The sequence below is a fragment of the Solanum stenotomum genome, chromosome 3 (assembly GCF_019186545.1).
Source record: "Solanum stenotomum isolate F172 chromosome 3, ASM1918654v1, whole genome shotgun sequence".
Lineage (NCBI taxonomy): Eukaryota > Viridiplantae > Streptophyta > Magnoliopsida > Solanales > Solanaceae > Solanum > Solanum stenotomum.
In genome coordinates this window covers 21,500,368-21,572,456 of record NC_064284.1, presented here as the reverse complement: position 1 = coordinate 21,572,456, position 72,089 = coordinate 21,500,368, and the positions used below count along the sequence as shown (strand labels likewise).

The following is a 72,089-nucleotide window of genomic DNA, read 5'->3' as shown; positions in this document are numbered from 1 at the left end:
AGAGTAAGGAAGAAATATTGAATTTGGGTCTTTTGCCCAAATTTCAAATCTGATAGGTTGTTGGCCCAAAACCTGTCCTAAGCTAACAAAGGAGCTGCAAATGGATGGGCTTTGGCACCTTTTAACTCAAATTGTCCGTTGGAAATTTTTTGAAGCTTTTGAGCCCATTTTGGGCATTAAGAAACTAAATACACTGAGTGTATACTAGTGTATACAACATGTATCTTGGGCCTGAATCCCTGCATTCATTCTTGTATATCTATCTTTAGATTTGTACGCTTGTGTTTTGCGTATTTCAATATGTATTTATGATAATCTGGCACGTATCGCTATAAATTGTCATTGCATTCAAGGCATCTTCCAATATGTATGTATAGTCTATTAAAGAACGATTTTGCGAAATCACAGCCAGACTTTTTTATACTCAATCCTTTTCCGGAATGATCGGCAATTTATTGGTTCATCATGATTTCAATGATTGTCGTGAGTTCCAGCCTAAGTTGTCCGCTTGGGCTCCCGGTCTTTCAAAAGCCACTCTTACTCAACTAGCGTAGAGCGAAACCAAATCCCAAATTTAGCGCATTTTGAACTAGGTTGACCTAAAACCCAAGGCGTGTTGGGCCAATTAGAGGACCACCTTGTGTCTATTTGGCTCATTGGTCAATAAAAGACAATCATACTTATGTGTTTAAATTTGAAGGATGTATACGTCATTTATCAAAATATTGTCTCTCGGGGTGGGGAGTTTAAGAGTTTATTCGAATCGAAGAAGGAGCAAGTTATCATTGCAAACAAAAGCGTGGACATCCGGAGATGACAAGAAGCTCAAGAACAAAGGACCTTCAACGGAAGCTTAATTTAGGAATCTACCCCTGCGCGGGACTAATTTTTTGTGTCACATTTTCCCTATTATGTATCCTCATTCAGTTTATTCGTAAAACTTGTATAAATTTGAGTTTTGGGGCAATGGAATGTCTCAAATGACGTTATACATTCTTCAAATCGTTATGCCTACCCATGGCATAAAAGGGTCACATATCTGGTTAGAACGCGCAACATTTATTTATGTGTTATAACTGCTTGTCTGAATATGTGCTTTATTTGGAGATATTCTAGCTCACTCTTATTCAAATAGTTTTTAGAACCCCTAAGCACAAATATCAAGTCACTGTCAAAAGTGCGTCCAAATACTTGTCGAGTCTATAGTTTCCCGACAAAATTTGAACTTCATTTTTCAAATGTTACTCTCTTATCAGAAAGGATTCGCTGTCTCAAATCGAATGAGATTCAAGCTAGTCGAACTACGTAGGATCTGAATTCTCCTTACTGAGATATGTAGGCAGCCTTTCAAGGCTCGGTCCCCATTTTTTAGAAATTCTATCTTTTCCAACTCTTGCAAGGAGAATAGAGTTTCATATCAATCAAAAATTGGAAATATGATAATGAAAGATACAATCGACTTTGTCTTGACAATTAAAGCAATAACTTTTTACTCCTTTTTTTCTTTTTAAAATCTAGACTAATTAATCTTACAAAATAATTAATCATAACTTATTAAGTGTTCTTCACAACATGAAAAAGTTTTTGGATTGGTGCCTCTATTGCTTTAGACTATATTTTCTCTTCTTAGTTCATTCAATCAACAATACAAAAAATAATTTAAAACAAACTTTGATTCATATACTATTATATGTACTCCAATTTATTTAAATAATACTCATAGTCGATTTTCTCAAAAATATTTGAACGTTCTTTCAAAAAATAAATCTTAGATCGGTAATCCTACACTTCGTAATCCTTGATTAAATTCGAATCGTGCACTTCAACATGATTTTCACCTTACCCTGCGTGTATTTCTCCTTCATTATAAATTTGTTGCTACAACTTTTAGGCATATCTTCTCATGAACCAACCCTTTGAAAAAGACTAATATCAATCATGATGCCCTTTTGTTTTCATCTCCATCTTCTCTCTCATTTTTCTTACCCTTTGTAATTCTCGATCATCATTTACTTTTCCAGCCATCCATCTATTTGAAACTAGCTAGCTATATATGAATTATTTATTTATTTTATGGTATGAACATTATTTATTTACAAAATTATGCACATGCAGCAGGCTGAATTAGAGGAGCTATATTGTAGCACTGATTTTGTAGAGTGCAAGATGGTCAACAACTCATGAAATACATGTGGCTTCCAAGAGTAAAAATAAGAAGAATTTATTTGGAGACATTATAAAGATGAATTACGACCCACCACACCGTAAACCACCCAAGAAATTATAGTCTCCAAATTTAATCATGTACCCAGGGATGAACCTCCTAGAATCCAGGCTGGATCCCCAATCAACACCATAAAATGCTTATAAAGAACTAAAAGGTTGAGCAGATACTGTTTGATATACTTGACAACTCTAATAGCAACATTCATATGGGATCTCTTTGGTGAATTCATGAACTGACTTAAGTTTGAACAACACAGGACAAGTCAGGTCTAGTAATGGTTAGGTAAATCAATCTCCCGACCAACCTTTGATATTCACCAATATCTGGTAATAAAAGATCAGAGGTAACTCCTACATACTAGTCAGTTGTCAAAGACTACAATAGTTAGTTTTCCATTAATCTCAACAAGTGAGGCAATATGTTTAGATCCTCCTAACCCCAGGTCTGCAATGATTTCCAGTGAATATTTCTTCTGGTGCATGAGAATTCCTTCAGTGTTTCTGGCAAATTATATCCCTAGGAAATATCTTAATGGTCCTAGGTCTTTGATTTTGAAGTTGTCCTTCAAAACTTGCTTGGTGTTATTGATCAGTCTCAAGTTACTACCAGTAACCAGCAAATCATCAACATAAATCAACACAATCACAATACCTTTATCTAACTTCTTGATCAACAAAGAATAATCCAATTGACTTTGCTGAAATCAAGCAACCAACCGTGTCTGAGTCAATTTCACATTCCTTTGCCTTGAAGCTTTCTTAAGTCCATACAATAAATTAAGCAGCTTGCATATAGGTTGAACCCCAGCATATGTATGAGTGAAACCTTGAGGCATCTGCGTATACACTTCCTTTACTAAATCACTTTGCAAAAAGAACATTATAGGTATTCATTTGTTGGATATCCTACCCCTTAGTTGCATTTAGAGTGAGCATTGTCCTTACTGTGACCATTTCAACAACTAGAGAGAAAATATCTCTTGGTAATCTAAGCCTTCCTGCTGACTGTAGCCCTTGGCTAATAGTTTGGCATAAACCTTTTAACTTTACCAGTTGCCTTGTATTTAATTTTGTACACCTACTTGCAACCTACAGCCTTTTTACCAACAGGTAAATATACTATCTCCTAAGTTTTATTGCCTTTCAATGCTTGTATTTCTTCCTCCATGGTTTTCACCCATCTCTTCGTCCTTGGAAACTTGATGATAAAATTTGGGCTCAGTGTCGGCTGAAAGGTTAGCAGTAAAACATTGATAGGAATGAGACAAACAACTGTAATCAATACTATCTGCAACGGTATACGTAATGAGACTTTGGTCTATACTTACATGTATTTACAAAATCCTTTTGCCAAAGTGGAGGTCCGAAAGTTCTAGTGGATTGTCTTCTTTCTGAAATGGAGCTCATAGCAGGTTCTTCAACAATTGGCTGGGGACTTCCATCACGTTGGTCCTGTAGATGGTGATCCTCGTGATCATGATCAAAGTGTCCACTAGTATCAGTAAGGTCATCGATATAGTCATGGCCATTAGGTCTGACTGTTAAAACTGAAACCCGAGACTTATCAAGTGATACAATATCCTGCATATCATCAGTAGTTTGAGTCTGAAGAGAAAAAATGGATTTATCAAAAACAGCATCTCTATTTATAAAGAAGACACTATTTTGCAGATCATAGAGTTTGTGTCCTTTTTGTGTGGTGCCATAACCCATAAGGAATGATCTGATGGTTCTAGGACCAAACTTATCAGTCCTCAACAACTTGGTTGCATGACACAAACATCCAATGATTCTCATATAAGACAAATCTGATTGTTTTCTAAACATCATTACAAAAAGAGACTTGTTATTCAACACAATGGATGAAATTATGTTAATAATTTGGACTGCAGATAAGACACTCTCCTAAAACTTGATTGGAATATGGCCTTGAAATTTGATATCTCTTGTTGTCTCCATTATATGTCTGTGTTTTCTTTCCTTTACACAATTTTGTTGAGGTGTATGTGGACAAGAACTCTAATGTATAATACCTTGTGATTTAAACAACTCACTCACTTGGTCATTAAAAAAATCTCCACCATCTAAAGGTATTAACTTGAACAATGTATCGAGTTTGAACCATAGCAGGAAATGGTTCCAATATAGTAGAAACATTAGACTTAAGATGCATAAGATATATCCAAGTCCATCTAGAGTAGTACTCAACCAAAGTAAGAAAGAACTTCATTTTATTATGAGTTGTAACCTTGTAGGGTCCCATACATCCATGTGAACTAAATCAAAACATTGTGAGCTCCTAGTATTACTAGTAGGAAAGGGTAATCTGACTTGTCTGGGTAATGGAAAAATACTACAACATTGCAATAGAATATTCTTTTTATTAGCAAATATATCTATCTTTTTTTATAACACTTATAGGTATATGACTTAGCCTCCTATGCCAAACTTCACTTACAGCAGTCCTTTAATGCTGCAAAACACTTATGTTGTCCATTGTCTATCACCCACTTTCTCACCAATCTCCTTCACTCTCCCAGTGAAAAGATCCTGGAGAAAAAAATCAAGACAAAAAAAATAGCACAACAATTCTATTGCCTTGTTAGTTTAGCCACTGAAAGAAGACTAAAGTTAAATTTTGGCATGTTGACACCCAATTTTGACCCTCCCCAATAATAATTAATCATTTCGAGCTTCTCCAATTTCAAACGATTTAAAATAATTAGTTTTATAAAAATTTCCAAAAAAAATAATAATATAATTTTCAAGTTATTTTTTAATAGTTNTCCTTCACTCTCCCAGTGAAAAGATCCTGGAGAAAAAAATCAAGACAAAAAAATAGCACAACAATTCTATTGCCTTGTTAGTTTAGCTACTGAAAGAAGGCTAAAGTTAAATTTTGGCATGTTGACACCCAATTTTGACCCTCCCCGATAATAATTAATCATTTCGAGCTTCTCCAATTTCAAACGATTTAAAATAATTAGTTTTATAAAAATTTCCAAAAAAAATAATAATATAATTTTCAAGTTATTTTTTAATAGTTGTCACTTTTTATAATTTTTAGATGATATATATGTTTTACATAACTATGTATATAATTAGTATATTTTATGATTATTCGAAAATCGTCTCAAAAAGATTTTATTTTCATTAAATATTTGTTTAATTAGTTTAGTCATATAATAGTTTATATTTTAAACTAAGTTTATAAACAAATTGATTATTTTATTTCGTTAAGATTAAGATGCTCATTAATAAATTAATACTAATTTGTCTTATTTAGTTATGGCTGAATTCACCAATTTGAATTCAAATTTGGCTAATTTCTCAATTCTAATTGGCTAAAATTACAATCTATTTAGCCATTTTTTCTATTGCGAATCTAACCATTTCAAAACTCTATATTTCACCTCACCTTAAACCCAATATTTCAGACTAGACTTGGGCCCTTTTACTCACATTTCCAATAGCCCAACTCCCTTTCTATTTTCCAGCATACAAATGTCAGCCGACCCAATCCAATCCCTCACCCTCAACTAGGCCCAAATTCACTTTTTCCTTCACAAAGAGAACCCAGAACTCCTTCACGATAGCAGCAGCAACCAAACGCCAACAATTTTCAACGATTACAAACGACAGCAGCTCTAATGTCCACAAATACACGAAAAGCAACTCACGGCGTCAATGGTACAGCTTTCCGGGTCTTTCTCCTCTGTCAGAGCAGCTCGAACAGCTTTGCACCTGCCACAGCCGCCTGAAATTTTATCCCTGCTCCACGATTTTCGTCCTTTACTTGCAAGGATGGACGCCACTTCGCGCTTTAAAAGCAAAGAATCGATCGAAGCCATCGACGTCTATTTCAACTTTTGGATTTTGGCTGGATATTTGGATTTCCTCGCAACAACAACTTCTGCCCGCCCTTGGGAAGAGATTTTGAACTTTGAAATTGGTTGGAAATTTGGATTTTCTAGTATTTCTTTTATGGATCTCTATGTTAGATTTGGGAATGCAAGTTTTTATACAAATTACAATCAAGAGTTGAGGGTCTTTAGAGAATGGGACGGGATCAGACCTTTGGCATTTACTATCGCACTATTAGGCACCATGTTTTCCCATACGGCCCGAGCCTCAGTATCAACACCTGGGTGATAATTCTTGCACACACTCTGTTCCACGGGCATCTAAATCAAGGGCAAGTGAAGTATTATCCTATCGCGCCTGTCATCCTTTCTGACATGTACCGTGCTCTTGGTAGGTGTAAGGAAGGACATCGTTACTTTTAGGGTTGTAATCTCCTCCTCCAATGGTGGATAATGAGTCACTTGGTAAAGAGACACGAAACTCAAGAACTCCATACCCTCGATGAGCATAATGCTCTTAAGAGTTTGAATGACATGTTGTTCTGGGCAGACTTAGAAAAAAGAAGAACCAGAGAAAGATGGGCTCAAAATGTTCTCTGAGTTGAGAGAAGAAAATATCCAGTGGATGTTCGACTGTTTCATCTCAAAAGATGTCATAGTATGGGTCGACAGACAACTTGTGTTTCCTCTACCAGGTATTCGAGGTATCCGCCCGTATGTGCCCATCCGGGTCCTGAGGCAGTTCGGAAGAAGACAAACTACACCTCATAAGCATACAACTTATCTATGTGTTCGACATCAGGGATGATAGAGTGCCTGAGGCTTTAGAGATACTGAGAGAATGGAAAAGAGCAGTGCGAATAAAAGAAGGCACCATCGCTACGGATCGATTTAATATTGGGTACGATGAAACCTACAAAGCTTGGTTGAATAGCAATATACAAGGTATCTCTTTCTTAGTTCCGAACATTTACCGTAGTGTGGAGGATAAAGAGTCCAAAGCTTTGATAGAACTAAGAGAGGTAAGAAGAGAAGCCCAGGAAATGCACGAGGAATTTCTCAGAAAGCAAAAGGAGGATAAGTATGCCCTCGAGAGCGTAACTCAAGAATTAGAAAGCTTGAGAAGCGATTTGGGAGAACTCAACTTATGGATTGGAGATAAGAAAAGAGAAATGTGTCTCGAAGACTGGGAAGAGAAAGGCCGCCGGAGTGAAGGATACTTGCTAATGATTCAATATAGGCTTCAGCATCTCATGACACAAAACAAGAGAAGCAGATCAGAGGCGGGGCCATCGGGAACATCTTAGCGGATTTTGCCCCTGCGTGGGTTTTTCTATGTGTATTTATTGTTGTTCGCCCCTTCGTGGGCTTGCCTTTCTTGTATTTTAGTACTCTTTTCAAATGACCCCTGCGTGGGCCTTTTCTTTTGTGTTTCCCGTTTATTCCCTACTTCCCCCTGCTTATTTTCGCTTTTTTCGAACATCATTTTATATGCGAAATTTGCTTTGGGGTAACAAAATGGTTCAATTCTACATATACATCTTTCAAATACACTAGGCCTACCCTTGACGCAAAAGGGTCCCCTACTTGTTTAGGACGCGCGATATACATTTATGTGCTTTAACTGTTTATGTGATATTCTTGCTTTGAATGAAGACATGTTTAGCCCATTCCTTTTCAAAAAAATTCTGAAAGTCCCTATAATACCAAATACAAGTCACTATCAAATGTCCGACCAAATTCCACGAGTCTTGAGTTTCTCAGCCAGAAAATAAAATCCTACTACCAAACCCTAAAACATTACTCTATCATCACAGGAAAGGTAAAATTGCTGCTAAGATGGAAAAAGGGAAGAACATCGAGATAAAGACGACTAAAGCTTATGCTGAAGCCTCTCGAAGGAACCACTTTTGGGTTTGGGTATGAAAGCTCTCAAAAGACATGTGCCTACCACCCGAACCAAAGAGGACACACTATAGAGGAATGTGTGGAGCTTAAGGCAGCAATCCGCAACCTGATCAACATTGGGGAGATCCCGTGTATGTGGGGTGAGAACACCGTCCTTACCTGTGACCAACCGGAGGCTAGTATGCCGGTCACTGAGCACACTTTGTTTTATTGCCACTACTTCACACCTTTCAAGAAAACATTATTAGGGATCTACAATCAGTTGGTTCGAAAAGGGGTTTTGGCCTCCATCAGAAATGATGGCGAAGCGATTGATCCTGTTGGAAGTGAAATCTGGAAACCCTACCCTTATAATGACGCCATATATCACAACATTGGAAGGTGCCTCAGGTTTCGCTATGACGTGGAATCCCTCATCAACATGGGAAAGATTCAAGTTGAGTTTGCCCCCCCCCCCCCGTGATTAATGCAATAGTCAGAAGAAGAAGCTTGATGAAAGCATCATCTATCTTTAGGAACTTTATTGTATGTCTTTACTTTCCTTGTAATCTTCAAGAAATGAATGAATGGAAATGAGAATTTTCTTTCATATTCGAATTACGTAGGGCCTGAATTCTCCTTTGGAGATACGTAGGCAGCCTTTCAAGGCCCGACCCCTATATTTTTAAAATTTTCTTTTCCCCCTTTCATGCTACAAGGAAACATTGAATTCACATCAACAGATGCCGAGAGATGCAGGAAGAAGACCTTAGCTCAATGCAATTAACCTTTCTGAGTTATTAGCCTCAAAATAAGACGAGCAAATTCCCGCTCGTTCAAAAAATTAGTCCCTCATTATTCGGGGGTTAACATGTTCTCAAATGAAGCAACTCTTATGTGTTTATATGCCCTCTATGTGATATTTTGCATTGTTTCTCCTGAATCAAAACTAACTTATTTGCTTTTGAGTTGTTTTTCTCTGCAGGTAGTTAGAACTGACCTGTGTTGATAAGTTGGCTAAACACCCCTATTTTACCAGATCAAAAGGCCCTACAAATTCCTTCCCCAGTCAAAGCTCTTGGAAGGGAAAAGCAACAATGAGTGATAACAATGAAGAGATTGGCCTTACCAATGTTGTTGTTGCTCAGCCCGTCATTGCTGATCAGAACGAGCTAATCATGCAGTTAATACAACAAATTGCTGAGATGAGGGTCGAGATACAGAGAAAACAAGATTTGTCTCCTCCAATTTTTGCTGTCAACGCTCAACCAGACGAAAGACCTCCAGCACAAATTCCCCATCTTAACGTGGAACAAGCTCAAAACCCGCCTTCAAGTCCTGCTCGTAATCCCTCCATCATTGACCTTACCACCCAAAACCCCCATTACGCCTCAGCCTTTTATCAAACACCACCCCTTCTTAAAATACCAACCTCCAAGCACCACTCCCTCCCCACAATGCAAACCACCAAACTGGCCTACCCCCTCACAGCTAAAACGCTAATAACCCACGCACTTCCCTCCTTCACCAAAACTAGTATACCAGCCCCCAGACTTTCCCCCAAAACTATTACGCCCTTTTAAATGTCCAACGTCTCTCTATTGCTCCACAACTACCGCAAAAAGCCACTTTCCAAATACCGGTCCCCAACGAGCTTGATGCCCATAGTACGGAGCTCAACCACTATGAGGAAGGGGAAGAAAGTGGAGGTCAAAGGAAGAGACCGCCAAGATAGATATGAAGGAGGAATTAGAAAAGCCATGAAGGAATTGAAGTGCATTCTTGAGGTCACCAGGTTGAGTTACGAAGACTTGTGCATTCATTCGAATTTGGACCTCCCGAAAGGGTTCAAGGTGCCAAAATTTGACATCTTCGGAGGAACGGGGAACCCCTTAGCACACCTGAGGGCCAACTATGAACAACTCGTGGAGTTAGGAGAGACAAAGCTTTGTTAATGCGACTTTTTAGCCGAAGTCTGTGCGGAGAGGCTCTAGAATGGTTTACGTCTCATAAAACGAGATAGTGGTCTAGTTGGAACGCTCTGGCTAATGAATTCATCGAACGATTCGCCTACAATGTAGAGATTGTTCTTGATCGTTACTCCTTGGAGAAAATGAAGCAGAAGCCGACCAAAAGTTACAGAGAATTCGCATATAGATGGCGAAAGGAGGCAGCTAGAGTTAGACCTCCTATGTCAGAAAAGGAAATTGTCGAAATGCTTGTGCGGGTGCAAGAGCCCGAATATTATGAAAGAATCATGTTGCTCGTTGGAGAAAAATTTGTTGAGATAGTCAAGGTAGGTGAGACTATCGGAGATGGATTGAGAACCGGGAAGATTGCCCGTGTTCCTGCCTCGCCCGGATCTTCGGGCCTGTTGAAGAAGAAAAAAAAGGATGTGTCTATCTCTTATGAGAGGAAGAAGACCCCAAGGAAATCCTCATCATACCAAGGTCGTTCTCAACCTTCACAGAGTTCGTACCCGTCTTGTTATGCGTAGGCTGATTACCAAAATATCCCTCCCCCCAGTTATCAAAATACTCCCTTTCCTAGCTACCAAACTCCCTCTCCTATTTACCAAACTCCCCTTCCGGTTTACCAGACTCCATCTCATCATTATCGAAATGTCGCCCCTAACTGTGCCAACATTCAGACAAATTACCCAATGTACCAAACTCCAGCTCCACTTTACCAAAATACCCCCTCGAACTACTGGGCTCCACAACCAAATTATCAAACCAACTCATATCCCAGATATCAAACCCCCCGTCTGAACGCTCTAAATTATCACCAAATGCCTCCCCCTCAACAAAGCAATTACGATTCCCCCGTCCTAGATTTGAGAAGAAACCTGCTCAAAATTTCACTCCGCTCATCGAAAGCCGAACAAAGCTATATAAGCGATTAACTGTGGCGGGATATATTCATCCAGTGGGGCCCAAGCCGGTTGACACTAGCTCAAAGTTTTACAAACCAGATCAGAGGTGCGCATATCACTCCAACAATGTTGGACATGATACCGAGGACTGTATCAACCCGAAGCATAAAATCCAAGACCTGATTGACCAGAATGTACTCTCTCTTCAGACAGTCGCGCCCAATGTTAATAGTAATCCTTTGCCAATTAATGGAAGCGTCACTATCAATATGATAGAGACAGATGATGATTTGTGCGTGACAAAGGCAATAGTTTCGATCGCTTATGATGAGCTAGAAAAGGCGGTAGCCTCGTTGAGCATTAGAGAAAATAAAGAGAATGTGATTCTGACACCCGAGAAAGTTGTTGCCTTGGTGCCATAAGAAACTCTTGCCCGACCAAAGTTTGTGATTGAAACGGTTATTACCCAGGGTATGACTAGATTTGGCAGGTGCTACTCGCTGGAAGAGTTGATCCAGGGTGTGCAGAAGAAGGACCAAACAAAAAGGCCGATCAGTGAAGCCGAGGCCGAGGAGTTCTGGAGAAAAATGCAACTGAAAGATTATTCAATTGTGAAGCATTTGGAGAAGACGCCGGCTCAGATCTCTATGTGGGCCTTATTAATGAGTTCGCAGTTGCATAAGCAGGTCTGATGAGGGCTTTGGATGATACTTATGTGCCTGTGGGTACTAACAATGACAGTCTAGCAACTATGACAAACCAGGTCATTCGAGGACACCGAATTAGTTTTTGTAACGAAGAGCTGCCCTTTGAAGGCAGGATGCACAACAAAGCTCTGCATGTCACCATCAAATGAAGGGACAAAGTTATAAATCGTGTTTTGGTCGACGATAGGTCTGGTCTCAACATCTGGCCGCTTTCGACTCTCAAGCAGCTGAAATTCGACTAGGGAAAGATTCAACAAAATCAGGTCAATGTGAGAGCTTTTGATGGAGTGTAGAGAGACACGATAGGGGCAGTAAATTTGGATATTCAGATGGGGCCTGCAGAATTCAATGTGGAGTTTCAGGTGCTGGACATCAATACCAGCTACAATTTGCTTCTTGGAAGACCGTTTATCCACAAGGCTGGGGCTGTGCCTTCTACCCTTCACCAACTGATGAAATTTGTTTGGATGGACTAGGCATTGGTCATTCATGGTGAGGGGAGTCATTCCAATGGATATGCGCCGATCGTTCACGAGGTTTACCGAGGTTGTGATTACTACACGGTGGAGTTGGTAAATGTCATCGGTGATGATTTGGCTCCGCAACCTCCTATGCTTGCCATATACAAGATGATTGCTACTGTCATGCTCCAGAATGGTTTCGAACCAGGTTTCGGGTTGGGAAAACACTTTCAAGAAATTATCGAGCCTATTCAAATCCCCACCAAAGGAGAAAAGTTTGGTTTGGGGTATGTCCCCACAGATGCTAATGAAGAAGAGATAAAGAACAAGAGTGTTGATCAAGCATTGACCAGGCCAATTCCTCACTTGTACCAGTCATTCCCAGTGCGGGAGCATGCCATCGACAGCGGTCTGGGGAAGGAATCTAGGGCATGTTCGAAGAAGTTGATGCGGTCATCGATGAAGAGGCTGGGACATCGAGCATCTGTGATGCAGAACCTGAGGAGCAATTGCAAAATTGGACCTCCACACCGCTCCTGATTTACAGTGCAGCTTGGTAGAAAAGGCATGTGCTTATGTTTGTTTTTTTTGAAATCGGTGGTAGTCCAAAAGAGGCCCGAGACCCACCTTTTATGCAGTTTTTACGTGTTTGAAGTTTTTAAATTCCTTTGTGATGTTCAAAAATGCGAAATGGCCCTTAGCCATGGCCAAAGTTTGTGATTGTTTTTCAATTTAAATGAAAGCCTCTTTTATCAAAATTTTATTTACTTATCCGTTTACATTTTTCTTTCCTGACTTTGTTTGTTTATGATTTCAGCAATATTAATTTAAAACCTGCCAATATCATGTCATGTCATGAACCGAGTGAACAAAATGGGGCAGGTGATGATGAGTACAAGGAATACGAAGAAGAAAATGAGGTACCCGAACATGTTGCTGAAGAGTTTCGACAATTCGAGAATCAACACAAGCCAAATTTGGAAGAAACCGAAACTGTGAATCTCAGAGATTTGGAATGTGTTAAAGAAGTAAGAATCAGTGTCCATCTAACTGAAGCTCAAAGGAGAGACCTGGTCCGTTTGCTCAGAGAGTACATTGATGTGTTTGTCTGGTCTTACAGAGATATGCCAGGATTGAGTATGAATATGGTGTCCCACAAGTTGCCGATTAACCTAGATTTCAGTCCAGTAAAACAAAAGACTCGGAAGTTCAAGCCTGAGTTGATTTTGAAGATCAAAAAGGATATTACAAAGCAGATCGAGTCCCAAGTAGTGGAAGTGACGTAGTATCCGACTTGGTTAGCTAATGTTGTTCCGGTTGCCAAGAAAGACAGAAAAATCAAAATTTGTGTTGACTACAGAGATCTCAACAAAGCTAGCCCGTAAGATAATTTTACATTGCCAAACATTCACATCCTCATTGATAACTGTGCTAGGCATGAGATGCAATCATTTGTGGATTGTTATGAAGGTTACTACCAGATCCTGATGGATGAAGAAAATGCAGAAAAGACAGTTGTCATCACGCCTTGGGGTGTATATCATTATCGGGTGATGTCGTTTGGTCTCAAAAATATCGGTGCTACTTACATGAGGGCTATGACGACCATCTTTCACGATATGATTCACAAGGAGATCGAGGTGTATGTAGATGATGTCATAATCAAGTCCCGCGAGAGTTCGGATCACTTGACTCACTTAAGGAAATTCTTTGATTGCTTGCGTCGATACAATTTGAAGTTAAATCCCGCCAAATGTGCTTTTGAAGTGCCAGCTGGCAAGTTGTTGGAATTTATAGTCAGCATGAGGAGCATTGAGCTTGACCTTTCCAAGATCAAGGCGATCCAAGAATTACCTCCTCCAAAGACCAAGAAAGAGGTAATGAGTTTTTTGGGAAGGTTGAACTACATCAGTCGGTTCATAGCTCAATCCGTCGTGGTGTGTGAACCTATCTTTAAGTTATTGAAAAAAATGCCTCAGCCAAGTGGACTAGAGAATATCAAACTGCTTTTGATGCTATCAAGAACTATTTGTCAAATCCACTGGTGTTAGTCCCTCCGCGAGAAGGGAGTCCGTTATTGCTATATTTTTTGATCTCGAATAATGCATTGGAATGCATGCTTGGTCAACATGATCAGACTGGATGAAAGAGCGAGTCATTTATTACTTAAGCAAAAAGTTCACTCCATATGAGACTCGTTACACTCTTTTGGAGAGAACATGTTGTGCTTTGACTTGGATCGCTCAAAAGTTGAGACATTATTTGTCTTCTTATACCACATACCTTATTTTCAGGATGGACCCGTTGAAGTATATTTTCCAGAGAGCAATGTCGACCGGGAAGTTGGCGAAATGGCAAATGCTCCTAACCAAGTTTGACATTGTGTATGTGACCCAGAAGGCGATAAAAGCACAAGCCTTGGCTGATCATCTTGTGTAAAATCTAGTTGATGAAGAGTATGAACCGCTCAAGACTTATTTTCCCGATGAAGAAGTAGCGTTTGTGGGTGAAGATATTTCTGAAGCATACCTTGGTTGGAGAGTATTCTTTTATGGAGCGACAAATCATCAAGGGAAAGGTATCAGAGCAGTCTTAGTGTTAGAATCCGGTCAGTATTATCCTATGGCGGCAAAACTCCAATGGCAATCATCGGTTTAACGATGGCAATCTTCATGAATGTTCATGAGCTTCTAGTTATTGGAGACTCATACTTACTAATTCATCAAGTTCAAGGAGAATGGGCCGTGAAAAATCCAAAAATCACACTGTATGTGTAGTATATATAGAAGTTGTGCAAGAGATTTCGCAAGATTGAGTTCAGACATACTCCTAGAACACAGAATGAGTTGGCCGATGCTCTTGCCACCATTGCCTCAATGATCAAACATTCGGATATAAGTTATATTGATCCCTTGGATATAGAGGTAAAAGAGCAGCCTATCCATTGTTCACATGTTGAAGCGGAGCCAGATGGTTTACCTTGGAATTTTGACATCAAGAAGTACTTGGAGACCGGAATTTATCCTGAGAATGCGACGTGTAACGAGAAGAAGTTGATACGCCATATGGCCCTCAATTTCTTTGCAAGTGGAGAAATCCTTTATAGGAGGACTCCAGATTTAGGTATTTTCAGATGTGTTGATGCTAATGAAGCTACAAAGCTTCTGGAACAAATACATGCAGGAGTTTGTGGTACTCACATGAATGGACTCACTTTGGCAAGAAAGATCCTCCGAGCCGGTTATTTTTGGATGACTATGGAACATAATTGTTGCAAGTTTGTGCAGAAGTGTCACAAGTGTCAAGTGCATGATGATTTGATTCGAGTGTTGCCTCACAAACTCAATGATATGAGTTCACCTTGGCCTTTTGTAGCTTGGGGCATGGATGTCATTGGTCCAATAGAGTCAGCCGCCTCTAACGGACACAGATTCATTTTGATCGCCATTGACTACTTTACCAAGTGGGTGGAAGCATCTTCGTATAAGTCGGTGACCAAGAAAGTTGTAGCTGATTTTGTTCGCAACAATTTGATATGTAGATTTGGAGTACCGAAATCTATCATTTCTGATAATAGAGCGAATTTCAACAGTCACTTGATGAGAGAGATATGCGAACAGTTCAAGATTACTCACCGAAACTCAACCGCCTATCGTCCCCAAATGAATGGAACTGTAGAGGCTGCCAATAAGAACATAAAGAAGATTTTGAGGAAAATGATTGATAATCGCAGAGGTTGACATGAGATGATGCCGTATGTTTTGTTGGGTTACCGAACAACTGTCAGGACATCAGTTGAAGCTACTCCATATTTGCTAGTATATGGAACAGAAGCAGTCATACCTACAGAGGTTGAAATACCTTCATTGAGAATCATCCAAGAAACTGAATTGAGTGATGTTGAATGGGTTCGCAAGCGTATTGATCAGTTGACATTGATTGATGAGAAGAGAATGGTTGCGGTTTGTTATGGTCAACTGTGTTGACAGAGAATGATTCGTGCTTTCCACAAGAAAGTAAGAGCCATAATGTTCGAAATTGGTCAGCTAGTTCTCAAGCGCATTTTCCCTCATCAGGATGAGTATAAAGGAAAATTTGAACCAAACTGGCAACGACCCTATATGGTTCGTAAAGTGTTATTTGGAGGTGCCTTAGTCCTGTCGGAGATGGACGGCACCGAATGGCCAAAATCGATCAACTCAGATGTTGTCAAGAGATATTATGTGTGAAGTTTCAATTTGTATTTTTGTCATTTCCTTGTAATCATTCTATTTGCTTGTAGTCGCTTTGTTTAGAATTTTATCCCTCTGTAATGAACTACGTCTGACCTGAATTCTCAAGAATGAGATACGTATACGGCCTATGTCGGCCTCGGTCAACTCTTTATCCCCTTTTAATACTTTTCTTGTACTTGAACTACGTTCGACCTTAATTCTCAAGAATGAGATACGTAGGCGGCCTATGTCGGCCTCGGTCGGTTTCTTTGTAATTTTCTTATTTTTGTTAGTCCTCGAGAAGGGAACTACGTTTGACATGATTCCTGCCTCAACGGGATACATAGGCGCCACAACGGCTCAGTCATATCTCCCGTAAGATTTCTATTTTTCCTTACAATAGAAACTGGGATAGAATTTTTGAGAGAGACTAAAAAATTCTCGAGAAGAAGATCTTTTCAACAAGTCGAGACTAAAGCGACATCGAGATTCACAACTAGAACAGAATTTTTGAGAAGATCTCAAAAATTCCATGATTTGTTCAACCACAGTTGCGCCAAGACAGATAACTGGGACATAAATTTTTTGGAAGGACCTCAAAAATTTCAATAAGGTTCATCAGAAGTTTAGAGCAACTTTGAATACTCCCCAAAAAATAATCGGATAGACCTCGAGACGTCAACTCCAAAGGCGTTCATTAGGCTCGACGTGACATGACACTTGACAGTGACCTTTTCCAAACATTACTTTTGAAAATCTAATTTTCCTTAAAAACTCTTCTTTCATGTTTCAATTATTTTTGCATAAAAATGTTTTGTCTTACCTATCAAGAGGCGGGAGATTGGAAAAATCAACCGGAAGTAGCGAGGCAAAGAGCAGACAATCGAAGAGATCGACACAGATCAGTTCATTTTAAACTAACAACTTTTATGTGGTTGCAGGAAAAGTTTTATGCTTCTTATACCAAGAATTGGGAATATGAGTAACATTATTTTATTCAAATGCTTAGCAAAGCAAGGTTCATAATGAACATTGCAACTATCTTCGGAGATGGAACAAACGAAAACTACAAAGAGAGAAATATTATTGTTTTCCAACAACTGAAAATACCTGGAAGACGTTCATCTGCATTATATTATCAGCCATTTTTATTGTATTGTCAATTGAGACGATACCACCACTCAAAAGAGACCCAGAAGATCACCTATGTTGCTGGTGAAGCCTCATCTTCGTTCGGTACCGAGAATGGTATCATCAAAAGAAGTCATACATAGCATGAGAAAGATTCATGCATCGCGGAGAAACCATGCACTGCTGGGAAAAATTCATGCATAGCAAGAGAAAGATTCATGCATAGCAAGAGAAAAATCATGCATTGCAAGAGAAAGATTCATGCATTGCAAGAGAAGGAAATCATGCATTGCAAGAGAAAAATTCATGCATTGCAAGAGAAGGAAATCATGCATTGCAAGAGAAAGATTCATGCATAGCAACAGAAAAATTCACGCATTGCAAGAAAATATTCATGCATCGCGAGAGGAGGAGTTATGCATCTGAGAGAAAGATTTACCCATCACAAGAAGATCGACATCGACTGCATCATTTTCATTTGCAAGAACAATATCAAGGGAACCGTCAACATAATACATCACTTTATTTTATTGCTTTGACTTCAAAGGAAGAGTACATTGAAGATTATATTGCAAATATGAGACACAAACTTTATTTGCTTTACGTCAAATGGAGTTGACGTCAAATGTTCAAGGAGAGCCATTTGAATTGCATTTTATTCTATTGAGTTTTATCTCAGTCTTTATCGAGAACATCCACGAGGATGAATTCTCAAAACAAACCACAGGTGCGGACGACATCAATTAGGATGCAGCACAACGTGGAACTTTTCTTAGTAGCGAACTGGGACATAGTCCAAAGAGGAATGCCAAACTCTTAGGACGCGAGCAGAGAAGCGACTTCCACCACAATCAAACCACACCCCTATCAGAAGGCATGAAAGTTTTTCTTTGGGTTTGTCAGTTTCAGTTTTGCATCCGAAAAATTTTGGGTTCACTGGAAGCAACTTTCCAATCTGAGTGACAATGCACTAAGAGCCTTGGAAATTATGTCCGTATAAGTTCTTAATTGTGGGTGTGAAGCGCTCCACATTCATGGCTAAAAGGTTGCAAGCCTCTTTTTCATACTCGACTTACTTGTCACTCCTCCTAAATCGAGGGTTATCTTGCATAATAGATTTCCTTTCAACCGATTGAGTTGAACTACAAGCAGCCTGATTCCTTAAGTTGAGGGATATGTAGGCGGGATCAACGTTGAAAACTTAGTTGTACTCCAACATCCGCTCTTAAATCTTACTCCCAAGCGTTCCAATCTCTCCATAACTCGGTATCGGGATGACTTTTAAATCCTTTCAAGGTCGTGCGGTAAATCATGCGTATCGAACTACAAGTGGCATTAATTCTTGTATAGCCTGAGATAGGTAGGAAATCCATTTTCAGAGTTCGGCCATAATTCCAAAAGTCCATTCCAAATCCCTTTCCCACAAGATGAAGGTATGGTCGGTCAAAATTTGATTGGTCAATTTGATTTTTCTCGGATTTCTTGCATCAATCCGAGTAAAACTAGGGACAGTTGTTGACACCCAATTTTGACCCTCTCCGATAATAATTAATCATTTAGAGCTTCTCCAATTTCAAACAATTTAAAATAATTAGTTTTATAAAAATTTCCAAAAAAAAATAATAATATAATTTGCAAGTTATTTTTTAATAGTTTTGTCACTTTTTATAATTTTTAGATGATATATATGTTTTACATAAGTATGTATATAATTAGTATATTTTATGATTATTCGAAAATTGACTCAAAAAGATTTTATTTTAATTAAATATTTATTTAATTAGTTTAGTCATATAATAGTTTATATTTTAAACTAATTAGTTTATAATCAAATTGATTATTTTATTTCTTTAAGATTAAGAAGCTCATTAATTAATTAATACTAATTTGTCTTATTTAGTTTTGGCCGAATTCATCAATTTGAATTCAAATTTGGCTAATTTCTCAATTCTAATTGGCTAAAATTACAATCTATTTAGCCATTTTTTCTATTGCGAATCTAACCATTTCAAAACTCTGTATTTCACCTCACCTTAAACCCAATATTTCAAACTAGACTTGGGCCCTTTTACTCACATTTCCAGNACTACAAGTGGCCTGAATTCTCGTATAGCCTGAGATAGGTAGGAAACTCATTTTCAGAGTTCGGTCATAATTCCAAAAGTCCATTCCAAATCCCTTTCCCACAAGATGAAGGTGTGGTCGGTCAAAATTTGATTGGTCAATTTGATTTTCCTCGGATTTCTTGCATCAATCCGAGTAAAACAAGGGACAGTTGTTGACACCCAATTTTGACCCTCTCCAATAATAATTAATCATTTAGAGCTTCTCCAATTTCAAACGATTTAAAATAATTAGTTTTATAAAAATTTCCAAAAAAAAATAATAATATAATTTGCAAGTTATTTTTTAATAGTTTTGTCACTTTTTATAATTTTTAGATGATATATATGTTTTACATAACTATGTATATAATTAGTATATTTTATGATTATTCGAAAATCGACTCAAAAAGATTTTATTTTAATTAAATATTTATTTAATTAGTTTAGTCATATAATAGTTTATATTTTAAACTAATTAGTTTATAATCAAATTGATTATTTTATTTCTTTAAGATTAAGAAGCTCATTAATTAATTAATACTAATTTGTCTTATTTAGTTTTGGCCGAATTCACCAATTTGAATTCAAATTTGGCTAATTTCTCAATTCTAATTGGCTAAAATTACAATCTATTTAGCCATTTTTTCTATTGCGAATCTAACCATTTCAAAACTCTGTATTTCACCTCACCTTAAACCCAATATTTCAAACTAGACTTGGGCCCTTTTACTCACATTTCCAGCAGCCCAACTCCCTTTTTATTTTCCAGCATACAAATGCCAGCCAACCCAATCCAATTCCTCACCCTTAACCAGGCCCAACTTCACTTTTTCCTTCACAAAGAGAACCCAGAACTCCTTCACGATAGCAGCAACAACCAAACGCCAACAATTTTCAACGATTACAAACGACAGCAGCTCCAACGTCCACAAATACACGGAAAGCAACTCATGGCGTCAATGGTACAGCTTTTCGGGTCTTCCTCCTCTGTCAGAGCAGCTCGAATAGCTTTGCACCTACCACAGCCGCCTGAAATTTTATCCCTGCTCCGCGATTTTCGTCTTTTGTTTGCAATGATGGACGCCACGTCGCGCCTTAAGAGCAAAGAATCGATTGAAGCCGTCGACGTCTATTTCAACTTTTGGATTTTGGCTGGAAATTTGGATTTCCTCGCAACAACAACTTCTGCCTGTCCTTGGGAAGAGATTTTGAACTTTGAAATCGGTTGGGAATTCCATTTGTACCCCTGCCCTTTTCCGAATTTTCTACCCTTTCCCTCAAAATTCGAACCCTAGAATCCCTCCATAAATATTGCCCTCTTTTTCATTATTAAAGAGAGAAAAAAAATGGGATTTTTGAGAAAAAAATGGGATTTTTGAGAAAAATTGGGACGAACACATATCTTAGATATTTCTAATCTTACGGTTAGATACAAGCGTTTAGGATATCTATGAAAGGCTACAGAACTAAGGTCCGGATACTTGTTTAATCCTTATTCGTGTCCTCTTTCTGTTTTGTTCTTCGGGGCCGCCGAAGTTGTTGGAACTCGCATTGCGGTGGTGGAAGTTAGCTCGTTTCGTCCCAATCGCTGCCCAGAAAAAGGTAACATCCCTCAGTCCTCCTAATTCCGTTTTAAAATCCACATACTATATTTGGTTCTGTGTTGCGACCCTTATTTAGTTTTGAATCTTTTCTGTTGGGATTTTAGTATGTGTAAATATAGGCCTAATTAATTTCTTCTATCCTTGACTTTGAAATGATCTCTGTTGTTCATCATAGTGTTTTTATTAGGAGAAATGGTATGATGGACTCTTGTACTTGTATGCATTTGTATTCTGGACCTTTCTACTTAACTATTTGTCAATTGAACCCTTAAATTCAATGTAACTTAGCAATTTAAACCCCCTTGGCGCTGCGTGTACTTCAAACTCTCAACAAAAATGACACATCATCATCCACGTCAGATTTAAAATTACACATCATTTATTATTTATTTTTAAAAAAAAAAATCAATTGTGTTTTATTTAATAAAAAGTAAAACAATAAAATTTAAATTTATTCCTTAAGCTAAAAAAGAAACCCAACATATTTCCAAAATAGATTAGGCAATAAGCTCTTCAACTTCTTCTGAACTTTGACAATGGTGGTGCTTCTATAGAGGAGATCAAGCTGTTGGTGCGTTTCTTCCTCGGAGGGTGAGTCCCCATTCCCATCTTAAAACATACAAAATCTACTATTTTCCTTTCCTACTTCTTCAACCAACACATAACTACTAACCAAAATCGCCGTCGCCGCCGCAGATCTAGTCGAAAATCTCTTCGTTGTCGTAACTAAATCCTCCAACCCTCACCCGCCTCATTCTCCACTGACTAGCATCGTCTCTCTCACTCTACTGCGAACTAGTTTTCTCCGACGAGCACCACCAACATCGACCTCTCCCACTAGCGGTGATTCAATGGACTCAANNACAAAATCTACTATTTTCCTTTCCTACTCCTTCAACCATCACATAACTACTAACCAAAATCGCCGTCGCCACCGCAGATCTAGTCGAAAATCTCTTCGTTGTCGTAACTAAATCCTCCAACCCTCACCCGCCTCATTCTCCACTGACTAGCATCGTCTCTCTCACTCTACTGCGAAGTAGTTTTCTCCGACGAGCACCACCAACATCGACCTCCCCCACTAGCGGTGATTCAATGGACTCAAGGAGGTTTCAATGCCAAGATCTTTTAAAGATGATGACAATAGTATGAAAAGAAAAGAAAAAAGAGTCGAGGCATGTAGATGGCTGCAAATGAAGGTGGAGTGTGGTGAAGAAGATGGAGACTTTTTAATTAATTTTTTAATTTTTGTATTATTTTATCCTTTTATTAATATTTTTAAAACTGAATTATAGTACTCACTCACCTTAAGGAGCATGAAGTCACACACTTTCGCCAACTCAGCCATCTTAAAGCACGTAAGCATGGTCAATGGTCAGAAGGGTTCGATAAATTGTGTTTTATTGAGTTTAAGGGTCCAGATGACAAATGGATAAGTAGAAGGGTTCAGAATACAAACTGATACAAGTACAAGGGTCTACCAGACCATTTCGCCTTTTTATTACTATTATTATGTTTTAGGAATAAGTGAACAAATATTAACCTCATTTCCTAGTTGGTTCTTTATTTTGCATCAAAAGTATGAATCTTATATAGCTTGAGGCAGGATATTTTATGGTATGAAATGTGTTGGATATATATCGGTCCCATTTGTGGGTGAGGATGTCAATATTTTCTAAGTGTTTGTACTCACGTGTTCGGCTCGTTAAAATATATGTAATAAATTGTTGTCCATTGATTATAGTTATCTCAATCCTTGCAAATCTATGATCACTTATCCATTTTACCAAGTTGAAATGCTCAGTTGTTGGTTGGAATGTGTTGGCTTATTATTAATAGATTCATGATGCTATTTAGATTTTAGATTTAATAATTGTGTTAATTTAGTTATTGGGTATACATAAAGAAATGATTACACATGGATACAAATTTGTATAGTTTAGTTTTGATTCCTTAAATATTGTTGAGAAATTTTACTTTTCTTTTAATCTCAACTAGTCATTTGTCTGTTCATTGTTATAGAACAAGCATGCTATTGTTTTTGACGCATGACGTTCATATTCAACCCATTTTTATTGCAAATTTCTTTTTTTCCTTAATTTGAATGTTTCTTGTTCTCTTTAGTTCTAAATGTGCAAGAATGCGATTATGTTTGCCTTTAGTTTAAGCCGTATCATATTATTCCCTCTCCCTATGAATTTATTTCATAACATTATGCTTGAATCTCCATTTTGTTATAATTTGCCAAGCTTGAGCTAACAATAGACATGATCAATATTTCGGATAATTTGTTTGCCCAGTAATATAGATAAAGGCCCTCCCTTTTTGTTGTGAATAAACTAATTCTTTGCCTTTACTTTTCTTGTGCATGTGAAATCTATCCGAGTTCGCCACGAATTCATTCCATTCCTCTTGCATCTCGAGAGAGCCGTAAAGACTCAAATTCCTCTTTTCGTGTCAACCAGCCATATAAATTGACATACAGATCCCGGAGTTGAAAAAAGAAGTGACAGATTGAGAAATTGAAAAGATTGGACCCAAGGCCCACTCTTAATTCCAAAAATTTGTATTTTGTAATTTTGGGCCTAAGCCGTTGTTTTTTTATTTATTATTATCTTGTTAGAATTTAAGACAGGTGGAAGATGGGCCTAAGGCCCAAAGAAATAAAATCCAATTTAGTCTAGGATAGGTACAAAGGTGACAAAATTGGGCCAAAAGGTCTAAAACGAAAACAGGCCCAAGCATTGGTCCAGACGGACAGGAAACCAGACTTGGGCCCAAATTTCCCTCTTTACTTTATCATTTTATATTTGTTTATCTGTCATTACTTACTGTTAATCTTAAGGTTATTACGATATAGTTTCCCCGACAGACAACTATTCTGAACCAATCTTCTAAAAATCGACTAATTAAGAACTCATTTCCCTTTACCTTAAAACTTAATTTTTCAAAGTATTTAACTGATATAGTGTCTTGATATTTCCCCTTTTTCTCCCTTGAAATGGTCCTAACTATAAAATTGCTCAATTCAAGTTAAGTCAAATAAATTTAGCCAAATAGTTAATTGACGGACAACCGCATATTAGCGGGCATTTCGGGTGCTTTCAAATCCTTCCTGAAATGCTAATAAAAACCCCGAATCCCCTTTAAATATTTTCATTAGATTGTTGTTTTAATCTTTTGAAAGAACAATTTTCTTAATTTTACTTTAAAAATTAAGTGGCGACTCTTAAAACCAGTCTAAGTATATTTTTTAAATAAAACATGGCACACACAAAACATTCTTAACTACATCACCTCCATGAAGTTGAGAACAACCTGAGTGTGTGACTTTAGTTGAATCATCCTTTGAAAGTTGAACCTGTCCTGAACTATTCACTGTTGATCCATGATTTTGTAAACTTTTAGTTCCCACCATATGATCAGCTGCTCCACTTTCAACAATCCAATTAAAGGTAGAGGTTAAAGGAGTGAATTGTGAATATCCTGCAAAAATACATGTTGTATGGGCATTACTATTGGTAGGTGTTGTATTTCCTTCATGGATTAATGGCTTGTTCATCATCTGTAGAACTTGAAGGTATTGATTAGGTGTAAATTGTGGAACTCAACCATCTCCAAAACCTGAATTAATGTCATATTGTTGTGGCATCTTATGTGAACTACCACCACTGAATTGTTGCATCTGTGATAGAGGTGGAGCTAAACCACTACCATAAGTTGAACCACCTGAATTATAGAACTGAGAACTACAGTCAGTTGTCACAATGTTTGCTAGTCGCTTTCCCTTATAATTGGTAGGATAGTATATATGGCTTTTAAATGCCCATGTTTGTAACAATGAGTGCAATATTTCAGTTTGCTGCAATCTGATCGACTGTGGCCCTTCATCTCAGAGTGATTGCAGTAAAACTATCCACCCCTATATGATTTATGAAATTTCACATTAACCTGACCTCGAGGACCTTGGCTTCCAAAACTATTTCCTCCAGATCTACTAGTGAATAATGCAGCAGTATCTATGTGTCCCCCTAAGGTATAGTGCTCTTTTACTTAATTCACATTGACTTTCATCTTAAATTATCATATCATAGCACTGATTAACAATACGTGGTGTATTCATAATAAGAATCTGACTTCTAGCATGGCTATAATTGTCATTCAGGTCCATCAAAAATTGTAGAAGCTTCTGCCTAAACATACTATCATTATACTCTTTAGATCTTTCACAATTACAAAAGAGAGGGGCAACAATCAAGTCAAATTTATCCTAGAAATCCTTCAACTTCAAGTAATAAACTGAGATAGGGGAAGTACCTTGAGTATGTGTAACAATCGATTTGTTTAAGTGGAAGATTCTAGACATATTCAACTTGTTAAAATGTTCTTTCAGATCACTCTAGACTAGTGCTGCATTAGAACAAAATAGAATTCCACTCATCAATTCCTTGCTCACATTGCTTATAAGCCATGAAAGTACCATCGCATTTCATTGATCCCACTGTTTCTTCTCAGAATCGACGGCGTAATCTTCACGCATGACGCTGCCATCAACAAATCTCAATTTGTTCTTTGTTAACAAGGTCAATTTCATCGCCTTGCTCCACAAAGTGTAATTTTCCATTCTTGCAAGTTGAATTCCAATTTGTATTGCACCTGGCACATAAGAAGATGATAGATATAGAGATGAGTATGGTCGATTTTGCCTGTCATTGTCACCTCCTCAGATCTGCAAATTCCCTGATCAAAACAAGCTAGGAATTCTTCAGAAATTGCATTCCTACTCTAATGCCATAACAAACTATCGATCGAATGAGTAAACCTAATTACTTTGAGAGAATGGAAGAAAAATGTTGTTACATGAATATAATGATCTTATTCATATACATCATAGTGAATGAATCAGATCCAGTTTACAATGCTCAAGTATATATATACACAACTGCATTGGCGGGAACTACCGTGCTAATGAACCAATGGGAAGCTGACATCTAGTTAACTTACTCAGCACAGTAATAACTAACTTATCAACTTCACTAATCAATCAACTCTTAGCAGTATATATATATATATATTATTTCATGAAAGGTGTTCAAAACTGAACAATCGCATAGGTTTTTTTTTTTTATTAAAGGGTGCATTAAAATTTTGTAAAGCAAACAATGTAACACTAATAATTACTCCCTCTGTCCCAATTTATATGACTCACTTTCCTTTTTAGTCAGTCCCAAAAAGAATGACACATTTTTATATTTAGTAGCAATTTAACTATAAAATGTCTATTTTACCCTTAATGAAATGATTTACAACCACACAAATTTCTATCATTCATTTTGGACCACAAGTTTTAAAAGTCTTCCTTTCTTTCTTAAACTCCGTGCCGAGTCAAACTACATCACATAAAATGGGACGGAGGGAGTAACTTTTTTAGTTGATAAATGTACCAATTTTTTTTAAAATCAAACTACTTAATATTTTAGCTTTAATGTTCATATTTAATTTAATAGGAAATGAAAGGAAAAAAATAGAGGAAAAAGAGAAAATTCAAGCTTAGAATGAATCATTTGCTTCAAACTTTCACCAACCTCTGATGACGATAATAGTAACAACCAGACATGACAAATAGAGAGTAGAATCAAATGAATTTTTTTTAAAAGAAATTATTATATGAAACTTTTTCACTTATAATAGCTTATTAACTTTAAATTAAATAATTACTTCTAAATTTTATTTAAATTTTAATTCAAAAAAAGAAAGAAAAATGTCAAAAGTCTAACGAATTAAAAATTCAATTGGCTACTAACCTTATATTTTTTTTGCTTAAATTTTTTAAGTTGTAAGTTTTAAAATAACAGATTTAATAATTATGATTTAGATATTAATTTGGAACTCTTTTAAAAATTGTAAAAAAAAGTGTGGTTGTAAGCATTTGGAACCACTGAGTTACGAAAAATTCGCATAGCATGACATGTTATAGTTAAAATTGGCAATAAATAGCCCCCTTATAATCTTTTAGCAAAACAAAGATTTTTGAAAATCTATTTGGCATTTATTAGCCATATTTTCTTTTACTCGAGGGGTTTTTTTTTTTTTCTAAAAAGTTATTTTATTCCCTAATTTTCTCCAAACTTTTCTCAAGACATGTTTTTTCTTTCACCGATCCTTTATTTATTGAAAAGTAAAAATTTTATTCTTTCTTCTTCTCTTTTCTTATTTTAAACAATTCTTTGTTAATAATGATTCTTTCAACATTTNTTAAAATTGGCAATAAATAGCCCCCTTATAATCTTTTAGCAAAACAAAGATTTTTGAAAATCTATTTGGCATTTATTAGCCATATTTTCTTTTACTCGAAAGGGGTTTTTTTTTTTCTAAAAGGTTATTTTATTCCCTAATTTTCTCCAAACTTTTCTCAAGACATGTTTTTTCTTTCGATCCTTTATTTATTGAAAAGTAAAAATTTTATTCTTTCTTCTTCTCTTTTCTTATTTTAAACAATTCTTTGTTAATAATGATTCTTTCAACATTTATTTTTTACCTTTTTTTTTTTTTTTTTATCTTTTTACAATTCTTCATACATGCATATACTCTGTATTTGCTTAAATTTTCTCTTCAGTATGTACGTTCATCTAATGTATGATAATATACTAAATCGTTTCTTTTCATTGTTTTTGACTATATTTGCTCTATCATATATATATTGAATCTGTCATTGCCAAACTCTATATGAATTTTTTATTGTGGAATTGAAGATTTCAATTTAATTGGGGAAAAATTGAGATTGTAATGTGTTATTTTTTTTATATTTATTTTCATGGGTAAGAGGGATCTCATGAGTTTTTTTTGGAAAAATAAATCTTTATTTTATATTTTTTTGGGTGGTATAAGTACAAAATAGTGTGTAACTTGAATGCAGAATCTGTTTATAGAATTTTATTTACTGCAATTCTATACATTTTTCACAAGAGAAAGTATTTGAAGATGCTTCATTAGAAACTGAAATGGTAACTTCCTTAGTTATAGGACTTAAAATCACAAAACAATCCCACGTCTTCTATTTATTGCCAATTGGTTGCACAATGATAAAAATGTAAATCTGTAAAAATACAGGTAATTTACTTTTGGGCTAATACATGCTATTATTTTTTTTGGACTATTAATTGCTAAATAAAATTGGGCCATAAATTGCTAATTCTATGTAGCAGTTGTGCCTTTGTTGTTTCAAGGGTGTCTAAAATGTCTTATTTAATTATTTAAAGTATCATTTTACTTATATATACAATGTAATTTTTCGACGAAGTGTGTCCGCTTGGACACTCTTACTACAATGTAGCTTCACCCCTGGACAAGGTTCCTTTTGTCCTTTGCTTTTCAAGAAATTTCTTTAATAAATTTTTTAGAAAAGTGACGTTGTCCGTCACTTTTTTTAGCTTCTCTCCACTGACAGTGGACAACAAAATTACACTGTCAGTTCATTTTTAGAAATACTTATTTCCTTTCATATATTATCAATATTTAAATAATAATAATAATAAAAGTATTATATGGTAACTTAAACTCTAAATTAATTATAGGAGTTTGTTTAGGATTCTTATTTGGTTGTCGAAAATAAGAAGGATTCTTTCACCGCTTTTTTGCCCTCGTTCTTCAGCAACACCATTAAAGCAGTAACTTTTTACTCTCTTTTTTCTTTTTAAAATCTAGACTAATTAGTTTTATAAAATAATTAATCATAACTTATTAAGTGTTCTTCGGAACATGAAAAAGTTTTTGGATTGGTGCCTCTATTGCTTCAGACTATATTTTCTCTTCTTAGTTCATTCAATCAACAGTTCCTTGAGGTTGGTTAAGAGATTGTTGAATTTTTGCCTTGGAATAGGAATAAATGGCAGAAAAGGGGTTGATATTGGTACAATCAAAATAATTTAACACAAACTTTGATTCATATACTTTTATATGTACTCCAATTTATTTAAATAATACTCAAAATCGATTGTCTCAAAAATATTTGAACGTTCTTTCAAAAACTAAATCTTAGATCAGTAAAACTTGTTTTAAAAAATAAAAAATATAAAGAAAAAGAGAAGCTGAAAAATCATTAATCTTTAAATGTAAAAATATAATTATCAAATTTTTAAAAAAATAGTATTTCTAATTATGAAGTGTAATTTTGTTGTGCACGCTTAGTGGAGAGAAGTTAATCTCAATATTAATTACTTGAGACCTTAATATAAACTCTCACACATTGTCATTACTTGCTTTCGCAACGGTTTCATTCTATAGTTGAGTATGAAAATAAAAACAATATTATTGGTTCGATCGAATTGTGGTCTCTATTGTTTCTTTTTTTCTTCTTTTAACATGGAATATCATTTTAATAAATGATCAAAGCTTTGAAATATAAGTAGGAGCCTTAGAATCACGGGATGTGGTTGTTGCATTATATAACCTAATTACGTTAATTAGTCATGATGTGAAGTATATATAGTATTAGTTTAGTTGTCATATCAACACAAACGATATCTACACCCTTAGGGTGGTTTGGTAGCGGTATAAAACAAGTCTTAGCTTTTTCATGTATTAGAGTCTATAACTTAACAACATTTGATAGATGGTTAAGAATTATTCATGAATATAATTAATACGACGTTTGGTAGGTGGATAAGAAAAAATTTATCCATGTATATAATTANCATATCAACACAAACGATATCTACACCCTTAGGGTCGTTTGGTAGCGGTATAAAACAAGTCTTAGCTTTTTCATGCATTAGAGTCTATAACTTAACAACATTTCATAGATGGATAAGAATTATTCATGAATATAATTAATACGACGTTTGGTAGGTGGATAAGAAAAAATTTATCCATGTATATAATTAATACAACGTTCGGTAGATATATATAAAAAAGTTATTCATGTATAAAATTAATTCGACGTTTGATTGACAATTTTGAAATTCTCAGGACCTTAATATAAACTCTCACCCATTGTCATTATTTGCTTTCATAACGGTTCCCTTCTATAGTTGAGTATTAAAAAAGAAAACAAAAATTGTAGGTTCGATCGGGCCGTGGTCTCTACCGTTTTTCTCTTCTTCTTTCAAACATGGAATATCATTTTTATAATCATGTAGACATCGAAATTTTGTAGGACTCTACCACACGAGTTCTATTTCAGTTAGGGTTCTTGGAAGCTACTTTTTACCTTAAATCCTAGCTTATGCACACACAAAGAGGTATTATATTGCCTTGAAAAGACATTTCAAATATTTCGCAAATTCACAAAATATTCACAAAAATCAATGGAGATCAAATAAATCTCAAGAAAGTTTAAATCGTCCTAATTCGAGAAATACATCATTAACGATCATTGAATCACAGAGAAATCTTAAGAGAGCAGTATCAAGCTAATAAACAAATTTGTCCCTATAATGTGTTTATCAATAAAATGATGTTTCTTCATATTTTATTTGTAATTGCAATTTATTCGGTGACTTAAGATTTGTTGCAAACAGTTCAAAACTTTGAAATATAACCAGGGGCCTTAATTAGAATCACGGGATGTGTTGTTGCATTAAATAACCTAATTACGTTAATTACTCCTGCAGGTCATGATGTGAAGTATGTTAGTTTAGTTGTCATATCAAAATAAACGATATCTACCTCCAGCGCCCAGAAGCGGAGCCAGAATTAGAAATTTGGAGGTTCTAAATTTTAAAACAAAAGAGAAAGGTGTTTGAAACCACAATAAATGTGTGAAAAGCATTTTCACTGCTCAAATACAATTTTGTTAGGGGGTTCACAAGTTAATATACATATATATTTATTATTTTTTTTAATACAAATACAAAATTAATGGAAAAGCTAGTGGGTTCATCTGAACCCACGAACCCCAACCTAGCTCCACCTCTGTCTACATCCTAATTATCTTTTTTTATTATTGTCTTTTGCTTGAGGGTTTGAACTTTGAACTTTTAGATATTCTTAAGTCAGAGAATATATGTGCATGTGAAACCTTTTTTCTCTCTGAGACTAACGATGGAGGTTAATTTTTGTTATTTAGTGGAAAATTAGGAAAAGGGCATTGCTTAAAATATATCATGCTGCAGATTCCAGTTAAGTCACGGGCATAACTATAGTAGAAGGTTCCATTTGCTAGCTAGCAATACTAGAGCTGTAAACAATAAAAATGATTTCCATCTGTGAGAAACTTTTTTATTCATTTATCGAAATAATAGTAGTACAATCAAATTTGTATGAGGTCAAAAATCTGCATCTTAGCTTAACTTATTAGATTTTTATTATTAGCAGTTAAATAGTATAGTATTAATAAGTAAAAAACGATATAAAAGTGATCAATAAAATAGAATAGAAAGTGAGTCATATAAAGCTTAATGCAGATGAGCACTGAATCCGAATCCAGTGTTGCTAGCTTTATCTCCGAGAACAATTCAATGTGTGAATTCAGGATGAATATACTATACAAGTGTGTGAAATCTACTATTTATAGATTATAATGATAAAGTATCAACCAATAAAAAAGCTCCATTCGAGCCCTAAAGTACTAAGAATAATGGAGGCTGTCCATGGGCAAATGTCGTTAGTACATGGCGCCAGCCAATGTTCCTCTTGTTGTATTCAGGCTATTTGCACAAAATTATTTGGCGTACTTATCCATTTTGTGGCTACATCATGTGGAACTTCATTTTTGGCATATTGGTATACTTTTGTGGCTAGTTTAGTCGCCACAATCTGTATTTTGTGGCGATCTCTTATATTGCCACAAATAACATTCTGCTTAAGTAGTTGTAACAACTTCAAGGTCGCCACTAAAACATGTAATTGTGACTTACTCACTTCACTTCAATGTAAATATTGTGGTCTAACCTTAGAAGATCCTAAACTATCATTTTGTAATGATTGAGTAAGCTCAAACTACAGAAGCTAAGGTACGTACAGAGTTAAGGCACGAGGTGGAGTTGCACGTTTTTTACTTTTGACCAAAAAAAAGAAAAACTTAAAGAGTAGTCGAACGAAACCCAAAATATAAATATTCTTATTATTATATTATGAAATAGGAAAGACAGTCCATATATAATACTCTAGTAGTAAAACGACCTTTTGAGTACAAATGTAAAATGATCAACTGGTTCACGAATCACGAATCTACTTGATAAGTTGATGTTGCAAATTCGCTTATTTAGAACAATATAACTATCATAAGACAAGGAAATTCATGATAATTAATGATAAGAGACATATAATAAAGAGCAGAATGCTTAGCAAGTGAAGCCACTATTATTCATTCCACAGTTGTTGAGAATGAGGCTAAGAGTGAGTGGCACATTCAGATTTATGCCCAGTATGTTTGCTCTTATGGCTGTGCACAAACAAGCTGCCACCTCTAGATTTGCCAGTCCCTGTATCAAACTGCAGCATGGCAAAGTTGGTGGAGACCCCACTACTACATTCACCAAATTAAGTATATTAGCACACACACCAAGTTTCAAAGCATCTCTTGGACACCTTACTTGTCCACCTCCACCTCCACCCCCACCCCCACCTCCACCTCCACCTCCACCTCCACCCCCACCCCCACCTCCACCTCGACCTCCACCTCCACCNACTATGGCGAAGAAGAGGAGATTGAAGGAGAGGAAAAGGGTAACCAATGAGGCTTTAGTTTTAGAAGCCATGTTATTGTAAGGAAGCTAAAGCACACAAATCGTTGCAAAGATGAATGAACAAATGTAATGGCATGCAGGGTATTTATACTGCTACAAGGAATATAATACTCTTTCTATCCTAAATTACACTATTCACTTTTTTTAATCAGTTCTAAAAACAATACTCCCTAAATTATGATACTTTTCATTTTTTGAGAGTTAAATAGTTTAAGTTTGATTGAGAATTTGCTCATTAAATCTTCAATTTTTTAAAAATGATATTGATATAGTGTAAACTATGTAAAAATTACTATAAGTCACAATAATTAAAAATTTAAAATATTTAAAAGATATATGAAAAATTTATGAAAAAAAAAAGAAGTTAAATTAATTTCTAATTAGAGTAAGATGACATTCTTGTTGATACATACTAAAAAGGAAATAGTGACGTATAAAATGAGATGGAGGGTGTAACAATTTGAACTTTGAAAGGTTTATTTTCCTCTTAATGAAATAATTTATAATTTAATTTAGATTATAAATTTTAAAAGGCTTTTTTCGTTTTCTCAAAAGTTTATATTAAATTAAATTTTCCATTAAATTGAAAGAGTTTATATTTAATTAATTTTTCTCATATAAATTGAAACATAAAGAATATACGATTTTGTATAAAAGTTGCCCTTGAAGAAAAATGTTTTATCATGGAAGGGAATTATTAGATCAACACTTTTTATGGATTACAGCTTCATAGCTATAGTGATGCCCGTGACATGGAATCTGTTAGGCTACGGTAACTCCTTTTCACTTTTCACTACTTCACAAATTATCCTCCATATTAGGACAACTTAATTCCATGTCTACCTATTTAATGGTAACCCACATTCCTCCTTAGTACATATTTTAACCATAGGTGAATGACTTTAAATAATGGAAGAAAAAGGACAAAATATGCTCTTGGACTATTGTAAAATGTCTAAACATATCTTTGGATTCGTCCACCGATTTTGCTAATTAGAATATCTATCTAGTTATAGTACTTTTTGCTCATATATTTCTTAGACTGAATTTTAAAAAACAAAATATATATACGATATTTTATTATTGATCCAATTAAATTATTTTGACTTACCAATCAAACACTAATCTGCTCGAAAAATATAAAATGTCTACCAAAAATGGTCAAAAATTGATTATTTAAATTGTTATTTTTATCAAATTGATCTCTTGAAGTCATTTTTTCTAATGCCAAAAAATTTGCGAAAAATCTCTGCATATCGATTTTTCTTTATTAAAAATTTTCTAAACACCAACCTGTAAAGGTCATTTATAAATCCATTGAATAGTAGATTGTCCATTTGATTTATTCATGAACTACCAAATTCATGTATGTATATTCCCTAGAAAATATGAACCCCTTTTTGGATAACAATGTAAATATCTTCTAGTTTGGACATTGAACTTGGTGACCTTTGGAGTGATATCTCAACCTATAAATTGAGATATCATTCACCATTGTACTAAAACACACTTGAATAGAAGAAAAGTCCTCTTCTCATCTCCATATCTTGTCTTCTTCTCTTTATATTATATTATTCTAAGTTATAACACGTTATCAGCACGAATGTTCTACCATGGGAATTAATCTTAAGGTGCTTATTATATGCCACGAGAGAAGGGCATATGGTAAGAATGAGTTTGGTGGCACAAGGCCATGTCACAGAACCTTCCAAATACGTCTTAAGTTTGTGCCTTTTATTATTTGTCATAACGTATTCATATGGTGCGGGATAGTAGCATATATTGCTTTATCTATTATAAAAAAAATGATTTTATGCAATTATAAATTAGTATATATTGCTTTAAGTTGAATATCTTATATTAAAACATATAGTTTACAAATTATATTTTGCAGATATTTTGTTCATATATGTACAGTTTAAGGACTTGGGGGAGTCTTAAAGCACTTTGGACTATGATGTTAATTCATGATTGAGGGTAACACGATGAATTCAAGTTTCATCGCACTAAGAGGGTAAGACATCAATTTGAGTTTTGATGCACCATAATGATTATGTGTTGGGTTCGAGTCTCAAAGAATTATGGCCTAACATGTCTTGTATGTATAAGACATTGAGTTTGAGTCTCAATGCACCATAGTAATGATAAAATGATGACTAAGGCAAAATTATATATTTTTAATGAAAAGTCTTGAAATCCATCTCATTGAATTTGCTTTATTCCTTGAAAAGAATGTGATAACAATGTATGATAACTTTGAAACCCGTCAGTAGATTTGCTCCTTTCTATCATATGAATTGGTAGTAGTGAATAATAAGTCTGAAAGACGTTAAATGATTGAATATATGAATAAGGACGTGGAGGGACATAATTATAATAATCATCATTGTGGTAATTATAAAAGGAAGAATGATATGAGTTCTTCAAATAGTCCTCAGACTGTGAAAATATTTTTATCATTAAAATGCACTACTAAAAAACTGCCAAAAAGGCACGGAAAAAGGCGACGAACTGCATCACTTTTTTTTGCCAAAAGAGATAGAAAAGTGACGCAGTTAATCTTGTTGCTTTTCCAAAAGCAACGGACTGCGTCACCTATTATTTTTTTTAAAAAAAAAATTAAATAATGCGACGCCGTCCGTCGCTTTTTTATTTTTTTATTTTTTTTAATTTACAAAAAGCTCGTCGGTTTTCTTAATTTTTAATTTTTTTAGAATCTTGAAAAGCGACGGACTAAGAGACGCTGTCCGTCGCTTTTCTTTCAATTTAATTTTTTAAAATCTAAAAAAGAGACAGAATAAAGGACCCTGTCCGTCGCTTTTCTGGTATTTTTTTAAAAAATAAAACCCAAAAAAGCGACGGACTAAAGGACCCTGTCTGTCGCTTTTCTGGGTTTTTAAAAAAATAAAACCCAGAAAAGCGACGGACAAAACCACTCTGTTCGTCGCTTTTTCTGCAAATTTTTTGATTGCCCACCTGCCAAAGCAATTCAATTCAATTCAGCCCCAATCAAACACAAAACATTATAAAGAAGCTACACAAAATATAAAACATCAAACTTAAATTAGCATTCAAAAATATGTAAATCACAATTTAAAGTCTTGTAAAGTCTTCCAAAATTCGTTTCAAAATTTCAAAAAGTTCATAATAATAAGACACCTATACTAGGGAGTGCGATCTACAAAATCATCCTCCTCCTTACTGTCGTCGTCGATGTCCTCGGCAGGAGAAGATGTAGTAGGTCGACGAGCGAGGCTCAACACTTGTTCTTTGATTTGCTGAACGGTCGCACTTATGCTTTGTTGTTCAGCTACTCTTCTTTGCTCAGAATTTGCCAGTGCCGATGTAAGTTGTGCTATTTGAGCCGACATAGCAGCAATCTGATCACCGTCAAGTGCCTCGGCTTGACGTGATGATCCACTACCTTGTAAGTATGACTGGTGTTGTCTTACATCGTTTCGAAAGCCTCAACCATAGACTCTACCCCTTGTGTGTCCCCCTACCACTTTTTCTATTCAAATTTGGGTGGACAGTTCAGGTGTCATTTGGACCGAACTATCTAGATTCTCATTCACGTACTAATTAAACTCTCTTTGCATATTAAATATAAAAATTGGCATCAATATATATACATACCACAAATATATTCACTATTCATATATATTATTCATAATAAATAACTTACAAAAGTTCATTAGGCCCTTTCCTCCACCCACACATCCAGATCCGACTAATTTTCTTTCTTTTTCCCATGTGTTCTCTTGAAAACCTCCGGTTGAAGGGGAGTGCGCCCCATTTCTTTTTCCTATAAATAAATACTGAAATTTATAGCAATATATATGAATCAACTAATTATTTATTTAAAATTTTGAATTAGAACTTATCATCTCTCTTGTAATTATTCCAACGGTCTTTGCACCTCCGGTGTGCAATGAGCCATCCTTAAAACTGCCTCTATCATTTTTGGTTTGTTTGGACATTGCCTTGAACTTATCTATGTTCCAATACTGGTGCAATTCATCAAAAATATGAGGCAACATCCAACCCGGACGTTGATCAGTATCCCAGACTTTCTTTAGCCAACTAGACAGTCTCGTGGATGCCCTCCTCTCAAATGTGATCGCAATGACCATATTGTACCTCTGCTCCCAAGTACACACAGTCTGAAAAAAAATTAATAGCATTAGATCGATAGTAAAAAAAAAGTAAAGTATACTAAAATTATTAAACTTAACTACGAAATATATACCTTAAATTCATTTTTCTTGAATTTAGGTATTATGGTGATGTGGGAGAAACCAAAGGTGAATGAATGGAAACTAAACACTGATGGGAGCTTCAATTCGAAAGAAGGAAAAACAGGAGCGAGGGGTATTGTTAGAAAAAGAAATGGACACATGGTGATGACATTTGCAACCCCAGTGCATTTCCATACTAAAAACTACTCAGAAGTGAAAACAGCCTTACATGGAGTCCAGTGGTGCATATCCAGAAATCCACATAAGTTCATCCTCAAATTAGACTCTCTTCTGGTGGTGAACATGATTTTGAGCAAGTGCAAGATCCCATGGAAGGTGCAAAGAGATATTGCTATAATACAACATATGATACAACAGAACAACATTCAAATTTAACACTATTTTAGAGAGGGAAATGAAGTTATTGACTTCTTATCCAAGCATGCACACAATCTTAACTTAGAATGGCATTTCGAATCATTCACTTAGAATGGTATTTCGAACCACCTTAATTCTTTCTTGATACCTTAGGCTAAACTTCCATTATGATAGTTTGTAGCCTCTTTTGCATTAGCTTGGTGTATGTTGTATATTCACCAAGTAGAAGGAATTCTCATGGAGGTTTTTGGCACTATGTCCCCCTCCAATTCTGTAACTAATTCGTGGTTAATTTACAAGGTAGAGGATAATGCCCCTTTTTTGGAAAAAAAAATTGTATACTCTTAATAGCTCTAGTGCATATTTAGACTAGTTCCTTGGAGGTGCTTTTCAGTCTATTGTAAAGAGATTTTACTAAAGTTGTGATGTTAATGAGCTTTTTGTAGTAAATCATTTATTTTTCGCATGTTCTAATCCAAATTGGATGGTAAGGAATATTCTCTTATCTAAGTGTCAGAGTAGATGCTCGTACGACCTGGTGGGTTGGGTCGTGACTTTTTAATTATAATATTAATAAAGTTTATTGATTATTTTTTTAGGAAAATAAATTGCATAGTATGATAATAATATATTTAAGAAATTGTAACTTTTTATTGTTTAATAGTTAAAATGTTAGAGTTGATGTGCATCTCAAAATTGCTTTTATATAATTGAATTATTCATGTATTTGTAAAATCACCTTAGACAGTTTTGCCATGAGTTTCTTTAATTATATTTTAATTCATTTAAATTATGTTATGTATTTTTTTTATAGTTTTGTATTATATTGTTTTCATATATTATATATTGAAAAATTAAAGAATCATGAGGTGTACGCCCCATAACTCGGGAATTACGCTTCATCTTGTGCTTAAAGCAAAATGTCTCATCTTATATATATATATACACTTCCTCAAAACGTGGGGAAGTTAAAAAAGAATTGAACACAGTTTCAAACATTTTATTGTTTACTACTCCCTCTGTTTAAAAAAGAATGATCTCTTTTTTTTTAGTCTAAGAATGATCTCTTTCTTTTTTTTGATAACATTTTAATATCAGTTTTCCACGTGACATGTTTAAGGCCACAAGATTAAAGGACAGTTTTGTATATTTGACATAACTTTAATTTAGGACCACAAGATTCAAAAGTCTTCTTTATTTACTTAAACTCTGTACCAAGTCAAACTAGTTCATTCTTTATGAAACGGAGAGAGTATTTAACGGAGGGAAATAAATTGAACAGTGGTTCAAACATTTTATTGTTTACTATTTAACAGAGGGAAATAATCCTAAGTAGGTAGGTGAACGTCAATATACTTGCTTGAAATCAGTTATATGCTTATGAGGGCTAAAAAAAATTCTTATGGACTTCATATATATTTCATATATTTTTTTAAAAATTGTTTACGCAAATTAAATTTTGTAGGCCTCTTAAATTAGTAAATTAAAATAAATATTTCATCATAAATATATGTCTCTAAATAATCATCGATAAACTTAATATTGGTGGTAGTTCTCTCTTTCTCTTAATATGAATCCATTTTGGATGCAACTCTACGGCTAAGGGCCTGTTTGAATAAACTAATAAAAAGTAATTTATAAGTAAAAGTAGATTGTATCCTATTTTTGATTTATTTTTTTAATTTTTTTTGTCTAAAAGTGGGTGCTTAAAAGTACTTTATAATTTTTCCAAACACCTCCAAAACTAAAAAGTTATTTAAAAATCAAAACCACCTTAAGATTAGTTAATCCAAACGGAACTTATTCCCATTATAAAGGTGTGGGAGTTCATATACTATCATAGTGCCAAAGTAGGCATCAGGTCAACATGTTTGCTTTGGCACTTAAAGATAGTTTGATAATTTTTTGTGGTTTTTTCATTTTAGTTTGTTTGTTTTATTATTCTTAGTCTTTTATACATTTAAATATTGTGTAAAAAATATTATAAATTACGATAATTAATAAATTAAAATATTTTGAAAACAGAAAAAAGAGTTCCCATAAACTCCGAAGGTTTAAACAAAATAATTAACATAATCATCGCGGAAGTTCAACCCCTAGAACTGAAAGACATTGTACCAAAACTCTACTAATCAACAAGTATAAGAAAATGGGGGTACAACCCCGAAAACTAAACATATGAATAAATCTAACTATGTAGTTTGAGTCCAAAAAGAATGGACTAAACGAATAGAAGATTCATGGCAGCCTAAAAGAACTGGCTCACCCTCAAATCCAGTCTCGATCAATGATCCCCTAGCTGAGGTCTATCAGTAGCCGCCTGAAGATGCCCTGTTGTCACGCCCCAAGCCTACACCCTGGACGTGGCTGGCACTCGAAGACCATTGTTGACCTCAAGCGAACCGTTGGCCTGGCTTACTAACTCAGCGGAAGACTTAACTCATCGTACACATTTATGAAGTAACTAAAATGTTTTAAAGGAACATTCAACTGGCCATTAAGGCAAACTCAAGTCTTTAACACATGAAATGAAAAGTAAAGACAACTAAATTAACTAACTGACTGTTTGTCTGTCTATGAAGCCTCTAAACAACTGAGATGGATGTCGAGACAGGCCCACGACATCCTAATAAACTAATATTAAAACTGAAAGCAATGAAAAAGAGTCCTCTGGAATGCAAAAAGGTTCACCAACAAACTCTAAACTGCTCACTGGATCAATGATGCGCCGGATGTCGATCCTAGTTACATGTGTCTGCATCATAATAAGATGCAGGCCAACTATCATCAGTACATTGAATGTACGAGTATGCGAGTTAGAATGCTAAACACAACTTAAGCTTGGAAAGAATCTGAAAAGAACTGAAGAACTTACCTGACTCAACTCAACTCAACATAACTGAACTCATTTCGATATAAAGCAGTTTAAAACAGGTGCAATATAAAGAAAAGTTGTTTAAAACATGATGTCACCTCTGTGTGTATGCAAAGATACATAAAACTCTGAAATGTATGTAATAATACAAATAAACTGATGTATATAAGAATACAAAGTACTGTTGTGGGAGTTTCTCTAACCGACAACCATCACTTAAGAGCTATAGTAATTATACAACGATCTTTCTCACGCTGTCAGCACATCCTATACCTTGCCATAGGTATAAGACCTGAACTACTAGGTGGATCCACTAGTCTATGCAAAAAGGATTCATCTAAAAAGTATGACATTTTTCTACCCATGATGGTTACATGGTTTATGGGGGCTATGGGTTCTCTCAAAACCCTAACTCTTTTGGTAAAGTGTAAACTAATCTAATTCAGCTTAGACCCCTAATTAATTACCGAAAACAAATTAAAATGAAAGGGAAAGAAAAAGACAAAACTACCCCTTCAAAATTCGGATTGAACTTTCCTTATTCCAACAGCCCAACTTCCAAAGGGTATAACTCACTCATACAAACTCGGAATCGCACAAACTCAGTGGTGTTGGAAAGATCATTCCAAGTGCTTTCCAAAAATATCTAGAATTACAACTAACTCCTCCTGAGCTAGGATTTATGGACGTTTGAAGTTGACCAAAAACTCATTTTTCCTAACTTAAACAATTTTCCAGATTTTTCATTCTTTCCAAAAATGATTATTTCCAGTTCTTAGCTTCTTCCTAGCTATTTCAATTTGCGAGATGTTACAATATCTCCCCCTTGGGAACATTCATCCTCGAATAAGATTACTCTTACTAGGCTAAGGGTGGTAACATCAAATTCAAACACCCAACAAGAAAATACAAACAAACAACATGCTTACTCATAATTTAAAGAGTACTAAAAAGATAATTAGTACCTTGGTTTGCATTTTCTCCGGACTCAAAGAGATGTGAATATTTGTTCTTCATGTTCTCTTCAGCTTCCCAAGTAGCTTCCTCAACGAATTGATTCCTCCAAAGGACTTTGACTGATGCTACCTCTTTTGTTCTCAACTTGCGAACTTGGTGATCTAGAATCTGAACAGGAATCTCCTCATAAGATAAGCTATCCTTGATCCCAATATTTTCAGTTGGTATAATCAATGAAGGATCGTCCATGCACTTCTTCAACATGGAGATGTGAAACACCGGATGAACCGCTGCTAGCTCTTGTGGTAGCTCCAACTCATAAGCTACATTGCCCATCCTTTTGGATGATAAGGCCCAATATACCAGGGACTAAGTTTCCCCTTCTTACTAAACCTCATAACACCCTTCATGGGTAAAACTTTTAGATATACCCAATCATCTACTTCGAACTCTAACCCCCTTCTCCTGAAATCAATGTAGGATTTCTGACGACTCTACGCCCTTTTCAACCTCTCTTGAATCACTTTCACCTTCTCCATAGCTTGATGGACTAAATCTGGTCCTATCAACCCTGCTTCACCAACTTCAAACCATCCAATAGGAGATCTGCATATTCTCCCATAAAGAGCTTCATAAGGAGTCATCTGGATGTTAGAGTGGTAACTATTGTTGTATGTAAATTCAATAAAGGGTAAATGATCATCCCAATTACCTTTGAAATCAATCACACATACCCTTAACATATCTTCTAATGTCTAAATAGTGTGCTCTGCTTGCCCATCTGTCTGAGGATGAAAAACAGTACTTAAGTTCAACTTTGAACCCAAACCCTTCTAAAAAGATTTCTAGAATTGTGCAGTAAATTGTGCACCTCCATCTGAAATAATGGAGACTGGGACTCCATGAAGTCTTAACACCTCCTGAATATATAACCTGGCATAATCCTCTGCTGAATGGGTAGTCTTTACCGGCAAAAAGTGGGCTGATTTTGTCATTTTGTCGACAATCACCCAAATAGAATCATGCTACCTGCGAGACCTTGGTAAACCTGTGATGAAGTCCATATTAATCATCTCCCACTTCCATTCCAGAAGTTCTATATTCTGAGCCAAACCACCGGGCCTTTAGTGCTCTACTTTAACTTGTTGGCAATTCGGGCACTTAGTAACAAATTCTTCAATGCCCTTCTTCATAATATTCCACCAATACACCTCTTTCAAATCACGATACATCTTTGTGGAACCCAGATGAATGGAATATCTAGAGCTATTAGCCTCCTCCATGATCCTCTCTTGGAGTCCATCCACTATTGGTACACACAATCTACCTTGATATCTCAGTACGCCATCTCCCCCTTGTTCAAAAGTTAATACTTTTTTTTATGAACATTTGCCTTCATTTCAAGCAAAATAGGGTCTTGGTCTTGCTTGCCTTTTACTTCTGACACTAATGATGATTCAGCCCCATTCATCACCACTACTCCTCCTTTTGTGGAATCCATAAGTCTGACTCCCAGGCGTGCAAGTCTATGCACATCTTTTGCTAACTCTCTCTTTTGTTCCTCAACATGGGCAGTACTACCCATAGACAACCTGCTTAAAGCATCAGCAACAAAATTAGCCTTACCTAGTTGGTAAAGAATACTCATGTCATAAGACATGATCCTTGAGTAATTCTAAGTACCTCCTCTGTCTGAGATTGAGCTCTTTCTGAGTGAACACATACTGAAAGCTCTTCTGATCGGTGAACACATCCACATGAACACCATAAAGGTAATGGCGCTATATTTTTAAAGCAAATACTACAGCAGCCGATTCTAAATCATGGGTTGGGTAGTTCTTCTCATGAACTTTCAACTGTCTGGAGGCAAAAGCTATAACTTTACTATTCTGCATTAACACACAACCTAATCCAACTCTAGATGCATCACAATACACCACAAAACCTTGCGTACCTTCTGGTAAGGTCAATACTGGGGCAGTAGTTAACCTCTTTTTTAATTCCCGAAAGCTTTTCTCACAAGCTTCAGACCATTGAAACTTAACTGTTTTCTGAGTCAATTTGGTCAAATGAGACGAAATAGACAAGAATCCCTTTACAAAACCTTTTATAATATCCAGCCAAGCCCAAGAAACTCCTAATATCAGTTGGAGATGTGGGTCTAGGCCAACTCTGCACTGCCTCTATCTTTTGGGTATCAACTCTAATTCCATCACCGGAAACTATGTGGCCCAAGAACGCCACAGACTCAAGCCAAAACTCACATTTTGAGAACATAGCATATAACTCCTTATCTTTCAAAGTCTGAAGAAATATTCTGAGATGACTAACATGATCTTCTTCATTCCTTGAATAGATTAGTATGTCATCAATGAAGACGATAACAAACATATCTAAATAAGGTTTGAAAACTCTATTCATAAGGTCCATGAACGCTACAAGTGCATTAGTCAAACTGAACGACGTGACCAGAAACTCATAATGACCATAACGGGTCCTGAATATTGTCTTGGAAATATAACATTCCCTTACTTTCAATTGATGGTAACCTGATCTGACGTCTATCTTTGAGAAACACGAAGCACCCTGAAGTTGATCGTAAAGATCATCAATCCTTGGAAGAGGATACTTGTTCTTGATGGTAACCTTGTTCAATTGACGGTAATCTATACATACCCTAAGGGAACCATCTTTCTTCCTCACAAACAAGACCGGAGCGCCCCAAGGTAAGACACTTGGTCGAATAATGCCCTTATCTAATAGATCCTCCAACTGCTCTATAAGCTCTTTCAACTCTACTGGTGCCATTCTATATGGCGGAATAGATATAGGATGAGTATCTGGAAGAAGATCTATACCGAAGTCTATCTCTCTCTCAGGAGGGACTCTGGGAAGATCATTTGGAAAGACTTCTGGGAACTCTCTCACTGCTGAAACTAATTGAATAGGAGGTATCTCAACACTAGAGTCATTAACTCGGACTAAGTGATAGATACAACCCTTAGAAACTAACTTCCTTGACTTAAGGTATGAAATGAAACGACCATTAGGCACTGCTGAACTGCTTTTCCACTCTATGACTTACTTATTTGGAAACTGAAACTTGACAACTCGAGTTCTACAGTCAACTGAGGCATAACATGCATGAAGCCAGTCCATACCAAGAATGACATCAAAATCTACCATGTCTAACTCAATTAAATCAGCCATGGTACTCTTGTAATTGACGAAAACGGGACAATCACGATAGACTCTCTTTGCTAGAATAGACTCACCAACAGGTGTAGAAACACTGAATGGTTCACTAAGTTGCTCAGGAATAACATCAAAAATCATAGCAACATAAGGAGTTACAAAATATAAACTCACTTCTGGGTCTAGCAAAGTATAAACAGTAAAATCAAAAACTTGGATCATACCAGTGACAACATCTGGCGAATCATCTTGCTCTTGGCGACTGTTGATAGTATATAAGCGGTTTGTTCCTCCGTTAGTACTGGAAGTAGCCCCTCTAGGTGCAGCTCTGTCTGGTGGAGCAACTGAAGAAAGAAGACTAGGCTCTATTGTCCCCATTACCATTTTCCTGCTTGTTCTTTGGACACTCTCGCATGAAAGGCCCACTCTGACCACACTTGAAACAACCAGTGGAGCCCTCACGACAAATACCTGAATGGTTCCTACCACACTTGGCGCATGCAGGAGGCTTACTAGCCCCTTGTGCCATGTTTCCCTGAGAATAAGCAGGTTTAGCTCTGAAGTTCTGACTATTGTACTCACATTTGTTCTTAGGTGCAGGTGCACTAGAAGATGATGGAGCAGGTCCCTTCTGTTTCTGTTGGAAAGATAACCAGTTTGCATTACTCTTCTGCTGCCCGGACTCATTCCCTGTCTTAGCCCTTTTGTTCTTAAACTCCTTTCTATCCCTCAGCTTCTCTTCCTCTACGTGCTGCACATAGACCATCAACCTTGAGATATCCATGTCACCTATCAGCATTGCGGCTATATCTTCTTTACTCGACAAACGAGCCAACCCAGCAACAAACAAGCTCATTCTACTCCTCATGTCTGCAACCATTTCCGGAGCATAACGGGACAATTGGGTGAATTTCAACCCACATTCATGAACGCTTAGAGAATCTTGCTTAAGTGTGGGGAACTCACGTACCTTGGCCTCTTTCAGTTCTCGGGGAAAGAAACGGCCTAAGAAAGCCTCCTCAAAACAGACCCAACTCACAGGTGGTGCATCCTCAGCTCTATCCACTTTCCACTGGTCAAACCAAGTCCTAGCGACATCCTTCAGTTGATATGCAACTAGCTCAACCCTCTCAGTATCAGCAACATGCATCACATCAAACACCTTTTTCAGTTCATCAACAAAGGTCTCCGGATTCTCAGAAGTACTTAAACCAGTGAAACTTGGAGGATTCATCCTCAAGAACTCACGAATCCTTGAAGTGTCAGCCTCTCCTTGTCGACCTCCTCTTTGTTACCTAACCTAGTTAGTCACCGCTTGACTCAGCATCCTAATTGTTTCTCTGAACTCAGCATCATAATTGCTTCTTTGAACTCAACATTAGTGACTTCCCCTTGAGGTTGCACTTTAGGTGCATTTGGTAACTCTTGTTCCTTAATATTTCTCCTAGCTGAACGACCTCTGACTGCTCTTCGTGGCGGCATGATTATCTGAAAACACGCACAAGCACGAATTAGAAGGAACTTTGTAGAGATCAACTCTAATGCACGAAAAGAGTGTGAAAGAAGTAGAAAATTTTCATAAATGTTGCAGCCTGCTAATTACAGATGTGGCGCGCTTCACACCGATCACTAGGACTCTACAGACGCGACTTCATAGACTCCCTAGGACTCTTGAACTCTTTGCTCTCATACCAAGTTTGTCAAACCCCAAGCCTATACCCAGGATGTGGCTGACACTCGAAGACCATTGTTGGCCTCAAGCGAACCCTTGACCTGGCTTACTAACTCAGCGGAAGACTTAACTCATCACATACACATTTATAAAGTAACTAGAATGTTATAAAAGAACATTCAACTGGCCATTAAGGCAAACTCAAGTCTATAACACATGAAATGAAAAGTAAAGATAACTGAATTAATTAACTGACTGTTTGTCTGTCTATGAAGCCTCTAAGCAACTAAGATGGATGTTGGGAAGGCCCAGGACATCCTAATGAACTAATACTAAAACTAAAAACAATGAAAAAGAGTCCTCTGGAATGCAAAGAGGCTCATCAACAGACTCTAAACTGCTCTCTGGATCAACGATGCGCCGGATGTCGATCCAACTTACCTGTGTCTGCACCATAATAAGATGCGGGCCAACTAGCATCTGTACATTGAATGTATGAGTATGCGAGTTGGAATGCTAAACACAACTTAAGCTTGAAAAGAATCTGAAAGGAACTGAAGAACTTACCTAGCTCAACTCAACTCAACATAACTGAACTCATTTCGATATAAAGCAGTTTAAAACAAGTGTAATATAAAGAAAAGTTGTTTAAAACATGATGTCACCTCTGTGTGTATGAAAAGATACATAAAACTCTAAAATGTGTGTAGTAATACAAATAAATTGATGTATATAAGAATACAAAGTACTGCTGTGGGAGTTTCTATAACCAACAACCATCACTTAAGAGCTATAGTGATGATATAACGATCTTCCTCACGCTTCCAGCGCATCCTATACCTTGCCACATGTATAAGACCTGAACTACTAAGTGGATCCACTAGTCTATGCGAAAAGGATTCATCTAAAAAGTATGACCATTTTCTACCCATGATGGCTACATGGTTTATGGGGGCTGTGGGTTCTCTGAACGCCCCCCTATATCGATGCTCAATACTACTCCCAAAATATGATACTAGCATTTTATGTTTAAAAACTTTCTTCTTTTGTGATTTAAGATTAGTGCTCAAAAACTTAGCTCAAGGTCTATCTTGGAAATCAAAGTTTCCCCTCTTGCTTCATTTAGAAAGCAATTTCTCTTTTCTGAAAACTAGCCCGAAGGCCCTTTGGAAATCGAGGTTTCCTTTCTTGTTTAAATGTGAAAACATTTTAAACCCTTTGGGAATACATAGTCCCCATATACTTTTGAAGAAATGGACTTCAAACTTTACTGTTTACTCAACTTGAACTTTAAGTCTTAAAACAAAGTTGAAACATTTATAAAAGACTCTTGAAAACTTTGAAGGACTTCCCTTAACTTGACTCTTAACTTTGATCTTAACTACTCTTGACTTGACTCTTAATTAGTCCTTGAATTGAATTATGGATTCAAGGATTGTGATTTGTGATTGGAAATATCTTATGATATTTAGGAATGATTTTAGATAGCTAAACATGAGAAAAGATTGAAAACCAATATTTGAGGGTGGGTTTGCGACGCAGAGAAGCTTTTAAAATTTAGTTTTGAAAATGAATTTTGAGGCAGAAGACTCCGTGACGGCTTCGCGACGCGAAACAAAAATTCCCAGATCTGGGAAATGGCTCCGCGACACGGAGGCAGTGCCAAATTTTGACCGACGAAATTTCTTCTTCGTTTTCCAGCTCTAAACCCTCTAAACCCCATGGGTTCTTTCACTAGTTACTTAGAATCGATTAAATGTTCAAAGTACATCAGATTCTACTTTAAATCGAACCTAAAATCACATATTAGGATCAAACTCCTCAACGAATTCAACGAAACAAGAATCTAATGAAAGTTCAACAAACCCATTTAAGAACTCAATTTCTAAGCTTTCAAGAACTTAAATTCGCTGAAATAAATCATGATTGGCGCGTGAGCGAATTAACCTAACGCTATGTGATCTCACATAACTTTTAAGGATCACCACCGATGAAATCCACAAGCTAATATCAACGATCTTAACTAATCTTGAACGTTCTTCTCCTTTCTCCTCTTCTTTTCTCTTCTCTTAAAACCCTAACTCTTTTGGTAAAAGTGTAAACTAATCTTATTCAGCTTAGACCCCTAATTAATTACCAAAAATGAATTAAAATAAAAGGGTAAGGAAAAGACCAAACTACCCCTTCAAAATTCGGATTGAACATTCCTTATTCCAACAGCCAAACTTCCAAAGGGCATAAATCACTCATACAAACTTGGAATTGCGCAAACTCGACAGCGTTGGAAAGGTCATTCCAATAATATCTGGAATTACACCTAACTTATCCTAAGCTAGGAGTTATGGCCGTTTGAAGTTACCAAAAACTCATTTTTCCTAACTTAAACAATTTCCAGATTTTTCATTCTTTCCAAAAATGACTATTTCCAGTTCTTATCTCCTTCCTAGCTATTTCAATTTGCGATATGTTACACATGTACTCAATAAAGAACGAGCAAGTGCAATATTAGTACACAAACCACAGTGTACTGGTAGGATCACACGGCTACTCCAGTAAGTGGAACATAAGCAAATAATTACAACACAGTAAACACACATATACAGAATGCATAATTCAGTTATCATTTAGGAGCAACATACAATTTCCCAATATCAATGGCAAATATATATGAACGTAATAATCATAAGTGGTCCTCTCATGAAACCCACACCCAAATTGTTAGTGTGTCGGAACGTGACACCCGATCCAATGTATGTGTCGAAACATGATACCCGATCCAGTCAACACAACCACAGTCACAATCACACCCGTAATGAACGGTGCTCATAATAATATAATCAAGTATAAGTTTAAGGCATGTAATTGTTCCCACATAATCATCTCATTAGATTGATTCACATTTCCTATTCACATACATGCATGCATACAATGAAGCAATTAACAAGCATTTATCATACAACAACAGATCGAATCATCACCTACATCAAAACCAAGCCTGAGTACTCCTAAGACACTTGAGCCTTCCCTTTTCGAAGTCTTTAGGCTTGTTCTTGGTTTATAAATAAGTAATTAACGCAAGGATCAATAAACAAGGCCTCATATACCCGGATTATATCAAAATATCAATCCAAGGCCAAACCCATGAATCATGATCCTAATGTTCAGCTATGACTTTTCTCTACCATTAACTTCAGACCAAAACACTTCCCCAACGATAATTACTCAAGTATCTAAGTTCTAAGAATCGAAATACGGATTAGGGGAGTAATTTCCCTACCTTTAACACTAGAAGTTGTGGAAATCTGTCAAAAACTGCCTTGGATCGTCCCTTAGCTCTTAAGAATGAAGTTTTGAAGAAAATAACGAAATTGGGGTTTATTTTTTTACTTAAGTCACGACTGGCCCGCCACAACGGAACCCATCCCGCCACAGAGTCCCCGCCCTAGCGGCTTGCACGGAGACATAAGCTCAGAATTTGAGTTCTAAGCTCCCATTACACAACACACCTTGAAACCTGAACGTTCTAAACTACCATTTCACGCCAAGTTCAGTTTCGGGAGTTCTACTCCCCTAAATTTAATTTTGTAAAGTCGTATAGGCTCCTTAACATCTTCGCTATCCACTCATGTGATAAAATTCATAATTAAATCCCCCATCCATTACCAGATTGCCCTAGACCTCACCTGGCTCAGATTTCGTCCAAGTCTACCCTAGACAAGAAATTTCCAAGTTACTACTCAGAAGTTTTCTGACCCAAATTCCTTCCCTATTGGCTTTTCCAAAATGAAGGAAACAACCCCGTCGTTATAGAAAAACCAATGCAGAAAGAATTTGGGTCAGAAAAAGAGACGATCGTAGGCAATTTCTTGACAGTTTTCCACAACTTTTTGTGCTAAAGTAAGGATTTTACTCCCCTAATCCATTTTTCGATCCGTAGAACTTAGATTCTTGGTTAAATATTATTGGGGAAGGGTTTTGGACTGAAATTGATGGTGAGAAAAAGCACTAGCTACACCTTGGAATCATGGGTTTTGTCTTGGGTTATTAGGTTTATTATAATCTGGATAATTAGACCTTTGATTATTGATCCTTGCGTATATTAATTATTTGTAGACCTAGAACAAGCGGAAAGAATTCGGAAAGGGAAGATTCAAGTGTCTTAGGGGATTCAAGCTTGTTTTTTAGGTAGGTGATGGTTTGATTTCATGTTTTGCGTGATATATGTTGGTAATTGCTTCATTGTAATGCATGTATGTATGTGAATGAAGCCTTGTTGATCAAACCTAGTGAATTGCGTATGAATGAACAAATGTATTCCATGATTTAACACTTGATTGTATGACTATGAGTATGTACATATGAGTGTGATTGTGGTTGTGTTGAATGGATCGGGTGTCACGTTTCGACACACTAAATTGGATCGGGTGCCATATTTTGGCGTATATATGAGATCGGGTGTCACGTCCGGCACACTAATTGAGATCGGGTACCACGTTTCGTTACACTAATAGTTTGGGTATGGGTTCCATAAGAGGACCATTGAATTGTCATATTTACTTATTATTGAGGATATGTACTTGTGCATTGCTCTTGAAATTATAACTGTCTATATATTTTGTACATGTATGTGTATGCCTTGTTGTGATTAAGATATATGTTGTGCTTACTAGGATAGCAGCGTGATCCTACCAGTACACTATGGTTGTGTACTGATACTGCACTTGCTTGTTCTTTGTTGAGTACAATGCATCTTCATGTGGCTACGGATAGGCCTCAACTAGGAGAGTAGTGATCGAGATCGAAATTCAAGGGTGAGCCAGCTCTTTCAGGCTTCCATTAGTTCTCCTTTTACTTAGTCCATTTTCTTCAGACTTAGATGAGTACTTTAGATATTCGTTTGTTAGTTTTGGGGTTGTACCCCTTGTTCTTAGACTTGTCGTTAGTAGAGTTTTGGTACATTGAATTTCAGGTTCTGGGCATTGTTTTCCGCAAATGTTTTGTTAGACGTTTGAAGTTTATGGGAACATCAGTTTATTTTTGCATTTAAACCTGCTTCTGTATCTTTAAATGCATAGTATTTTGATTAAGTTGGATAGTTGAGTTGTAGTAATGGTTCTCCCACTGGAGGGTTAGTGTTGTGGGTGTCAATCACGATGGTATGGGTCGTGAGATTGTTACAATGCCACATCAGTTTTTTTTTTCTTTACGCTATTCAATACATACATTAGGACCAGACTGGGCTAACCCCACTATTGGTTGTTTAATAAATAAAAAATGAAGTCAACTTTCGTTTATATTGATGGATTCAAGATTTTTACTTAAGAGGTTCGAAAAATTAAAATATAATATTTGAAATTTAAACATAAAATCTGAAGATAAAATTTGAACCCCTAAGCCACTTAATCAACCTCTAATTTTGTATTTAGGGGATTCAAAAANATGAAGTCAACTTTCGTTTATATTGATGGATTCAAGATTTTTACTTAAGAGGTTCGAAAAATTAAAATATAATATTTGAAATTTAAACATAAAATCTCAAGATAAAATTTGAACCCCTAAGCCACTTAATCAACCTCTAATTTTGTATTTAGGGGATTCAAAAAATCTATATGTATATATAAATAAAAATAAGACAAATATTCAATCCATCGGCTATTTTTTTTTTCTTTGCTCTAATCAATACATACATTAGGAACATACTAGCTTAACCCCACTATTGGTGGTTTTAATAAATAAAAAAGGGACGTCAAATTTCGTTTATAGTGATGGATTCAAGATTTTTATTAAAAAGGTTCGAAAAATTAAAATATAATGTTTGAAATTTAAACAGAAAACTTCAAGATAAAATTTGAACCCTCGTAAACCACTAACTAAACCTCTAATTTCGTATTTAGGAGATTCAAATTGGTTATGTGACTTTCTAAGTGAAATATCAATACCTGAGTGATTTTGTAGTTAAAATATTTATAGTTAAGTGACTTTGACGTTATAATATAAACTTGAATAACTCACTGATAGAATTTTGAGAGTCTATCAAAATTTTTATATGTTTTTAAAAAAATTGAAAATATAATTAAATAATAAAATAAAATTTTTGAGATTACAATTAAATAATAAATACTAGACAACCGGGGGGAGGGGGCATTCTGTTGAGAATACAATAAAATAATAAAAGTATGTTCTCTAATCGCTTTTAGATGAGACTAGTTTAGAGTATGTGTGTGTGTCACGTCCATATCATTAGTTTCAATATTATATATATGTGAAATCCTTAATATGGTTGTAATTGTACACATCTTTTTAATTTTTCATCTGATATTCAAAACCCACAATAAAACTTGACTAATCCAAATTCATACATGGCAGACCCCATTTGATGATAGTGTTCTCCACCAGATTTTTTTTTCATACATAACCTACACAATTCTAAGTAAATGGAACAATAATGAATGACCCTAAACATACATTTAACTTAAATTTTAAGAGTATATTTTATGAAAAACTATAATAGTTCCATTGATTTTATTCTGAATCAAAATAATCATATTTTGTTTAAATATGCAAATCTGAAAAACTATATTTCACTAAATATTTTTGGGATAATTTATTTCTAAAGTACTTATTAAATAACTTATTTTTGTTGATTAATTTCTAAAGTACTTATTAAATAAGTCATGTGTTTTAATAATATGCATTAATATAAAAAAATATTATAAAGACGTACAAATATGTCAAGTCACAATTGATTTATATTTATTTTAAATAAGCTTAAAGAAAGGTTAAAAAAATTAAATTGTAACGACTAGGTTCCGTCATTATAGAAAAGCTAATGAAAAAAAATTGGGTTGGAAAACTTTTTCGTAGTATTTGGATTTTCCCAACCTAGTCCAGATTTGGATGAAATCGTAGTCTTTCAGGTGTAGGGAAATTTGGTAACAATCGGGGGAGTTAATTATGATTTTGATTACATGAGTAGTTAGATAACTCGTTAAGAAATCCGTACGACTTTACGGAATTGAATTCGGGCGACTAAAACTCCCAAAATCGTTCTTAGCGTGAAATGTATTTTCTGAACGTCGTTGGTTAGAGGTGTGTTGTGAAATGGGCGTCTTGGATTTATTAAAATAGCTCACTCCCCAAATTCATTTTTCTATCCGTAGAATGTAATAGAATGGGTAATTATCGATGGGGGAGGGTTTTGAATTGGAAACCATGGAGGAAAAAGCCCTAGTTTGGATACTTGGGATCATGGGTATGATCTAGGATTGTTAGAATTGTTAGTAATCCGGGTAATTAGTGATTGTTTATTGATTCCCGTGTTATTATGATTGTTTGTAGACCAAGAACATGCGGAAAAAATCTGGAAAGGGAACGATCAAGTTTCTTAGGGTTTCAAGTGTTTTACTCGAAAAATAAAATAAAAATGGACTTCTTTTGAAAAATCGACTTAACTTATGATTTGAAGAGAAATTGATTTTCCAAATAGAGTCGCCACTTAATTTTTTTAAAGAAATTAAGAAAACTTGTAAATTTTCAAAAGATATAAACAGATTAAAATCAATTGAAAATCCAAAGGAGTTCGGGGTTCAATTTACATTCCGAGAAGGTGTTAGGCCCTTTGAATGTCCGCTAACTTGCGGTTGACCAATGATTTGACTAAAACATTTGACTAACTTGAAAAGTATTAACTAAGTAAAGAAAACTTCATTTTTTCTTTCATTTTTTTGAAAGAAAATAAATTAAAGGAATTTTAAGGAAAATAGCTCTTATATTTCGAAATAAACGATAAATAAAAATAAAAATATTTCAATTTGAACATAAAAAGAAGAAATGACTTTCTTTTGGGAATTTAATTAAATAAAACCAAATCAAGTAAAAGGTTTGTTAATACAAACAATAAATAAATAAGAGTAAGGAAGAAATATTGAATTTGGGTGTTTTGCCCAAATTTCAAATCTGATGGGCTGTTGACCCAAAACCTGTCATAAGCTAACAAAGGAGCTGCAAATGCATGAGCTTTGGCATCTTTTAACTCAAATTGTCTGTTGGAAATTTTTTGAAGCTTTTGAGCCTATTTTCGGCCTTAAGAAACTATATACACTGAGTGTATACAACATGTATCTTGGGCCTGAATCCCTACATTCATTCTTGTATATCCATCTTTAGACCTGTACGCCTGTGTGTTGCATATTTCAACCTGTATTTCCAATAATCTAGCCTGTATATCAATATCAATATTTGGATTGGTGCCTCTATTGCTTCAGACTATATTTTCTCTTCCTAGTTCATTCAATCAACAACACAAAAAATAATTTAAAACAAACTTTGACTCATATACTATTATATGTACTCCAATTTATTTAAATAATACTCAAAGTAGATTGTCTCAAAAAAATTTGAATGTTCTTTCAAAAAATAAATCTTAGATCGGTAAAACTTGTTTTTTTTTGTAAAAAAAATATAAAGAAAAAAAGAAGCTGAAAAATCATTAATCTTTAAATGTAAAAATATAATAATCAAATTAAAAAAAATAGTATTTCTAAATATGAAGTGTAATTTTGTTGTGCACGCTTAGTGGAGAGAAGTTAATCTCAATATTAATTACTTGAGACCTTAGTATAAACTCTCACACATTGTCATTACTTGCTTTCGCAACGGTTCCATTCTATAGTTGAGTATGAAAAAAGAAAAAAAACAATATTATTGATTCGATCGGATTGTGGTCTCTATTGTTTCTTTTTTTCTTCTTTTAACATGGAATATCATTTTTATAAATGATCAAAGCTTTGAAATATAAGTAGGAGCCTTAGAATCACGGGATGTGGTTGTTGCATTATATAACCTAATTACATTAATTAGTCATGATGTGAAGTATATATATTAGTTTAGTTGTCATATCAACACAAACGATATCTACACCCTTAGGGGTAGTTTGGTAGCGGAATAAAACAAGTCTTAGCTTATTCATGCATTAGAGTCTATAACTTAACATCGTTTGATAGATGGATACAAATTATTCGTGAATATAATTAATATGACATTTGGTAGGTGGATAAGAAAAAAGTTATCCATGTATATAATGAATACAACGTTCGATAGATATATATAAAAAAGTTATTCATGTATAAAATTAATCCGACGTTTGATTGACAATTTTGAAATTCTCAGGACCTTAATATAAACTCTCACCCATTGCGATTATTTGCTTTTCATAACGGTTCCCTTCTATAGTTGAGTATTAAAAAAGAAAAAAAAATTGTAGGTTCGATCGAACTGTGGTCTCTACTGTTTTTTTCTTCTTCTTTCAAACATGGAATAACATTTTTATAATCATGGAGACATCGAAATTTTGTAGGACTCTACCATACGAGTTCTATTTCAGTTAGGGTTCTTGGAAGCTACTTTTTTTAATCTTAAATCCTAGTTTATGCCCACACAAAGAGGTATTATATTGCCTTGAAAACACATTTCAAATATTTCGCAAATTCACAAAATATTCACAAAAATCAATGGAGATCAAATAAATCTCAAGAAAGTCCAAATCGTCCTAGTTTAAGAAATACATCATTAACGATCCTTGAATCACAGAGAAATCTTAAGAGAGAAGTATTAAGCTAATAAATAAATTTGTGCCTATAATGTTTATCAATAAAATGATGTTTCTTCATATTTTATTTGTGATTGCAATTTATTCAGTGACTTAAGATTTGTTGCAAACAGTTCAAAGCTTTGATATATAAGCAGGGGCCTTAATTAGAATCACGGGATGTGGTTGTTGCATTAATTAACCTAATTACGTTAATTACTCCTGCAGGTCATGATGTGAAGTATGTTAGTTTAGTTGTCATATCAAAATAAACGATATCTACCTCCAGAACCCAGAAGCGGAGCCAGAATTAGAAATTTGGAGGTTCTAAATTTTAAAACAAAAGAGAAAGGTGTTTGAAACCACAATAAATGTGTGAAAAGCATTTTCACTGCTCAAATACAATTTTGTTAGGGGGTTCACAAGTTAATATACATATATATTTATTATTTTTTTTAATACAAATACAAAATTAATGGAAAAGCTAGTGGGTTCATCTGAACCCACGAACCCCAACCTAGCTCCACCTCTGTCTACATCCTAATTATCTTTTTTTATTATTGTCTTTTGCTTGAGGGTTTGAACTTTGAACTTTTAGATATTCTTAAGTCAGAGAATATATGTGCATGTGAAACCTTTTTTCTCTCTGAGACTAACGATGGAGGTTAATTTTTGTTATTTAGTGGAAAATTAGGAAAAGGGCATTGCTTAAAATATATCATGCTGCAGATTCCAGTTAAGTCACGGGCATAACTATAGTAGAAGGTTCCATTTGCTAGCTAGCAATACTAGAGCTGTAAACAATAAAAATGATTTCCATCTGTGAGAAACTTTTTTATTCATTTATCGAAATAATAGTAGTACAATCAAATTTGTATGAGGTCAAAAATCTGCATCTTAGCTTAACTTATTAGATTTTTATTATTAGCAGTTAAATAGTATAGTATTAATAAGTAAAAAACGATATAAAAGTGATCAATAAAATAGAATAGAAAGTGAGTCATATAAAGCTTAATGCAGATGAGCACTGAATCCGAATCCAGTGTTGCTAGCTTTATCTCCGAGAACAATTCAATGTGTGAATTCAGGATGAATATACTATACAAGTGTGTGAAATCTACTATTTATAGATTATAATGATAAAGTATCAACCAATAAAAAAGCTCCATTCGAGCCCTAAAGTACTAAGAATAATGGAGGCTGTCCATGGGCAAATGTCGTTAGTACATGGCGCCAGCCAATGTTCCTCTTGTTGTATTCAGGCTATTTGCACAAAATTATTTGGCGTACTTATCCATTTTGTGGCTACATCATGTGGAACTTCATTTTTGGCATATTGGTATACTTTTGTGGCTAGTTTAGTCGCCACAATCTGTATTTTGTGGCGATCTCTTATATTGCCACAAATAACATTCTGCTTAAGTAGTTGTAACAACTTCAAGGTCGCCACTAAAACATGTAATTGTGACTTACTCACTTCACTTCAATGTAAATATTGTGGTCTAACCTTAGAAGATCCTAAACTATCATTTTGTAATGATTGAGTAAGCTCAAACTACAGAAGCTAAGGTACGTACAGAGTTAAGGCACGAGGTGGAGTTGCACGTTTTTTACTTTTGACCAAAAAAAAGAAAAACTTAAAGAGTAGTCGAACGAAACCCAAAATATAAATATTCTTATTATTATATTATGAAATAGGAAAGACAGTCCATATATAATACTCTAGTAGTAAAACGACCTTTTGAGTACAAATGTAAAATGATCAACTGGTTCACGAATCACGAATCTACTTGATAAGTTGATGTTGCAAATTCGCTTATTTAGAACAATATAACTATCATAAGACAAGGAAATTCATGATAATTAATGATAAGAGACATATAATAAAGAGCAGAATGCTTAGCAAGTGAAGCCACTATTATTCATTCCACAGTTGTTGAGAATGAGGCTAAGAGTGAGTGGCACATTCAGATTTATGCCCAGTATGTTTGCTCTTATGGCTGTGCACAAACAAGCTGCCACCTCTAGATTTGCCAGTCCCTGTATCAAACTGCAGCATGGCAAAGTTGGTGGAGACCCCACTACTACATTCACCAAATTAAGTATATTAGCACACACACCAAGTTTCAAAGCATCTCTTGGACACCTTACTTGTCCACCTCCACCTCCACCCCCACCCCCACCTCCACCTCCACCTCCACCTCCACCCCCACCCCCACCTCCACCTCGACCTCCACCTCCACCTCCACCTCCACCCCCACTGCCTGAACCACCACCTCCACTGCCCGAACCACCACCTCCACTTCCACCTCCACTGCCTGAACCGCCACCTCCACTGCCACCGCTACCAGGAGGATGATAAGGACAGAAGGCACAATCAGTATTAGTTGCAGTGACTATGGCGAAGAAGAGGAGATTGAAGGAGAGGAAAAGGGTAACCAATGAGGCTTTAGTTTTAGAAGCCATGTTATTGTAAGGAAGCTAAAGCACACAAATCGTTGCAAAGATGAATGAACAAATGTAATGGCATGCAGGGTATTTATACTGCTACAAGGAATATAATACTCTTTCTATCCTAAATTACACTTCACTTTTTTTAATCAGTTCTAAAAACAGTACTCCCTAAACTATCATATTTTTCATTTTTCGAGAGTTAAATAGTTTAAGTTTGATTGAGAATTTGCTCATTAAATCTTCAATTTTTTAAAAATGATATTGATATATTGTAAACTATGTAAAAATTACTATAAGTCACAATAATTAAAAATTCAAAATATTTAAAAGATATATGAAAAATTTATGAAAAAAAAAAGAAGTTAAATTAATTTCTAATTAGAGTAAGATGACATTCTTGTTGATACATACTAAAAAGGAAATATATAGTGACGTATAAAATGAGATGGAAGGTGTAACAATTTGAACTTTGAAAGGTTTCTTTTCCTCTTAATAAAATAATTTATAATTTAATTTAGATTATAAATTTTAAAAGATTTTCTTTTTTTTCTCAAAAGTTTATATTAAATTATATTTTCCATTAAAATTGAAAGAGTTTATATTTAATTAAATTTTCTCATATAAATTGAAACATAAAGAATATACGACTTTGTATAAAAGTTGCCCTTGAAGAAAAATGTTTTATCATGGAAGGGAATTATTAGATCAACACTTTTTATGGATTACAGCTTCATAGCTATAGTGATGCCCGTGACATGGAATCTGTTAGGCTATGGTAGCTCCTTTTCTACTTTTCACTACTTCACAAATTATCCTCCATATTAGGACAACTTAATTCCATGTCTACCTATTTAATGGTAACCCACATTCCTCCTTAGTACATATTTTAACCATAGGTGAATGACTTTAAATAATGGAAGAAAAAGGACAAAATATGCACTTGGACTATTGTAAAATGTCTAAACATATATGTCCTTAGACTGAATTTTAAAAAACAAAATATATATATATACGATATTTTATTATTGATCCAATTAAATTATTTTGACCTACCAATCAAACACTAATCTGCTCGAAAAAATATAAAATGTCTACCAAAAATGGTCAAAAATCGATTATTTAAATTATTATTTTTATCAAATTGATCTCTTGAAGTCCTTTTTTCTAATGTCAAAAAATTTGTGAAAAATCTCTGCATATCGATTTTTCTTTATTAAAAATTTGCTAAACACCAACCTATAAAGGTCATTTGTAAATCCATTGAATAGTGAATTGTCCATTTGATTTATTCATGAACTACCAAATTCATGTATGTATATTCCTTAGGAAATATGAACCCCTTTTTGGATAACAATATGGATAACAATGTATTTTCTAGTTTGGACATTGAACTTGATGACCTTTGGAGTGATATCTCAACCTATAAATTGAGTTATCATTCACCATTGTACTAAAACACACTTGAATAGAAGAAAAGTCCTCTTCTTCATTTCCATATCTTGTCTTCTTAATTCTCTTTATATTATATTATTCTGAGCTTATGTTTTATAACACCTTATCAGCACAATGTTCTACCATGGGGAATTAATCTTAAGGTGCTTATTATATGCCACGAGAGAAGGGCATATGGTAAGAATGAGGTTGGTGGCACAAGGCCATGTCACAGAACCTTCCAAATACGTCTTAAGTTTGTGCCTTTTATTATTTGTCATAACTTATTCATATGGCGCGAGATAGTAGCATATATTGCTCTATCTATTATAAAAAAAATGATTTTATGCAATTATAAATTAGTAGATATTGCTTTAAGTTGAATATCTTATATTAAAACATATAGTTTACAAATTATATTTTGCATATAACTTGTTCATATATGTACATTTTAAGGACTTCGGTGAGTCTTAAAGCACTTTGGACTATGATGTTAATTAATGATTGAGGGTAACATGATGAATTCAAGTTTCATCGCACCAAGAGGGTAAGACATCATGAATTTGAGTTTTAATGCACCATAATGATAAAGTATTGGGTTCGAGTCTCATAGAACTATGGCCTAATGTGCCTTGTGTGGATAAGACATTGAGTTTGAGTCTCAATGCATCATAGTGATGATAAAATGATGACTAAGGTAAAAATAATATATTTTTAACGAAAAGTCTTGAAATCCATCTCATTGAATTTGCTTCATTCCTTGAAAAGAATGTGATAGCAATGTATGATAACGTTGAAACCCGCCAGTTAATTTGCTCCATTCTATCATATGAATGTGATAGTAGTGAATAATAAGTCTGAAAGACGTTAAATGATTGAATGTGTGAATAAGGACGTGGATGGACATAATTATAATAAGCATCTTTGTGGTAATTATAAAAGGAAGAATGATATGAGTTCTTCAAAAAGTCCTTCAAATTGTGAAAATAATTTTATCATCAAAATGCACTACAAAAACACTGCCAAAAAGGCACGGAAAAAGGTGATGGACTGCATCGCTTTTTTTGCCAAAAGAGACAGAAAAGCGACGCAGTCAATCTTGTCGCTTTTCCAAAAGCGACGAACTGCGTCGCCTATTATTTTTCAAAAATAATGCGACGCCGTCCATCGCTTTTTTATTTTTTTAATTTACAAAAAGATTGTCGGTTTTCTTAATTTTTAATTTTTTTAGAATCTTGAAAAGTGACGGACTAAGAGACGTTGTCCGTCGCTTTTCTTTCAATTTAATTTTTAAAAATCTAGAAAAGAGACGGACTAAAGGACCCTATCCGTCGCTTTTATGGTATTTTTTTAAAAAATAAAACCCAAAAAAGCGATGGACTAAAGGACCCTGTCCTTCGCTTTTCTGGATTTAAAAAAGAATAAAACCCAGAAAAGCGACGGACAAAACCACCCTGTCAGTTGCTTTTTCTGCAAATTTTTTGACTGCCCACCTTCCAAAACAATTCAATTCAATTCAGCCCCAATCAAACACAAAACATTATAAAGAAGCTACACAAAATATAAAACAACAAACTTAAATTAGCATTCAAAAATATCTAAATCACAATTTAAAGTCTTGTAAAGTCTTCCAAAATTCGTTTCAAAATTTCAAAAAGTTCATAATAAAAAGAGACCTATACTAGGGAGTGCAATCTACAAAATCCTCCTCCTCCTCACTGTAGTCGTCGATGTCCTCCGTAGGAGAAGATGTAATAGGTCGACGAGCGAGGTTCAACACTTGTTCTTTGATTTGCTGAACGGTCACACTCATGCTTTGTTGTTCAGCTACTCTTCTTTGCTCAGAATTTGCCAGTGCCGATGTAAGTTATGCTATTTGAGCCGACATAGCAGCAATTTGAACACCGTCAAGTGCCTCGGTTTGACGTGACGATCCAATACCTTGTAAGCCTGACTAGTGTCTTCTTACATCGTTTCGAGAGCCTTGACCTTAGACTCTACCCTTGTGTGTTCCCCTACCACTTTTTTTGTCTAAATTTGGGTGGACAGTTCAGGTGTCATTTGGACCGAACTATCTAGATTCTCATTCACGTACTAATTAAACTCTCTCTGCATATTAAATATAATAATTGGCATCAATATATATACATACCATAAATATATTCACTATTCATATATATTATTTATATTAAATAATGTACAAAAGGTCGTTCGGCCCTTTCCTCCACCCACACATCCGGATCTGACTAATTTTCTTTCTTCTTCCCATGAGTTCTCTTGAAAACCTCCGGTTGAAGGGGAGTGCGCCCCATTTCTTTTTTCTATAAATAAATACTGAAATTTATAACGATACATATGAATCATCTAATTATTTATTTAAAATTTTGAATTAGAACTTACCATCTCTCTTGTAATTGTTCCAATGGTCTTTGCACCTCCGGTGTGCAACGAGCCATCCTTAAGACTATCTTTATCATTTTTGGCTTGTTCGGACATTGCCTTGAACTTATCTATGTTCCAATACTGGTGCAATTCATCAAAAACATGAGGCAACATTCAGCCCGGACGTTGATCAGTATCCCAGACTTTCTTTAGCCAACTAGACAGTCTCGTGGATGCCCTCCTCTCAAATGTGGTAGCAATGACCATATTGTACCTCTGCTCCCAAGTACACTCACTCTGAAAAAAAATTGAATAGCGTTAGATCGATAGTAAAAAAAAAGTAAAGTATACTAAAATTATTAAACTTAACTAAGAAATATATACCTTAAATTCATTTTTCTTGAATGTAAGTATTATGGTGATGTGGGAGAAACCAAAGGTGAATGAATGGAAACTAAACACTGATGGGAGCTTCAATTCGAAAGAAGGAAAAATAGGAGCGAGGGGTACTGTTAGAAAAAGAAATGGACAGATGGTGATGACATTTGCAACCCCAGTGCATTTCCATACTAATAACTAATCAGAAGTGTCAACAGCCTTACATTGAGTCCAGTGGTGCATATCCAGAAATCCACATAAGTTCATCCTCGAATTAGACTCTCTTCTGGTGGTGAACATGATTTTGGGCAAATGCAAGATCCCATGAAAGATGCAAAGAGATATTGCTATAATACAACAGATGATACAACAGAACAACATTCAAATTTAACACTATTTTAGAGAGTGAAATGAAGTTGTGGACTTCTTATCCAAGCATGCACACAATCTTAACAATATGGTAATTTTTCTTGAAGAAAGTAAGTTGTCAACTAAAGTTAGAGGTGCCATCAGAATAAATAAACAGAATGCAAATATGTATTCAGAATTAGACCCTAAAAACACTTAGAATGGCATTTCGAATCATTCACTTAGAATGGCATTTCGAACCTTAATTCTTTCTTGATACCTTAGGCTAAACTTCCATTAGGATAGTTTGTAGCCTCTTTTGCATTAGCTTGGTGTATGTTGTATACTCACCAAGTAGAAGGAATTCTCATGGAGGTTTTTGGCACTATGCCCCCCTCCAATCCTGTAACTAATTCGTGGTTAATTTACAAGGTAGAGGATAATTCCCCTTTTTTGGAAAAAAAATTGTATACTCTTAATAGCTCTAGTGCATGTTTAGACTAGTTCCTTGGAGGTGTTTTTCAGTCTATTGTAAAGAGGTTTTACTAAAGTTGTGATGTTAATGAGTTTTTTTGTAGTAAATCATTTATTTTTCGCATGTTTTAATCCAAATTAGATGGTAAGGAATATTCTCTTATCTAACTGTTAGAGTAGATGCTCGTATGACCTGGTGGGTTGGGTCGTGACTTTTTAATTATAATGTTAATAAAGTTTATTGATTATTTTTTTAGGAAAATAAATTGCATAGTATGATAATAATATATTTTAAGAAATTGTAACTTTTTTATTGTTTAAAAGTTAAAATGTTAGAATTGATGTGCATCTCAAAATTGCTTTTATATAATTGAATTATTCATGTATTTGTAAAATCACCTTAGACAGTTTTGCCATGAGTTTCTTTAATTATATTTTAATTCATTTAAATTATGTTATGTATTATTTATTTATTTATTTTTATAATTTTGTATTATTATATTGTTTTCATATATTATATATTGAATAATTAAAGAATCATGAGGTGTACGCCCCATAACTCGGGAATTCGCTTCATCTTGTGCTAAAAGTAAAATGTATCATCTTTTATATATATATATATATATATATATATATATATATATATATATATATGCACACACTTCCTCAAGACGTGGGGAAGTTAATAAAGAATTGAACACAGGTTCAAAAATTTTATTGTTTACTAAGTATTTAACAGAGGGAAATAAATTGAACAGAGGTTCAAACATTTTATTGTTTACTAGTTAACTGAGGGAAATAATCCTAAGCAGGTAGGTGAACGTTAATATGCCTGCTTGAAATCATTTATATGCTTATGAGGGCTAAAAAATTTCTTATGGACTTCATTTATATTTTATATATATTTTTAAAAAAATTGTTTACGCAAATTAAATTTTGTAGGCCTCTTAAATTAGTAAATTAAAATAAATATTTTATCATAAATATATGTCTCTAAATAATCATCGATAAACTTAATATTGGTGGTAGTTCTCTCTTTCTCTTAATATGAATCCATTTTGGATGCAACTCTACGGCAGAAGGGCCTGTTTGAATAAACTTATAAAAAGTAATTTATAAGTAAAACTAGATTGTATCCTATTTTTGATTTATTTTTTTAAAATTTTTTGTCTAAAAGTGGGTGCTTAAAAGTACTTTATAATTTTTCCAAACACCTACAAAACTAAAAACTATTTAAAAAGCAAAAGCACGTAAGATTAGTTGATCCAAACGGAACTTATTCCCATTATAAAGGTGTGGGAGTTGATATACTATCATAGTGCCAAAGCAGGCATCAGGTCAACATGTTTGCTTTGGCACTTAAAGATAGTTTGATAACTTTTTGTGGTTTTTCCGTTTTAGTTTGTTTGTTTTATTATTCTTAGTCTTTTATATATTTAAATATTGTGTAAAAAATATTATAAATTACGATAATCAATAAATTAAAATATTTTGAAAACAGAAAAAATAATTGACTCTTAAAATTTTATCGATGTCTGTCCCGACCTAGATCGCCGTGATTGACACCCATACTAACCCTCCGGTGGAGAACCATTACTACACCCCGATTAAACATTTTTAAGGAACTAAATCATTTAAAGATACGGAAGCAGATTTAAATGACGAACTAAAGATGGAGTTTCCATAAACTCCGAAGGTTTAAACAAAACAATTAACATAATCATCATGGAAGTTCAACCCCTAGAACTGAAAGGCATTGTACGAAAACTCTACTAATCAACAAATATAAGAAAATGGGGGTACAACCCAGAAAACTAAACATATGAATACGTCTAACTATGTAGTCTAAGTCCAAAAAGAATGGACTAAACAAATAGAGGATTCATGGCAGCCTAAAAGAACTAGCGCACCCTCAAATCCGGTCTCCATCAATGATCCCCTAGCTGAGGTCTATCAGTAGCCGTCTGAAAATGCCCTATACTCAACAAAGAACGAGCAAATGTTGTATTAGTACACAAACTACAATGTACTGGTAGGATCACACGACTACTCAAGTAAGCGGAACATAAGCAAAGTAATTACAATACAGTAAACACACATATACAAAACGCATAATTCATTTATCATTTAGGACCAACATACAATTTCCCAATATCAATGGCAGATAGATATGAACGTAATAATCACAAGTGGTCCTCTCATGAAACCCATACTCAAACTGTTAGTATGTCGGAACGTGACACCCGATCCAATATGTATGTGTCGGAACATGACACCCGATCTAGTCAGCACAACCACAGTCACAATCACACCAGTAATGAACGGTGCTCATAATCATACAATCAAGTATATGTTCATGGCATGTGATTGTTCCCACATAATCATTTCATTAGATTGATTCACATTTCCTATTCACATACATGCATGCATACAATGAAGCAATTAACAAGAATTTATCACACAACAGGAAATCGAACCATCACCTACCTCGAAACCAAGCCTGAATACTCCTAAGACACTTGAACCTTCCCTTTTCGAAGTCTTTCAGCTTGTTCTTGGTTTATAAATAAGTAATTAACGCAAGGATCTGTTTTATTTTAAAATGATTTTTAGACATGATTTTAAAAGTCGCCACTTAATTTTTAAGAAAAATCAAGAAAACTACCTTTTCAAAAGATTAAAATATAAATCAATTGAAATTATTTAGAGGGGGTTCAGGGGTTCATATTAGCATTTCGGGAAGGATTTGAAAGCACCCGAAATGCTCGCTAACATGCGATTATCCGATAATTAACTATTTGGCTAAATTTATTTGACTTAATTTGAATTGAACATTTGTTATAATTAGGACCGAGAAAGGGGAAATATTAAGATTTTATCTAAGTGAAATAATTTGTAAACTTATTTATTTATTAAGTTAAGTAAAAGATGAATAATTTTGTTAAGTAATTAATTCAAAATGGGTGTCTTTTGGGGATTTTGAATTTTTAAAACATTAAGATTAAGTAGCAGATATTGATAAGTAAATAAACACCATAAAAGCAAAGAGGGAAAGAGACTTGGGCCCAAATCTGGTTTTCCTGTCTGCCTGAGCCAGTATTTGGGCCCATTTCGTTTTGGGCCTTTGGCCCATTTGAATCACTTGCACCTGTCCTATACTAACATAAAAAGAAATGTATTTTTTATCTTTGGGCCTTAGGCCCATTCTTTCACATGTCCTAGACTTCTAACAGAAATAAGAATAATGACTAAATGGGCTTAGGCCCAATAAATAACAAAATACAATTTTGAAATAAAGAGTTGGCCCACTCTTTCGACTTTCCAATCTGTTGCATATTCTTTCAACTCTGGGACCTGTTCATCGATTTTTATGGCTTGGCTGACTTGACCAGAGAATTTTGGGGCCTTCGTGGCTCAACAGGAAAATGCGGGGAGATAAAATAGAGTCCATCATATGGAACTCAGGCGGATTTCACATGCAACGAAAATGAGAATAAAGAAATAGCCTCCAATAATAATAAGATCGAAATGATAATATGATTTCTCAATTATAAAATCACAATGCATCCAACGAAATATAGTTAAACATATTTCAACTAGGCAAATCGAATAAATTAAAGTTGGATACATAGCAATTAATTGGCGGGTTCAAAATTAAGAAGAAAATAAACTCGCCGACAAGTTGAGTGAAATTAGATAAGCAAACATCATAATGCTCTTCAAAACAGTAAAAAAAAAGAAGATAAGAAACCAATTTTAACACATCGAATGGGCAAATTCACAATAAGGACAACTAAGGATTTGTGCAACTTAGCAACAATAGATGAGAGACTATATATAAAAAAAAAAAAAAGACCAGATTTGCAGACTTGAGCTAGAAGAAATAAAAAATAAAAAATAAGGACTAATCTATTATGCAAAGCTAGATTTAGACTAAATAATAGGTAAACCAACCACTAAATAATACTACTGATTTTTTCAATTATTCCCAAATATTTCAAACCAACCAAGAAACATGCAAACTACCATTAAGCATTGACATTCAACAGCTCCTAACGAGCAGATAGCATTTGGGAAGACAGTATGAAGAAACACCTAACAATTAAGCCGAACTTAAAGCCGCACTCACATGACGCTATAAAAATCATAAATATATTCTATCATGAAATAGATACAGAGATGAATGATAACTAAGATAATAACTGAAATTTCCGAGTACAGGCAGTTTAAACAACATTAAACAAAACTAGACATGCTTAGAAATAAAAGAAGACAAATATATTCTTAGCTACATTCTAAAAGTCGAAAACATTGAGCAAAAAATGGACCAAAAGACGAGTAACAGGAATTTCTTTTCAAAATTTGGACGTAAATGGGTTGGCAAATATGCTATCTGAAAAATACAAATCCAAAGTACCATTTACAATCAAAACACCTAAATACACAATTGCATAATGCAATCTATAATCTCCAAACAAGTCATACTGGAAAAAACAGTGCAAATGAGAAAAAGATGTACCAACATTAGAACTCCATATTAGCTAATCTCATGATTTCGGCTAACACTTGCAAGCAAAAAAAATGACAATCGGAACAACATGCTTCATGCTTCACAATGACTAAACATGCTCAACTAAGAAAAATGAACAGTGCAACATTCAGCATCAGTGATTAATCACAAAGAAAAACTCAAGACATTCGAAAACAATGAAAGCAAAGTAATAGACAGAGCAACTTCCATTTATAAACCGAGCACCAAAAAAAGACGAGTTCAAATCAGAGAAGGAGTTTTACCTTTTCCGGGGCAGCGAAACAGAGACGAAACGAGCTAGAGAAGAGCGTTATCTCCACCACAATGAAACTCCAACAGTCTCGATGAACTAGAGCACGACAGTGAGGTCGAATTGAACCTCCTCTCTATTTCAAACGTATTTCGTGTGTATTCTTTTATCTATTTCGTGCTGGACCCTTTTTGTAAATTGTTCTTTCTATATGTGAGATGTGGCCAACCCCAAAAAGCGAGGAGAAGAGAGCTTTTATTGACGAAAACTAGGTCAAAAATGGGGGGAAACAGAAGAAGCTTTTGAATTTCGAATTTGAAATTCAAAAAATCTCCTAAGAGATAAGGCTGGCCAGCTCTTTTAGTACGAATTCCCAACGGATTCATCATGAGAGCCGCTTGATTTGAAGAGCAAGGACGATGGAGCATTTGATGCAGACACTTGGAAAATTCTCATACAAATGGATAAGAATGGAGGAGAGGGACGGGCAGGCTGTTGGACGAGATTTCTCGCAATTTTGTTCAGCCGCATCTGAGTGATTTTTGTTTTTGGGTTTATGGTCGCGTCTGGGGAAGAAAATGCACTGGGGTCGTATGGTGTGTTGTTGTTGCACGTTGTTGTATTGTATGTTGGTGGACTGGGTTTGGGAATTCGATTGGGTCGGTTATATGAAAGAAGTGGGTTGATGAAGGCAAAAATGGACTGGCTGGGAATAGAGGAAAATGAGCATTGAATTGGAATTGCAGCTATTGAATATGGGCTGCTGAAAAGTAAGCAAATGCCCAAAATTGACCGTAAAAGAATTGGAAGAGGTGGAAGGTAAATGGCTATATTCCAAATTAAGATATGGCCCTTTGAGTTTTATTATGGCCAATTGGAATTTAGGACTTAACCAAATTGAGCTCGATTGACAAGTTTGGCTAAAATTTAAATAAAAAATAAAATAATATTAATTAATTAACGAGCTTCTTAATCTCAGCAAAATAAGATGATTAATTCAGTTATAACTAATAACTCAAAAAATATAAACTATTGAATAAACTGATTAACCAAATATTAAATAAAATTAAAATCTTTTTTGAGATGATTTTTGAATATTTGTAAAATGTACTAATTATATATAAAATTATATAAAAACATATTTATTATTTAAAAATTATGAAAGCGACTAAAATTACTTTAAAATAACTTGAAGAATATTTTGAAAGTTATAAAACTAATTATTTCAGATCATTCGAAATTGAAGAAGCTCGATGATTAATATATATTATGGAGGTCCAAAATTGGGTGTCAATAACTGTCCCTCGTTTGACTTGGATTGATGAAAGAAATCCCAGGCAAATGAAATTGACTAATCCAATTTTGGCCAACCACATCTTCATCCTTATGAAAAGGATTTTGGTACGGAATTTAGGAGTAATGGCCGAACCCTAGAAATTGATTTCCTACATATCTCAGGCTATATGAGAATTCAGGCCACTTGTAGTTTGATACACTTGATTCAATGCATGATTTTGAAAGAATTCAAAAGTCATCCTGATACCGAATTATGAAGAGACCGAAATGCTCGAGAATAAGTTTTAAGAGCGAATATTGGAATACACTGAGTTTTCAACGCTGATCCCGCCTATATATCCCTCAACTCAGGGAATCAGGCTGCTTGTAGTTTGACTCTGTCGGTTGAAAAAGAAATATATTATGCAAGATAACCTTTGACTCTGGAGAAGTGACAAATAAGTTGAGTATGAAAAGGAGGCTTGCAACCTCTTAGCCATGAATGCGGAGCTCTTCACATCCATAATTAAGAACTTACACGGACATACTTTCCAAAGCTCTTGTCTATTGCCACTCAGATTCGAAATTTTCTTCCGATGAAAACATAAATTTTTTGAATGCGAAACTAAAAATGATAAACCCAAAGAAAAATCCATGATAGGGGTGTGGTTTGATTGTGGTGGAAGTCTCTCCTCAGCTCGCGTCATAAGAGTTTGACACTCCTCTTTGGACCATGTCCCAGTTCGCTGCTAAGAAAAAGTTCCACGTTGTGCTGCATCCATGTTGATGTCGTCTGCACATGTGGTTTGATTTGAGAATTCATCCTTTTGGATGCTCTCGACAAAGACTGAAATAAGCTTGTTAGTAGAAATTGTAACTGGAAAAAGTGGTAGCATCTCTTACGATGCTTTTCAGTTACTCTTGTTGTGAAAAATGTCACATAAGTATGTTCAGTATATGTCTGCACACTCAAAGTAAATAATTAGTAGACATAGTGCCGCTCTAGCTAGCGGTTTGAGTTAAAAATAAAGAAAGATAATTCATATAACAAATGAGTATATATTTATGAATAAGCATAAACATATTTTTCAACTAGATGAGAAAATAAAGAAGTATTGAGAGTAAAAGATGAAGGATACCGCTTTTGAACGCCATATATCCATTACAACTCATGATTTGCTAAGGATTTGGAGATGTCATTGCTTATTTTTGTACATGGCAAACTCAACGAGCCAAATGGCTTGATAATGATCCAACTGTAATGAGGTGGATGACTCGATGATTATCCAACTGTAACGAGGTGGATGGCTCGATGATTTTCCAACTGTAATGAGGTGGATGGCTCGATGATTATCCAACTGTAACGAGGTGGATGGCTCGATGATTATCCAACTGTAACGAGGTGGATGGCTCGATGAATATCCAACTGTAACAAGGTGGATGGCTCAATAGTATTTGCTACTAAAAAGAAGTTTCACGTTGTGCTACATCTTTTTGATGACGTATGCGCCTGTGGTTTGATTTGAGAGTTCATCCTCTTGGATGCTCTCGACAAAGAATTAAATAAACTTGTTAGTAGAAACTGTAATTTAAATAGAGAAGTGATATGGTTTACCATATTCGACACATGTTCTTTTCTATAAATCTGACGTCAGCCTCCATCGGTTTTTAGTAGATGATGACTTGATATGAAGTGGATGACGATGCTTCATTGATAGAAAGATGATGATCCATTAGCAGGATGGTGATGATTCATTGGTAGGATAATGTTGCTATATGATAGGATGATGATGTCCCATTGGTAGGATGATGTTGATGCTCCATTGATAGGACGATGATTCTTCATTGATAATTCATTGGTAGGATTATGTTGATGGTCCATTGATAGGACGATGATTCTTCATTGATGATCCATTGGTAGGATTATGTTGATCCATTGGCAGGATGGTGTTGATGCTCCATTAATAGGATGATGATGCTTCGCTGATGATCCATTGATAGGATGATGTTGATCCATTGACAGGATGATGATATTCTATCGATAAAATGATGATGATGTCCTTTTGGGTGGTGGTACTATCTCATTTGATAATACTGTAGAAATGTCCTTTACTTGTTCATGGTTGAACATTTGTACTCACTGTGACTCATACTTTGCTGGGAATTTGACCGATGTGTTGTTGCTTGTATTCTGAATTGTTTCATTTTTCTTCTAAAAAAACTTCAATGAATTTCCTGCATCTACAGAAAAGTTGTCATTTTTGGAGAGCTCCTCTCCCTTTTGACTTCTCCATATATTCATTGAATGGAGGAATATGATGATCTTGGAGTACACTTATAAACCTGCATCCACGGAAAATTTGTTAGTTTTTAAAACAAACTGATTTGTGTTGAGTTCTTCAATCGTTTGCTCCTTGTCTTGCTATCTTCGGTTGATCACTCTGATCTGTTGCTTCTCAATAGACATAAGATGAAATTATACGAAATGTTTGACATATCAAAAGCCTAAAAAAAGATTTTCAAAAATCAACTTGGAAAAGGTCATTGTCAAATGTCATGTCATGTCATGCATAGCTTAAATGAACGTCCTTGGTTCAAAACTTCGGTGTATCCGATAGATTGTTCTGGAGAATTCAAAAATCCTTAAAGCTTGGGAAATTTCTGACACGGTCCTCCCGAAATCTGCTATAATTAAAAGATTTTGTAGTCGACTCTGAAATCCAAAGGTGTCGGAGATTGTTGTAGTTGACTATGAACTTTAGCGATGCATGAGATATTCGAAGTTAGCTTTAAACTTCTAATATGCTTGAAATATTCTAAATTTACTACAAACTTCTAGTGATGCTTGAAGGAATTTTGGAGGCCATCCTAAAAAATTTATGTCTCAGTTAGATGACTTGGGATA

At 35.0% G+C, this 72,089-nt stretch overlaps 2 protein-coding genes across 7 annotated transcripts; both read right to left on the bottom strand.

Annotated features, from left to right (window-relative positions):
• Window positions 1-32,111: 32,111 nt before the first annotated feature.
• LOC125861031 (14 kDa proline-rich protein DC2.15-like) lies at window positions 32,112-32,787 on the bottom strand. 2 transcript variants are annotated; one of them, XM_049541127.1, is made up of 2 exons: window positions 32,688-32,787; window positions 32,112-32,621 (listed from the first exon to the last, which is right to left on the bottom strand). In XM_049541127.1, exons 1-2 carry the CDS (start codon window positions 32,770-32,772, stop codon window positions 32,356-32,358), a joined length of 351 nt encoding a protein of 116 aa, XP_049397084.1. In that variant the 5' UTR covers window positions 32,773-32,787; the 3' UTR covers window positions 32,112-32,355. The 2 variants fall into 2 exon arrangements, with proteins under 2 accessions (XP_049397084.1, XP_049397083.1); XM_049541126.1 differs by having other exon boundaries at window positions 32,112-32,787.
• A 24,529-nt stretch (window positions 32,788-57,316) lies between these two features.
• Window positions 57,317-58,191, bottom strand: LOC125861028 (14 kDa proline-rich protein DC2.15-like). 5 transcript variants are annotated; one of them, XM_049541115.1, is made up of 2 exons: window positions 57,881-58,191; window positions 57,317-57,826 (listed from the first exon to the last, which is right to left on the bottom strand). In XM_049541115.1, exons 1-2 carry the CDS (start codon window positions 58,125-58,127, stop codon window positions 57,561-57,563), a joined length of 513 nt encoding a protein of 170 aa, XP_049397072.1. In that variant the 5' UTR covers window positions 58,128-58,191; the 3' UTR covers window positions 57,317-57,560. The 5 variants fall into 5 exon arrangements, with proteins under 5 accessions (XP_049397072.1, XP_049397073.1, XP_049397076.1 ...); XM_049541116.1 differs by having other exon boundaries at window positions 57,887-58,191; XM_049541119.1 differs by having other exon boundaries at window positions 57,899-58,191.
• Between the last annotated feature and the right edge of the window lie 13,898 nt (window positions 58,192-72,089).

Coding starts and splice junctions, on each gene's coding strand:
- LOC125861028 (XM_049541114.1), bottom strand. CDS start 58,127: ATGGCTTCTAAAACTAAAGCCTCATTGGTTACCCTTTTCCTCTCCTTC.